The following is a 72089-nucleotide window of genomic DNA, read 5'->3' on the forward strand; positions in this document are numbered from 1 at the left end:
GTTTCGATTAACTCTTAAGGACCCAATGAAAATTGGGTACCTATCACTCTTGTTTGATCTTGTAGTTTAAATGTCTTGGCTCTATGGAGAGAATGTGGTTTCTCGATAGTGGATGTTCAAGGCATATGACGGGTGAGATTTCCCTATTCATTAACTTCATAACAAATAAGAAGGGCTATATGACCTACAGAGACAATAATAATGGTGTTATACTTGGTAAAGATAGTGTATGTAATCCATCTTCTACTACTATCTTTGATGTTATACTTGTTAAATGCTTTAAACATAATCTACTTAGCATTAGTTAAATATGCGACAAAGGCTATAAAAAAACTTTCACAAATAGTTGTTGCATGATTGAATGTAACAGAAAGAAATATTACCCGTTTAAGGGATTAAGGGTAAATATTACTACGTGTTTAGTAACCATGAGTGAAGACTCTTGGTTATGATATAGATGCTTAGTCCATGTCAATTTTGATTTACTAAACAAAGTAATTTCAAAGGATCTATTTATTGGTTTATCTAAAATTAATTTTTCAAAAGACCACCTATGCGACGCATGCCAAATGGGAAAGCAAACAAGCGTCTCTTTTAAATCTAAAAATGTTGTTTCAACTTATAGACCTCTTGAGCTTCTCCATATGGATCTTTTTGATCCTTCAAGGATAAAAAACTTAGGTGGTAATTACTATGGTTTTGTTATTATAGAAGATTATTCTAGATTTTGTTGGACAATCTTTTTGCAAAGTAAAGATGAGACTTTTAAGCTTTCACACGTTTTACAAAGTTGTCCCAAAATAAAATGAGTTTAAACATGGTTTTAATTCAAAGCAATCATAAATGTGAATTTGAAAACCACCTCTTTGAGGATTATAGTGATAAATATATCATTGAACATAATTTTCCCCCTCCAAGGGCTCTACAACAAAATGATGTTGTAGAGCACAAAAACCAAATTTATCACATCTTCATGTCTTCAGATGTAAGTGTTTTGTATTGAACAATGATAAAGACAATATTGAAAAATTTGATTCGAAAGCTAAGAAAGGTATCTTTCTTAGACACTCTTAGTCAAGCAAAACCTATAATAAAAGATTACTTACTATTGAAGAGTCATTACATATTATTTTTGATGAATCTTATCAGAAAAATATATATATATATATATTTTTATAATAAATATCATAAAAAATATTTTATATTTTTATATTAGAAAATTGACATGTAACTAGCATCCATAGAGACAAACTCAAATAAAATATGTCAAACTCATATTACAACAAATTTGTTTAGTTTGGATTTATAATGCTTAAAACCAATTAGAATTCATCTATTTAGTGTTGAATAATCCATTTTAATAGTTTTATGTGTAAACATAATACACTCCACAAATTATAGTCTAAATTATTTGAAAAATAAAGCAATAAAAATAAAACGTGAACAAATATAATATATATATATATATATATATATATATATATATATATATATATATATATATATATATATATATATATATATATATATATATATATATATATATATATATATATATATATATATATATATATATATATATATATATATATATATATATATATATATATATATATATATATATATATATATATATATATATATATATCATCTTAATTTTTTATCTATTTCACAGACATTAAAAAATAAAGTAAAAATAAAATAATTTAAGAATTTAATTGTTTAGTTAAATAAAATATACAATATAAAGCAACACGAAAGCCCATTTAGAATTCGGGTTAGTTGCACGGGTCAGTGGTAACCCAGACGAACAAAGTTTAACCAACCGGCCCTAATAATTATCAGACAGAAATCATTCATCTCTCACTCACACCTACGCCCTTAAAAACCGAACGCCGCCACTCACCGCCGTTGAATCTTCTCCGGCAGCAGCCATGGCGACTCGCGATGGCGGTATCAAGTCGTCATCTATTAACGGTGTTAAAATGTATACAATCGCTTCGCAGCAACCCTCACTTGCTTCATGGGTTCCAACCAAGAAGCAGCAATCTCACCGCCCTGTCAAAAGTACTTCTCTTCGCCTTTTTCAGTTTGGTTGCTCTTTTCCTTTTCCTTTTCTGTTATTCATTGTTTGTTTTGTTTTCGTTTTTCGTTAGGTTATACTCAAAATGTGCAACTTATTGAAGACTTGAGGTTCACTACTGCAACAACAAAGATTAAAGCAACTCCTGATGGCGAGTTTATCATAGCTTCAGGTGAACTAGTAGTGATTAATTCAGCTCTGTTACTTGATTTTGTGTAGGATATGGAAATTTGCTCCCCAATATGCTGCATTTGTTGAGTATTTGATTTGATGAAACCATATATATTGTGGTAATTTAGGAATGATATGTATTAAATCAAAAGTTATGACATTCATGTTGATTCAATATTGAAGGTATATATCCGCCGCAAGTAAAAGTGTATGAGGTCAGGGAGTTGGGACTAAAGTTTGAAAGACATTTGGATTCAGAGATCATTGATTTTCAGGTACTTTCATAAGCTTTAATTCAAAATAATTACTGAATTGGTTCCTGTGGCATTAGTTGCCAGTTCTACATTGATGTGATTTAAGTTGTGTTTATATCTGAGCTGCTTGTGATGTAAACTTCAGAGTATATACATTTTGTTTATAGATACTGGCATACTGCTGTTCTTGTTCACCATTACTTCTAAATTAAGGAAACTTGTTATGTGATTTGTCTAGAAAAGTTTCCAGTATCAAATTTATAAAGTTTGTTATCTCCATTCACTTTTATCTTCTTCTGATATGGTTTCATGTATATCAGGCTTGAGTCCTATAATCATTCTTCTACATAGTTTTTTTAATAACTATGGTGTTAAATGTTCTATTCAAAAGTTTGTATGATGCACTTTTAAATCCATCTCTTATTTTTAATTTATAGGCAGACTCGTATTCTTGCAGTTCTCATATGTCAAGTAAAGTTATATTCCAATTGTTTTTGTGCTTCATTTCATTTATATTGATATTAATATTAATGTTTCGTCTGTGTTGGCAAGAAATCCTTTACAAATGAATTAGGTAGTTGACTTGAGTTTTCCTATGTATATATTTAATCTTCTTATTTGATAACTTAATATTTTTCTGGTGTAGGTTTTATCTGATGACTATTCAAAACTTGCATTTTTATGTGCTGACCGCTCTGTTAATCTACATGCAAAATATGGAAAGCACTACAGTTTGCGAATACCAAGGTTTTTTTTTCCTTAGGCTTTATGTATCTATAATATATTTTGCTCTTGAAATATGAAGTCTGTTTTATGCCCAAAAAAAAAGTTAATTATCACACGGACGGGTTTTGTGGAGCATCTAGGTTTCATATACACTAAAGATGTTAATATTGAAGTCAATTACCATACAAATGTCTAATTAATTAGTTTTTGTACTGAACTTGGCCATTATAGACTGAAGGGGGTGAATTTGTTTATTACATATTCTCTTATTTGTGGATGAACAATGATAACTTGAGAAATTATAAATAAGTATATGAGGATTCTGAGTTATAAAGTACGTTTTCTATGAGCAATGGGTTACTTGATATTGATTTTATGAAGACCTGTAGTAGCCAGTGCTGATTGAATAGTACATTTTTACTTTGTGGTGAGCTTCCTCCATTTTTGGATCAAGAACCTTGTGGAAAGGACGTGAATCAAAGTTTTCCAGGAGCAACTTAAATGGAGGCTGAAAGGGGAAGTTGGCTCTTGCTTAATAGAATGAAATGGGCCGAAGTTTGAAACAGGTGGAACATTATAAGAGTTATACTCTTTCAAGGAAGATGTGAAATATGGAGTTTCTTCAAAGGATACGATGTATACGGATGTTGTAGCAATAATGAATGGAGCATAATAGTGGTATTTTTTCTTTCTAATTTGGAATATCGAACAAAACCACGTTTGATAGCTCAAACTTAAAGGTGGGAAAGATCGTGAACAAAACAAGTACATCCAAAAGTATGGTAGGCAATATCGAACTATGGTTCTTAAGGAAATAAAATGGAAGGAAGAACTTAATTGTCAGAAGAGGAAGAATGGATATGATTTATAAAAAACAGGCTATTAAGAATGCACGACAAAAACAAAAAAAAGCCTATTTGCATTAAATAACCGATCTAGCAATTTAGAGTAGGGCTGTCATTTTCATAGTAGATCTAACATGTTTCCCTAGTCAGGATGGCCCAGTTCAAAGTTTTTATTTTTGGGAAGACTTGGAAATACTCTTCCCAATTTGCTAAATATTCTTGAAGTTTTGGAGAATTTAATGTGAAAAAATCACATAAGGACGTGTTGGATGTAGATAAGGCCACATGGTTCATATTGGCTAAAATTCTCTTTGCTTATAATTAACCCCTTATTAATATTATTATTCTTACTTGATTATCTATCTGAAGGACTAGCTATTTTTTTTGGCTCAACCTTGCTATTTTTCTGATCACCGTCTATAGTCCTTTTGTAATAAAAAATTAGGATATTGCGGCTTATAGATACTGTACACATTCTAAGTTCTAAATTCACATGGTGTGATAAATTTGTACAGATACAAAGAGCTTTAAAGCCATAACACATTTATCAGGATTATTTGTTTATATATAATAAAGACTGTTATTTGGATGTTATATTTCAGTATTTGGTTGTGATTTTTCTTTTGATATGCTAGTTGCATATAATAATGCCTTTCCTCCGGATTATGATTTATTATCCTGAATTTTTCTTTTACTGTGGGTCCAATTACAGAATTATAGAAAAATAGTAAGTTGTGGATTGGATTTTCTTATCCCTCTATGAAAGATTTTGAAAGTACTTAGTTAGAAGCTTGGTCTACTGCAAAGTGTATGTTTGTTCTGCAGTAATTAGTACCTAGTAGTTACTTTGATAATTTAGTTATGACCATTTGTGTAGAAATCAATTCCTCATTATATAATGGTTTTGATTCTGCTGTGCTGCACTTCATGGTTATATCAGTTGGAAACTATGGACGTTCAAAATTCCTCATATTATGGAGTAGTATATGTATATTGCTGTTAACTTAAGTCACTTTACTTAAAATATCATCCAATAGAAATTATTAGCCCATACTTTCAAAATAATTTCCTTTGTAATACTTGGTCAATGCATTTCTTCATCTATTTCCAGTTTTCTTATGAGTAGCTGCAACTGATTATTTGGATAAACATGCATGGCACTTTACCCAACCTTGATTAAATCAGATTTCTTGGGGGTCAACTTTCACAAGTGCAGTAACACTGCTTGATGTTCTCTTATGACAGGATGGGAAGGGATATTACTTATGACGATTGGTCTTGTGACTTGCTTTGTGCCGCCTCTTCCCCGGATCTGTACAGAATTAACTTAGAGCAGGTGTTTAGCTTTTAACTTGCTATTATTATAGCATCATCAGTATCATACAAATGTTTTTTCAGTTTAGTTGAATTTTGGTTCAAAAGTAATAATTAAATATGGAACCCTGTTTTAATAATCATCCTTAAAATGTAATTCCGTGTTTAAATTATCTTTTAATTATTTTCATAGATGATCTGGAATTTTGGGGTAAAAGATAATATTAGAAATGGAAAGCTGTTGTATGATTATCCTTTAAATTTAACTCCATGTTTAAATTATTTTTAATCAATTTTATTGATAATTTGGAATAGACCCTACTAAGCTTTTCTGAGTGAGTTGTTGTAACTGCTCCTATTACAAGAATAGACTCTTTGGACATCACCAATCAAAGGGGTTAATCTACACCCCCGTAACTAACTGAGTGAGCCGTTGTAACTGCTCCTATCACAAGCTCCCACACTGGCAAAACATTCTAGAATTAACCTTGAAAGAATAACAGAAAAATTACAGCTAGTAGCAATGAATGCTAATAATACATGACAGCTTTTGTTCTCTGTCTTGTAATCTGCATATCTCTTTTAGAAAAGAAAACATATTTGATTTTTCATGTAAATGTTTGCCTATTTTTCTTACTTGTCAGGGGCGATTTCTCTCCTCCCTTAACACTCAATCCCCCGCATTGAATGTAGTTTGTCGAAGGTAAGTAGTGGAACTTAAATACTGATTTATCCTGCTTTATTTTCTTCATTTATAAAAGCTTTGCATATTTGTTTATGTACCCTGTATTGAATTAGTGGAACTTAAATCTTACCTGAATTTTAGCAAGCTTCATGGGTTAGTTGCCTGTGGTGGTGAAGATGGTGCCGTGGAATGCTTTGACACACGTGTGAGATCTTCTGTTGGCAGAATTGATGCTGTTGGACCTAGTGGTGATGTTGACCAGGTAGCATTTGTTCTCTATCACAGTAGACTATTTTGAGTCCTAAGTTGTTGATCCCGGAAAGCGGTGCAGAGAAGCTGGCTGATCCAAAACTAAGATAGTGTTTTAGTGTGTAGTAGGAAGACTGATATTATAATTATTTAATTACAATTACATAATTTGTACTATATATACTAAAGTTATAGTAAATTATTTCTTTTTAGCCATATATTCAATGTAAGAAGTTATGATAATATGATTATTTACACTGGAAGGGCTGAAACTATTATTAGGAAAATGTGATGAATCACAATCTTGTGTACGTGGCCGCTAACCATTTATGTGCTTTTAGAAGTTCCATTTGGTCTGGAAACATCTAACTTTCTCTTGTTTACATGTCATAAATGAATCTGAGGATTTACATTTCTTTGTAAATTTTGTTTTGTAATTGACATCTAACTTTCTATATTTTGTAGGAGGTCACAGCTTTAGAGTTTGATGGTGATGGGGGCTTCTTAATGGCTGTTGGAAGTAGTGCAGGAAAGGTAAGGTGCTATTTTTGTTGCAGTATATTATAGTTCAATAGCCAAAGAAATCTAGAGAAGGTGATATAAAGAAAGGACGGTTTTGTTTGAGAAGATTGAAGTGAGAGAAGTCAAGATAAAGTGATAGAATGAGAAGGAAAATTTTGTTAGTTCAGTTCGGAGTTCTAACAAAGCAAGTGATATGTAGAGCCCTTCTCCTTGAAACTCAAGGTGGGTAAATCAAGGAGAATCATAAATCACCGAGTTTGTCCTGCATGTCATCAAACCTGTATAAATAAGATTGTTTTGGATAGTGTGAGCTTACCAAACTCGAGCTAGGATGTGACCTTTTGAGTGGCATCTTTTCTCCAACAAGGAAAAGGTCTTAGTTCCATGTACTTAGTTCAGGAATGTGGCGCTGGTGTATGCGATAGGGATGCCGTGCTAAGGTTATCACAGTAGATGATTGGACGGGGATAGGCATTTACAGCTCTGTAAGCTTAGTTTTAATTAGAACAAGTGCTTGCTTTTTGGACCATAGTAAGTAGATTGGGTATTTTGGGTTGCCCGAGTAAATACTAGATTTTAATGTGAAATGTCTGTCATCCATATCTGATACCTATTGCAAAGGATGCTTCACAGTAGATCAGTCATATAGGCCGGTGTGGATTGACAGGTTGCAGCATGTGGCCATGATGTATGGTGTCCTTGAGGAATTTCAATATTTCTCTGACCCTTTCAATATCTTCTAGAGATTGACAGAAATAAGCCGACCTTTTCAGCTGATTTATTTCTAGTCAAGTGTATTGAAGTGCACGGAGACCAGTCATCTATGCATGTCCAAACTTGCTCAATGTGTGGCCTCAAACCATTAAAGTAGAAATCCCCTTGTTAGTGCATATTTTAGCTTTGGCTAGCAATCTCTATTATAATGGAAATACCTTGCTCAATGTTACCTTTACTTGTATGAAAACCACTTTTTAATAAAATAATGATTTTTTAGGATTTTTTCATGTTTGTTTCAAGTTTTTGAAATAATTAGAATCTAAATTAAATCTGAAGTCTGGTTTTAATGAGAACTATTTCGAGTAGCCTTTGAGAAATAATCTGATTTTAATTAGTGTGATAGATGAGAGGGAATATTTAAGTAGTTAATTGTAAAATACACAAATTTGTTTCTGCTTTAGTTAAAAATCTCTAAAACTTAATCAGATTATTTTATATGAAAATATCTTTTTTAATTATAAACGAATATGCCCCTCATACAAGAGCCTCTGGGCTTTAAGTATGAATAGTGCATAAGCAGTAAGCCTACTCTTCCTTATGCCGGAATTTAATTATTAGCAGTTAGGCACCAAACATTCAAAACTGTAGATCATTGGCATTAGAAACTTCAATACCAACTACTGTGTCATGTGCTAAGTCTACTGAAACTCTGAGTTGTTGGGTGGAGGCCACAAATGCTGTTATATCTCTAACAGGTGGTATGATATAGGCACTAATGTTGGTTGAATTTCAAAGAGAACCCACACAGTCAGAGAAGATAAGCTATTATGCCTTACACAACCCATAAGTTCATGTTTTTTCTTGTTTAGAAGTGATAAGGACTTACAGTCTTTGCAGACATATAGCTGATTTAAGCCATGATCACAAACTGGAGATAAGATAACTTGTCGTGGCAGGATAGAATATAGAAAAGTTTTCTGTATTTTTTGTAATGGTCGTGGTGTCACAGATTCACAACGTCACTTGCTAAACTAAATCTCCATGGTTATATTTCCCCGTTTCAACATGGTTATTATTTACATTTAATATTGCACATGCAGGTTCTCATCTACGACTTGCGCTCATCACTTCCTGTACGAATACAGGATCATATGTAAGTTGGCATCCTCATTTTAGCGATATGTTTGTGATCTATTTGTATGTGTGTATTGACGGTTTGTTGGTTAAAAATTGCCATACAGGTATGGCAGCCCCATATTGGACATTAAGTGGCATCGGACTCTTAACTTCGAACGACCAATGTTGATTACTAGTGATAATCATGTTGTTAGGATATGGGATCCTGACACGGTAGGTGAAATGGCTCCTGTCTCATATTTTCTGACTGACAGTTCAACACCTCCAAATTTATCTCTACCCCTTGGGCATGATTGTTTTCAATTTTCATTCATTAAGTTTGCTTGTTCTAGTGTCTGTTTTTATTAGTCATATACATTCTGTTAGGAGAAAGAAATATTAATAGTGCTGAAAGACACGGTAATTTTCAAGTGTTCTATATAATATAATAATTCATAGGAACATTGAATGACTGTTTTTAAAAAGATGATGGATGTTTGGAATATCTAGCTTAACATATCCTATCTTTTGGAGATAATTGTTGGAACATGTCAGACTGTAAAAACATGATCTTAGTATGTTATTGTGTGCAAGTTTTACTAACTAGTGTTGGAAATTAAGAACCACTGAGAAAATGCTGGAAACCATGAGAAAATGAAAGTAGGAAAAGGAGAAAGAGAATAGAGCAACTCTGTTTCTGAGAAGCAGTTAACCGCCTTAACTGAATTGTACTGGTTCTGTTATAATGTTATGTTTTATGATAGGAAACCTGTTCAAACTCTTGACAAAATTTGTAGCTTCTATAACCATGTAGCAGCGGATAAGTTAAATTTGACTACCAAACTAGTAAGCTATTATCTGTAAAGTAGTACGAAAATCCTTTTTGGAAGATTATAATAATTATGTTCAAGTCAAAAGTACCTTCATATTGTGGTTTACTCACTTGTTACTTGCAACATATTTTTTATAAATAATGTGTTTGCAATATCTGCACTAAATTGTAAATTCATGCTTGTTATGTTTAGATGGGCTTGGAAGGTGATAAGTATCTAAACACTTGTGGAGACACCTCCCTTAGAAATTAGCTATCAAGGGAGAAGAACCAAGCCACTTAAATACTCCACCGAGCATCCTATACGATTTGATATGGGAATTGGAGACCCCAAAATACCCAATTCCCTTTCAGAATTGCCTTCCCAAGCGCAATTGCAGCATTTATATTCTGTGTTCATTACCATTGGTTGTCATATGACCGGTTGTAATCTGTTTTCAGGGAGAAGGCTTAACCAGCATTGAACCGACAACAGGAGCAATAAATGACGTGTGTACATTTCCTGGTAGTGGTTTGATCCTGTTGGCCTTGGACTCTAGCCAAATACCATCTTACTTCATACCATCCCTGGGACCTGCTCCCAAGTGGTGTTCTTCTCTAGAAAATTTCACAGTATGATCATAATTGCTTCGGTATTCTATTACACTACACTCTCTTTTGTTTATTGACATCATGACTATTTTTACAGGAGGAGCTAGAAATGAGTGGACAAACAACTATTTATGATAATTACCAATTTTTAACCAAGGAGGAGCTTGACAGGTTAAATTTGACACATCTGATTGGCACCAATGTACTTAGAGCTTGCATGCACGGCTTCTTTATTAATTATGCATTATACAAAAAGGTAGGTTGTCTTTGACATATTTTCTTATTCATGTAGACATATTTCACGAGTGCCTGAAATGCTGTGAACTTTATTTGTTATTATTTTTTCCCTATTTTTAAGCATCTTCAGTCTTTCGCCAAATTTTCTATGAAATGAAGTTTCTAAAAAAGTATTTACAAGCTTAATGAAAGTATATTGTTAGGATAGTTAAAAATAGAGCAATAGCAAAAGGCTTTTGCTAGTCTATCAAAGAAGAAATATGATTTGACTACCTTTTGAGTTAGGTGGTTATATATTTCCTGATTTTAGTTCTCCACTAGTTTGTTAATCAATATCTAGGTTGATAAGGGAGTAGGGAACCTATAAGTAAAAGTTTCCTTAGAAAGGATATTTGGCTTTGATTGGAATATTTTCTAGTGTAGGGGAGTATCTTCGTCAATGTATCTTTTACTTTTATATCAAAGAAACTAAAGAGACGAATAAACTGAACTCCCTTTCTCTAGTGTTCTTGCTAAAAAGAACCGTAACAATTGGTCTGACCTGCTGGATCATTAACAACTATGGAGACTCGTAATATGTGAAGCTGGTCTAGATTCCTAGATTGCATTCTTGAGTGTTGATCACATAACAACAGCAGTTTTTAGCCTGAGTTTTCTACCGATTTTTGTAATGTAGGATCAATACGATTAATTTATTTGTTTTTTAAATTTTATTTCAGTCTGTCTTATTAACTTTCAAGTGTTTTACTGTATATCAAATGACTTTTGAACGGCATGTAGATTTTATTTGGATGTGGAGTGTTGGGCTTGGATTTGTCACAGTGAATAATGTGCTTTAGTAACAAAATGGAAGATTAGATAACTTTTTTTCTCCTTGTGTTTCATTATGTTTTTTATGTTTTAGAGGATATCAGATGGATCCACTGCTTTGTATACTCTCCTGTTATTTTGATAAATCTTTACCTTTATGAACAATCTACTATATCTTGCTTGATTAGAAAAACGCCATAATGGTTGTTCTTAGTTATTGCCAGACCTAGATTCTGCTTTTGTTCTCGTATATGACATATCAATCTTGTAGGCAAAAACTTTGGCGGATCCTTTTGAATTCGAAGCTTATTATGAACAGCACAAGCGAGACAAATTAGAAGCTGAACGGGCCTCAAGAATTACGGTTGACTGCTTTACTAAGCATTTTAGTTTTCTATTCATATTTTACATAGTTAAGGGTGATTTAGTGGTTTATAATGAAATATTAATCCATGAAATGCATCAATCACTTTTCTTGCAGATCAAGAGAAAATTACCCAAAGTTAATCGGACCCTTGCAGCTCGCCTCTTTGAAACTGAAGATACTGAAAATGAGAAGAGAGATGATGTCGAGGAGAATGAAACTAAAAAATCATCCAAGAAAAAGAAAGGGATCAGCATGCAAGATCTTGAAGATGACAGATTTAAAGATCTATTTACAAATGAGGTACTGTGATCTGAAATGTGTTGGGATTTTTAGCCTTTTTAATTGTTCGACTCTCGGCCCTTTTCTATCCTGAAAAGTGAAGGTTTCAAACCACCACTCCTAATGCAACATCCCCTTTTCCAACAGGCTGGATGGGATTTACTTTAAATCTCATGTAGTCCTAATTAGTGATCTATTGCAATTTTTGCTTATAAAATATCATGTGTAGCTTGCGTTGGTTATTACTCAGTTTCATTTAATGTTACCTTTAAATGAGGCACATTTCTCTCTTAACAATTATTACTTCACATTTGGCTTCAGGAATTTGAGATTAATGAGAACTCTGAAGAATATCTGGCTTTGCATCCCATGGGTGCTAAAAAGCAAACATCCTTGTTAACAGAGCATTTTGAACCTGTGTCTGATGACGATCGAAGTCTAGGTGAGGATGATGCATCATCTGAAGATGAACCTGCAAATAAAACAAATGAGAAAACTCGAGTTCCAAGGTGAGAATATGTTACCAATTTGTATGGTTCCTTTTCCTATTATAGTAGGTAAATGTGTTTATTTATCATATTATTAGGTGAATTTTAGAGTTTCTGTAATAAATGACATCGATTTTCTTAAACGGGAGATTTTGTATATTATTTTCTGCACGTTAATAATGTGGAGTATCTTAATTTTGCTCTTTAATAAAGTAAACGTGTCAGAAATGTGGATGTTGCGTTGCATGGTAAGACTAGACAATATGATTAGAACTGACAACAAAGATGGTGAAAACCTGGCTAGGTGGTTTGGTCACGTAGAAAGAAGACGTGTAGTAGATTCTCTATAGTAAAGAAAATTTGGAAAAATTATTAAAATTTAGAGATTAATAATTTGGATAGAATTATTAAAGCTTGATTGTTATTGTTGTATCTTTTTGAGTGTTAGATGTCTAACCATTGTCACATACTGTGTAGGATGTATGAAATTAAGAATGAGCAGCATGCAGAGGCATTCTGGAGCCAAAAATCACTTGCAGCTGAGGAATCACTTCCTATGGGAGATAGAGTGGCAGCTCTCAAAGATGACAGAAGAACCTCTAACATTCCACGCGGTGTTAAGCAGGGTCCTGGAGGATCACGGGAAATAACCTTCACTTCAAGAAACAAAGCATCCTACAACGAAGATGACGGAGTTAAAGTGGAACCCCGGAAAAAGAGGGGAGTTCAATCATTGGGGCTGAAGCCCCAGGGATCAGGGTTTAACGGCCGTGGTCGTGGTCGCGGTGGTGGTCGTGGACGTGGTAGAGGGGGCCGTGGGCATGGCAGAGGAGGACGTCGGTAGTAGCCTTAACACAAATGTAAATGGCATTTGATTTCCTAGAGATCTTGCTTGATCTTTAAGGTGGCGTCAATGGTTGAAGACCAGCTTTGTTGCATAGTTGCACAACCTTTAATGATCATTTATACCTATCATCCTACGTCCTAATAGTCTACTTATTTACATTTTTGTTCTTTGTTCTTTATTTAGAATTCTCTATCAAGATAAATTTTTGTAAAGCTCACCTGACTTCTTACCTTATTAAGGGGAAAGAAGAGGAGGCTTGAGTTGTCAATTTTGTAATCTCAATTGTGTTTTATGTGTTCGTGCCCACACCGGATGAATTGCTACCTACTTGTACTGAATATTAGTTTAGATTGAGAAAGAAATGCCAATAGAAGGTGGTTGATGATTTCCCAATGTTTTGTTTATATATTTACTCTACATGTAAAGTTTTGAATCTGTAATTAGGAGAAATGATGTAAATTATCTAACAAATCAGTACTTTTTCCCCCTTTTAGTAAGATGATAACTGCATGATATCAGAGTTATAAACATAAGATGACATTGCATGATCGGATTAATAATGTATCTGAATTATATATTAATCCGATACATAATTATTTGATGTTGGAAATCAAAGGATTAGTGGAAAATTTGAAGTAATTGTTTTAAATTGGTAGTAAGAAATAAGATCAAATATGTGTTGGTTAAATTGGTAAGAAATAAGTACAAATATGAGTTGGTGTGTAAATGTGAATTTGAAATTTTTCATTAAAATTTCGAATTGGTGGGATACAACATTTATTAATGCTATCGTCGATGGACTTGGATTTAGATGATCTATTATTTTTTGGTAACTCGAAATAGTGAAAATTACCTTAATTTTAAATTATTTTCTGCCATCGATCGACTTGGATTGGGGTGATCTATTATTTTTTTGGTAACTCAAAATAGTGAAAATTACCTTAATTTTAAACCAAGTTACCACTATTTTCTTTGCCTTCCACTTTTTCATGTTGCCTTGTTGACAAAGTTTTATAATTTTTCATGTTGCCTTGTTGACAAAGTTTTATAATGACTAGTTTTGGGCTGGATCTGTCCCACTTTCTCAGATGTGTTAGAATGCCATCTATAAATACAAACATTTCTATTTTATTATTTTCACTATAGATTTTCACATTCCAAAATCTTTCTCCTCTCTCTTGTTTTCATTTTATATTATAACTTCTCTTTTATGTTCTTAGTTTTTGACTTGCTGCCTTGCGGTCACAACTTGTTTTCACCATATACACGATTTATATTTATATCATAATTGACTGGTCTTTGTATCAGAAAGTGTATTTTTAGATCAATTGTGCAAGTAGTAATCGTAAAATATATATTTACTTTATTTTATTTTTGAGGCTTCATAATTGAGTGATTGCTTTGCATAATTTTGGATAGTGCCGCAAAACGTTTTAAAAAGAGCGACCTAGTCTGTGACTCGATTGATAATTTCTCCAATGACAATTTTTTCTTAACCATGATGAAACAATAATTTTAAGGCGTTTTTAAATTGCCATGGCTACCGAAGAATTTATTGATATTTCTGCCACTGCTGTCTCTAACAAATCGCTCAAGTTTATGGGAAGTCGTTTCAAATGCCGGCAACAAAAGTTGCAATTGTCTCAACCTTAAAAAAGTTGCCAACGTTCTCACCGATGACATTCTTGTTGCTCATTTTGGATCAACCAAACAAATTAATGACAAGAAATATGTGAATTTAGGTGGAACAATTAGTTCTCCTGAAACTGAATCTGGGATACAGATTAAAGCGAACAATTTACAACTCAGGAAGAAATTGTCTTATGGAAAGAAAATGAATATCTCTGCAAAGATCACACTTTGAATGGACAGACAGACGATCTGTATGATCATTACAATAATTTTGATACTGGAGAACATATTTGGAAGATTCTGTAAAAAGAAGTATGACACCAAAGATGTTGGAGCAAAGAAATATGTTGTTAGCCACTACCAGAAATAACAAATGGTACATGAAGGATTCGTGGAAGCTCAATGTCAGGAATTTCAAAAGATAGCTCACTATATCATAACCGAAGGCACGCCCTTAAATGAAAAATTTCAAGTTGTTGTTATAATTGACAAATTTTTCTTAGGCTGAAAAGATTTTAAAAACTTGCTTTTCCACAGAACAGAAGAATTTTCAATTGCAAATCTGATTACTCGCCTCTGAATTGAAAAAGAATCTCGGAGACAAGATAAAAAAAATGAAGTTTTGGTTGTTTCAAACAACAAAAAGAAATTCAGGGCAATTCGAAAGCCATATGACAAACCATTAAAGAATCAAAACCACAATATTGTGAGCCAAATTAAGAAAGGAAACCCGTAAAGGGTCCAAACTGCTCCAATTTATATGCAACATCCATTACTTCAAAGAAATGAGCTCATGTTTTCACTTATTTTCTTTGTGGAAAACTGAGTCATATGGATAAGAGATGTAAGAATTGTCCTAGACCTATTGTTGGATCTAGTGCACATGTTAACATGATTGATGAGAAATTTATTGTCATGACCACTTAAATCAACGTGGTTGGTGACTCTAATGGTTAGTGGATAGACACATCCGCCTATCGCTATGTCTATTATGATCATGATATTTTCAAAATATACACGAATGCTGAAGATAAGAAAGTGTTGTTGGAAGATGCTCACACCACTAATCTTGCTAGAATAAGAGACGTGGAGCTGAATTTCACCTTCGAAAAGACTTTAATCTAAAAGATGTCATACATGCTCCTGAGATTATAAAGAATCTTGTTTCTGGAAATCTTTTGAATAAGGAAGGGTCTAGTTAGTCTATAGGACATATTTGTACAACATTACTAAGAATAACATTTTTGTTGTGAAAGGATACGCCACTATTGACATGTTTAAGTTTAAGTTGAATTGAATAAAAGTTCTCCTTCTGTTTACTCCTTGTGTGATTTTAATGTTTGTCATGCTATACTATGTCACGTTAATAAGCGTATTGTTGATAATTTACGTAATTTAAGCCTAATCCCAAAACTAAATGTCAATAAATTATAAAAATGTGATTATTTCCATCGAGCTAAAGTAACAAAGACTTCACATAAATCAATGATTAGAGATTCCGATTCCTTAGATCTTATAGACTCTGACATATGTGAACTAGCTGGAACTTTAACTAGAAATAGTTAACATTATTTCATCACTTTTATTGACAATTTCTCTGATTATACTTATGAATACCTATTGCAGAATAAATTTGAAGTGCTTGACATGTTTAAGGTTCATGTGAAAGATATTGAAACTCAATTTAGTAAGAAGATTAAGAAACTTCGTAGTGATATAGGAACGGAATATGATTCCAATTTATTTAATGAATTTTATAAACAACATGGAATTGTTCATAAAACGACTGCACCATATTCTCATGGAATGAATGGTAAAATATAAAGAAAGAATATAAATCTTCCTGAACTAGTCGTTGCTATTATATTAAATTTTGGTGTTGCATCTCATTGGCGGGAAAAACTTTTATTGAGTGTTTGATATGTCCTGAACAGAGTTTCCAAGTATATAAATAAGATATCTCCTTATGAGACATTGAAGAAAATGCAAACAAACTTATCTTACTTTAGAATTCAGGTATGTCTGGCGTATGTAATGATTCCGATCTGAAGCGTGCTAAACCCGCTAGTAGAGCCTATTAATGTGTATTCATTGGATACATAACAAAGAATAAGGCGTATAAGTTTTATGGACTAAATTTTAAAATGATAATAGAATCAAATGATGTTTAATTCTATGAAGATAAATCTTCTTTCAAATCGAGAAATAGTGGAGACTCTGAATCGAATCAAATTTCTATGATAAGAAGCACCGAAAGCAACTACAAAGTAGAGATAAATCTTGGAAAAATATACAAGAGTAAGTTTCTAAATACTATATGCCAGATTATGCGACTTATATAATAGAAAAAGATCCTACAAATCTTCAGGAAGCCTTGTCATCTCTGGATGCTGATTTGTGGCAAGAAGCTATTAACGATGAGATAGATTTTCTAGAATCAAAGATGACATGTCACTTAGTATACTCTCCTCCTAGTTGAAAATCAATAGGTTGTAAATAAGTTTTGAAAAATAAACTAAAACTTGACGGAACAGTTGCTAAGTACAAGACTCACCTTATAGGCAAATGTTTTAGGTAAAGAGAAAATATAGTTTTCTTTCGATAATTTTTCTCCAATCACTACAATTACATCCATTAAGATATTGATTTTAACTGCTTCTAATTATAACTTAATCTTGCACCAAATGGATATTACAACCGTTTTTAAATGGTGACTTAGAAAAAGAAATCTATATGGACCAATTGAAGGGTTTGTGATTCGTGGGCAAGAAAACAATGTCTATAAGTTAGATAAATATTTGTATGGTTTAAAAGAAGCTCTAAAGAAATGACATGAAAAATTTGATAACTTAATGATATTAAATGGGTACAAAGTGAACGAAAGTGACAAATGCATTTATTACAAATATGTGAATGACATTTGCATTATCACATGTCTTATGTAGACAACTTACTCATATTTGGATAAAACATTCACTCCGTTAATGATGTGAAATCATTATTGTGCAACGACTTTGATATGAAAGACCCCAAATAAGCCACTATAATTCTCATAATCATGATCACTAGATCTGAGAAGGAAGTTGTTTTGGATCAATTGCACTATATGGATAAGATCTTAAATAAATATAAATATTTTGACTATAAACTTGCTTGCGCACCATACAATCTAAGTGTAAAACTATTTAAGAACACTGATGATAGTGTTAGAAAAAATGAGTATGCAAACATCATTGACAATCTTAGGTATGCCACTGGTTGTACTAGACTCAACATTTCATATGTCGTAGGATTATTGTGAAGGTTTACAAGTAGACTGAGTAATAAGCATTGCAAACCATTGAGAGATTCATGTGATACCTTAAGAGGACCATGAATATCAATTTACATTATCAAAAATTTCCTACTGTACTTGAATGATACAATGATTCAGATTATAACACCTTATAATATGATTCAAAAGAAACTAGTGGCTATATATTCACTATAGCTAGAGAAGATGTATCTTAGAAATCAAAGAAATAAACTATTTTGCCCAGTCCAGGATGAAGTATGAAATTATAGCATTAACGACTGCTAATGAAGAAGTAAATTGGTTAAGATGTTTGCCAGCTGAGATCCCTTTATGGAAAATATTTATGCCAGTTGTGTTGATCCACTACGATAGTACAACGACTATTACAAAAATTAAGAACCTTTATTATAATGGTAAGAGACGTCAAATAAGAAAGAAGAATAACACTGTTAGAGATGATGTCTTTAAAGGAGCTATAAGAGTGAATCATATGCACACTGATGAAATTTAGCAGATCCTTTGATGAAATGATTAGTTAGAGAGAAAGTCCATAATACATCCAAGAAGACGAGACTAATGCCTATAGAGAAGTGAGTTGCTCATGATGGTAACCCAACCTAAAAGTTTATGTGCAAGTTTGATGTCTGTTAGCATGAAAGTTTTAGCTGAAGAAGTTAATAAAGAATGAGAATCATCATTTTGGAAAATTCTAAGTATAAAAGACTTAACGAAAGGCTTCGACATACTAACTATTTCGACTAAGATGGTTCGACTAACCTATCAAATGATTCGAAATATAGGGTGTTTTAATATCCATAAATATTGGTTTGGAGGAGTCCCAGAACAAATCCATAAGATTAGGATTATCCTCTCTTTAAAACATGTTGAGAATCTTGAAATGGGTTACATAAATCACCACTTCGATAAGGGTCAAGTTTGACACGTCCATCAGATATTGGGGACTTATGATATTCTAAAGTCCAAAGATTAGGTGATGTGAAGATGTCTCAGCAACACTATAAGAGTCGACCAAAGACTCTCGACAAAGGCAATTAAGAGGTTCAAAGCAGTTATCAGCATGATGAATGGTTTTTAGTAGTTTTATCATTAAAGACGCGTGGAAGCAAGTTAGAGCGTTGGATACCAAGTAGTGGGATACATGTAAGATCTCGGGGTTCTATCAGTTGTCGACGGTTACTATTGTATTAGTATATAAGTCGAACTCATTATATGGGATCATGGTCGCAAATATCACATATTTTCTATAGAACTAAAGTACCCAAGTTACAGAGAGAAACAATTTGTGAGATAATGTATAATTTTGTGTCCACCCTTTAATTTTTGTTAAGTATTTTCAATCAAAGCATTTACTTTATGACATTTATTATGCTCTTCGTCTATTTTATTTCTCCAAAGTAATTCTGCATTGTTTCAGGTCAAATTTATCTTCAATTTGTTAACGTTCAAACATTTAAGTTACAGTGACAAACCATTTTCTTCGTACATTTTTTCACAAATTATCCTTGAGATTTTTTCGAGTTTAATCTCCTAAGTGAATAAGCTCGTGATTGTTTACTAAAAATACAAGTAAACAATGTCTGAGATAAATTTCAAGACAACTATGTCACTTTTCTTGAATCAGAATGCTACCTGCTACATAAAATTTCAAATCATAGACACATTTGTTTATGCACATTCTTAGAAATATTTGACGTTACTTCTGAAACACTTTTTTAGATTCAAGTATGGGATAGTTGGAAATAAAAGGATTAGTTGGTAATAGGAAGGAATTATTCGCTTTAAGTTGGTAAGAAATAACACAAGTATGAATTAGTGTGTCTAGAGGTTAATTTGAAAAAGTTCATTATAGTCTCAAATAGGAGGGTTACCACACTATAATAGTGCTTATATATGGAAGGTTTGTCTCTTGAGGTGTGCCCTAAGGGGTACACAATTTTGGGCCAAGTTTTGGCTTGGGTGATCCATATTTTTTGGTACCCAAAATGGTCAAAATTAATTAATATTAATTAAAATTTATTAATTAACTATTGATGTGTTGTCCCGTAATGGTAATCCTAATTTTTGACAAAGTTACCACAATTTTCCTTATCTTTCATGTTTCCACCTTGCTGACCAAGTTCCATAACAAATAATTTTAGGCAGAATCCGCTCCACTCCCCCATACATTCTCTCATTCGGGATCATAATTTCACCTATAAATAGGTGTCTTCTCATCTTATTCTCTTCACTCCAGATTTTTCACATTCCAAAATCTTTCTCGTCTCCGCTTTTTCTTATAATATTTCTTTTTTATTCTTAATTTTTTACTAGATGCCTTGTGCTTGATACAATTGGTTTTCACCAGATACGCAATTATTTTTCTCACAAAATAGACGATTGACATTCATACCATAATCCACTGATCTTTGTATCATTAAAGGGTGTATATCTAGGCTGATTATACACCGTGTAAGGTGTAATTGTATAGTATAAAATTTGACTATTTTATCCTGGAGACGTCGTTGTTGAGTGATTGTGTTGTATAACTTTGAAGTTTTAATAGTACCACGAAACGTCTTAAAGAGAGCCACTTAGTACACTACTCAACCCATTAATTTTTTAGTGATAATTTTTTCAAAATTGTAAAACAATGTTCAATAAATCTACAACTAAAATAATTAAGATATAATGTTTCTTCCATGTAAAATGTTTAAAATGCAAAATCAATTATTGTTTATGATTAAGGAAAATCAAATAATATTAATTAAAGGGTATTGATAGAAACATAACATTGTATTAGAAATTGGAAAAAAAATCGATTCTAAGAGAATTTTATTTTACAAATTGGTCACTTATGATTAGGAATGGCTATTTTATTTTACAAATTGGTCACTTATGATTAGGGATGAAAATATGGCAAACGGACCTACCGATGCTTATTTAAGGTCTACGGTATTTATATATATTATATGTATATTCATTAAAAAATAGATAAATAAGTAGGTAAAATAAACTATTTGGAAATCTTAATATAAAACAGACTTTTAAATAAATTTTTAGATTAAATTTGACAAAAAAAGAACTTATAATAAATCATAAATCAAACTCAAACCTTTACCCAAAATCAAACCTTTACCCAAAATCAAACTCAAGCCTTAAACATTTATAGTATGTCTCAGCTACCTAACTTTAAAAATCCTTGTAGATGATTCAACCCTTGGATTCATATCTATTTTTGCAACATTTAAGTTATTAATTGACCATGTTTAAGTATAAATTGTATTCTAAAATTTAATTTCTCAACAACAAATAACATTTATATGCCTTCCTTGTTACTTGGTTTAAACAAATCATGTTGACATAACTTTTCTCATTGGTTGGTTTGAACAAAACATATTAACAAAAGATCTCCCATCTTTAAAATGAACCTTAGTCCTTAAGAACCAAGAAACAAACAAGTGCACTAATCCAACAACCATCAACATCATAATTTATACAATAATGCCAAGTCTCATCCTTCACACAAATGCAATCATAGATAACATCAAATGTTTAAGCACCAGGCACAAACTTTGTAGCATAAACCCAAGCATTGTTAGCAACAGGGTTATCAAGGTGATCCAACAGATTCTCCAAAGGTCCTTTACCAGTCACAATAGCTTGAACAAAGAAACCAAACATAGAGAACATAGCCAATCTCCCATTCTTGATCTCCTTCACTTTAAGCTCGGCGAAAGTAACCGGATCGTCGGCAAGACCAAGAGGATCAAAGTATTGCCCACCAGGGTAAAGATCATTGCCTTCTCCGACATCGGGAAGTCCGTTGATGCGAAAACCTTCGACGAGTCCCATTAGAACAATTTGGAAACCTAGTACTGCTAAGATACTTTGTGCATGAACAAGGTTAGGGTTTCCTAAATAGTCTAGTCCACCTTCTGAGAAAATCTGTGATCCTGCTTTGAACCAAACTGGTTCTTTGAAGTCAACTCTAACCCATTTTTGAAGTACTTCTGGTGTTATGCATCCTAGTGCTCCTAGCATAGCCCATCTTCCATGGATCACCTTCATTATTCAACATGATTTAGAAACTCACACACAACACTCATCATCAGAGTTCGAGTTCGAACCCTAGTGATGACGTCAAACCTAGCAATATCGGCTTCTGCCAATTAAGCTAGGATTTGCTAACAACTTAGTATATTGATTGGTTCAAACAAACTACTATAAACATGAAAAGTAACCAATGAACCAACCTCAAGAGCCCGGTTCTTGGCAAATGCTTCTGGATCAGCAGATAAACCAGCAGTGTCCCATCCATAATCACCAGGGAATTCTCCAGTCAAGTATGAAGGAGTCTGAGCTGAAAATGGTCCTAAATATTTCACTCTGTCTGGTCCATACCACAAATCATTTCCCTTCACAATCACAAAATAAATTGCATGTATCGATCATATCAGAGCCACACGTTTAAAGACTAATGAAAATTCAACAATGTAAATATGTTAACATAGTGAAAATACCATGGTGAATTTGGAAGTTCCCATGGCAACAACATCTCTAAGAGGATTGGCACTCTTCCTTTGACCAAGGAAAGGAGTTTGCTTAACAACAGTTGCTGAGCTTGCTGTAGCTGCCATCAATGCCATGATTTTCTTCTTGTTGTCGAGTTGAAACCTTACTAGTTAACTCAGAAGCTGTTAGTAGAGATTTGTGAAATGAATGGGTGAGAGAAACATGATATGTAGGGAATGAAAATGAGATGAATGTGTGGTGAGAAAGACATGTGGGAGTTTGTGGTTGAAATGATGTTGTTTGATGCAACCAATGAGAACGGTTTTAAGGATTTTATGTATATCTTACTATATCTTTCTATCCACATTTTATCCTTATTATCTAACCACTTATTTTCTTTTTTATTATTTTTTGGTATACACTCTCTTTCTAAAAGTAGCAAATACCCATCCTTTTTATTCCTTATTATTATTGTTATACATAATTGACCACAACCTCTTTGTTAAAGATTTACGTCTATTTTCTCGTTTCCAAAAAAAAATGTTATAAATATAATTTTAGTAATTTATGTTTAATTGATATATTTAAAATTAAATAACATAATAAAAATATGTTGGAGCCGCAACTTCTTAAAAATTGAATAAAAGAAATAATGTAGTCAAAGAAAAAAAGGATTAATCTATTATAAGATAAATTTCACTATGTTGCACTTTGTATTTCTATTTTGTATTTTTATGGTTATTGTTTTTACTTAGTCTTAGATTTATATAATAAATTATATACTATAAATTGAGAGAATCGGTAGGTGCCAAAAAAATAATTAAATAAATAGATATTTATTAATTTACTTTATAAGTAATCAATTAAAAATCTTGAATCAATCAATGAAAAGTGATAATGATTGTTTGGACAATTTAACTATAAATTAACTAAAAAGAGATAAAAAAAAAATTAAGAAATCACCAAAGCAACATAAAGACCTTGCTAAGGAACTTTCCCAACAAAGAAGACTCACTAATCCAAGCAAGAATATAGACATGCTTAACGATCAAATTCGGTCAAAGAAGACTTCATGGTCAAGTAACTTCAAGGTTAAGAACCTAACCTCGCTAAGCCAAGAACACATGCACACTTAGCGAACAAATGAGGTTTGTGACTTCAAGGTTGAGTTAATCCTCCATAAGAAATTAATCTTGATATTATAAGAGTATTATGTGCAAATGCTAAACCCTTAGATGGTGATGCCATGATATCAAGGGTATCCTGATTAAAAGGAAGACAAGTTTCATATGATAGTGAATCCATACATGAATACTTAGAAGACACTTTCGAGGAAAATCCACTTGAGGTAGACTCCTTCTCGAGGGGAGTTGTGAGAAATAACTGGGATTATGATAGGATCACAACTGACGTATGCATTGGATTTGAAACATATGAAGTAGGAAGAGATGATTGTCATATCCAACTCAAAAGATCCAATCTCACCACAGAAACCCAAATGTAGTTAACCTTTATGTTATCTAATGTCACGCATAAACTCGACACCTCTTCAGCAACCCTCAAATTGATCCAACTTATCTATTATATTTTGACCATAAAGGGATAAACATATAAAATCATCTCATATAGGATTTAATCGATTGTGCACTCAATTTTAAAACCTCATTTAGCCTTATAAAGTTTGATCATTGGACTCTTCAAAATTTTTGAAGTAGACCTCATGTTCTATTTCCATTGATGCCTTGATACAAAAATGAATGAAGATTTTGTTCACCGTTATTGTATGGCAATAAACCATAGAGAACAAAGACGTCCAACCATTCCACCTGTAGCACCCCCAACAACACTAATAAGAACCTATAATCTTGGATTTTATGAATCATAATTTTCACACCTACTTTATTCATACATGGGATATTAATGATGTATACTAAAAGGGTTTGCTTTCCATTCGTGATTCTATGAGTAGATTAGAACTGTGGATGCATGAACCTCATTGTCCCTGTGATCATCTACCTGCAAAGGAGAATTTTATCAGTGATCTATAGTGGCTATGAGTAGGCCATTTTATCCAGAAAATTAGGGAGGTAAGGCAAGCTGAAATGGAAGAGGCGATGGTAAAAGTAAGACTGAAGAAGAGGAATATGAGGATGAAAAGGAAAGTGAAAAGGAAGAAGAAGAATGGGTCGAGTGTGAAGAAGAAGAAGAAGATGATGATGTTGATGATGATGATGATGATGATGGTGATGATTGATATTTTGCCGCATTCTTCCACCATAACTGTGAACTTTATCTGTTTTTTTATTTCTGTTTTTTTTGTTAATTAGGTTTTAAAGAATTTGTCTTTTTATAAACTTTTATGTGTAGTTCTAACAAATGCCATGCCCAAGCGTCCAAAACACTTGAGTACCGTTTAAAACATAATATTGAGACATTTTCCCTTAAGATATGTGATGTGTTTGGAGATGAATTTAAAACAAGTAATGCAGGTAATATGAAATATTGTAGGAGACCCGCTAAGCGATCCATGTTGTACGCTTAGAGCACTTTGCGACATTTTGGTGGCTTAGCAAAAATTCTCGTGGCTAAGTGAGGATATCTACAAAACCAGTCATACTTTGATGGCCTTAGGAAAGATCAAACTTTTCCGCAGGTGGTGGAATGCAAGGAAGATCAAATTTGGACCTACACAAATCGATGAAATTTAAATTGTTTTCATGATTAAGTACTCGTTGAAAAAGTTTGAAAATTTTCAAAAATTTCTACTTAAAATTTTTTGTTTGTAGATGATTCAATTGACTTGAAAAACCAAATGCATATGAATCACAAAAACCAAGTTGATGACAAAAGTCAGGAACAATGGCATGATAAAAAGGTTTTTTCTTTCAAATACTTCATTCATGATTAATGCTTGATTATCTATAAATTATAGCATGACCGTAGACTAATTGCTTACAAAAAAAGGTTTGATTTTAATACTCTCTAGTAAAAATATGTTAATGAAAGTGAAGAATCATATAAGCTTAATCAAGTGAGATGTGTGCAATCTCGGGTTTTACATAAATAATGAGAGCGGATATGCATAATAACTACATAATAACTACGTGGATTTTGAATCATCCTTTCTCTTACTTGGTATATTTGAAGTCATGGATATGATTAAGTCATTGTTTTTTAGAATGAAAAACTACTTGACCAAAAAGTCTCCCTTGTGAGGGTGTAATCCTTTGATAACTCCTTTGAGGCTGAAAATTGAAAATTTTGTTCTTTTAACGTTACAACTCTTAGCCAATTTAAAAAAAATAATGTTCACCATCTTGTCTTAAGGATAGGAGAGCACTTAAAAATGCAAGGGTGTGTAAAATAATAAAGTTGGAGAGAAAGGAAATTTTTTGAAAAATAAAATCAAGTAGTAGTGGTTAAAAGAAAGAAAGGTATATGCTTTGACAAAAACAAAAACAAAAAGCAAAAGAAAAGAAAAGAACTCAAAATGTCAAAGCATACAAATACAAGAAAGTCACCAAAAAATTGTTATAAAGTGGAAAGAAAAGAAAATAGACTTTTGGAAAAACAAAATTATACACCAATTTTCTTTTTGCTGTCTTATCTTTAGCCTTTTTGAATCCAGAGAAAACCAATATTTTTTGTATTCCAACCACGTTACAGCCAAAAAGAAAGATCTTAGTGTTCCACGACTAATTATGTATCTTGTGGTACTGCTTAGATAAAATGCAAAATGTTTCTATAGTTTATGCACTATCCAACAATGAGGGAACAATAAACTTTTTAAGGGATAATCAGTGACAATATGATTCTAATAAATAATTGACTATTGATATCGATATTATTTAAAATCTTACTTTGGTAAAGCAAACTTTTTATATTCAAGCTATGGTTTGATGATAATTATATTGTTGATTATTAACTTGCATTGTAAATAAAATAATGTCATAAAGGATGTTTTTTCAAAAGTCTTTTTATCAAGTCATTAAACTTCTTATGAAATATGCATTTGGAAATTTTGTCCTAACCATTTGAATGAATTTTGTTTTAGGACAAACAAAAGGATAAGTTGGGGAGAGTTGATAAGTTGGAAAAATACGTTAAATATGTAGGAATTTATTAATGTATTTTACAAGTAATCAATGAAAAAATCCTCGATTAATCAATGAAAATGATAAAATGTGAGTTTGGACATTTTAACTACACATTGATTAAAAAAGGTAAAAATGACTAAGAAATCACTGAATCAACACAAAGACCTTGCAAAAACACTTTCCCAACAAGAAAGGCTCATTAAGCTAATAACTTAGTCGCGCTTAGCGAGCAATAGCGGAAAAAAAGATTGCATGGCCAAGAAACTTCAAGGTTAACAAACTAACCTCGCTAAGCTAAGAACTCAAGCACGCTTAACGAGCAAAGACAATTCATGACTTCAGAGATAAGTTACTTCAAGTTTAAGGAAGGGTTAATGTGTTATGCGAGGATAGACGGTATGCTTTGCGATCTAAGGCGGCGAAGCAATTTGCAGGTGAGTTGGCATTGCTTAGTAGGGAAGAAAGTAGGCTCGCTAAGAGAGTGTGGGCAGTGCGCTTATAGAGCCTACAATTTAAACCCTATAAGCATGTATGTCATTCACTACAAAAGGGAGATATTAGTGGATTGAAGGTAGTTCTTAGAGAAAGTAGGTTCTCACCATAAATCACAACAGGAGAGATGGGAGAGGAAGATTGAGGGCGAAAGTGATGCTCGAGAAATCTTTGCTGATGTTATTTAAATTCTATCTTCTAGGGCTTTATTGTAAAGCTATGATGAGTAAGTGCAGATAATTTTATCTTTTGTTAGGGGTTAGATATAGTTTTCCTAGTTATCAGCCATGAAATTTTGATCCCAACCATGACATTTTATGTGGATCTATGTACTTGTAGGTATTGTCAAGGTGATCCAAGGTGATGAAGTTTGTTGACATAAGAAATGCATGACAACTGAGTAGTTGTTTGGTTTTTATAATGACAACGCTTAATATCAAGTGAAGTCTTTCTTTGTTGAAGATAGATCAAGCGATCAAATATGATCAACGTGGTTGATTAAGTTATCCTCTTGAATCAAAATATTGAATATTCTCTTGAAGATAAATGCATATCTTTAAAGTCAACATTATGGTCAAACGACATTCAAGTAAACACTTTTCAATGTTCACCAGTAGTTTAACCTCTTAACTCTCAAAAGATGGTAATCAACATGAAGATATCACAAGCCTCATTAAGAAGATTCAAAGCTTTTGTATGATTCTAAAATTAAAGATAATGATACCAAGACTTGAAGCTTTAGAGTTGTAAAATAGAGAAAGCATGAAAGCTTGTCTGGTCGTGTCCGTCTTAGTGACCAATGTCTTGTAAAGACACAATGGTATTTATGGAAATACTATGGAAAAATCATACACCCTAAAAACCTTTGGGAGACCTCTCATATTTCATTTAAACCACCTGAAAATGTTATTATGGCCTAATCAACTCATCAGGAGAGTGTCTGATTGAATGGAAGAGTTTTTCCAACTGAATAATCGATTAACCTAATAACATAATAGATTATTTTCACTAGGTTGAGTCTAATATCAATTGAGACATTTTATTAATGATTGGTAATGGCAAAATATGAAAAAATTCCATTTCTGTCTTGAACAATAGATTATTGGAGATCATTAATTGATTGGCCTAATCCGTTATGGAATTAATTTAGCCAATTCATTGTTTTCAAATTTACAAGGTTTTTTTTTCAAATATGGCCCATATGGAATAGGAAAATAACTATTAACCCTATTAGAAACCAAGTTAGTAAATGTGAGACTTGTATCTCAATGAAAAAAGGAAGTGAAATATCTACATGAAAATCTAAGTAAATTTACTAAGAGGAAAGAAAGCATGGGTTTGATTTTATCAAATCAAAGACCTTCCTTGAATAAAAATGGATTAGATTTTAAATCGAGTAGATCATAGAGTAAAAGCTTAAATAGGAAGAAATTGAATAACCTTACTTATAAATGTTTGTTTTGTTAAGATTGGCCACTAAGAGCCATTTTTTGTTATGATAAACCAAGAAGGTATAAAGGTAAAAACACCAAACCTCTTGGATTTACTAATGCACCAGAACCCAAAAATATTTGTGTACCAAAGGTGAAAATCTAATGTGTTTTTGCAGGGATAGTTTTCCGCTTTTAATGAATAATTAATGCATATTTTTGCAAAGCAAGATGTATACGTCTGAGTATACAAGTGAAATTCATGCCTGATAACATTTGATGATTATGATTCTTGTGCTCTATGTATGTTCGATGATGATGTATTTCAACATAAATGATAAAAGTACTATTATTGAGGATGCTTCACAATATTCACAATGATATGTGATGATCATTTAACCTCTTATTAGGTTAAGGTGATAAGTTTGTGATGGACCTACCAACCTCGCAGTTTATCCCAACTCTATGATCAAACGATTCACAAAGAATTTACGACATTGTTTTGTTGTTCCTTCAAAAAGGGATTTTTTTTCTCAAGTCTAATTGGGATTTAAGGCGATACACTTTTTAGAGGTTGAAAATCAGAAAACTTTTATTAACCTTTTAAATAAGTGGTTTATAAATTGCTCAATCATTTAAAATCACTTTAACTAATGATTTATTTAAGTTCTAAGCATTTTTGGAGAAAGAGGTGCAATCTGAATGAAAAAGGGGGTGTCAAAAGCAGTATGGCAAAGCTAAATCTCAAGTCGATGCCCAAAAAACTAAAGAGGCTGAAATCAAGGCAGATAATCGATTAGATGCTCCATGCATTTCAATTTTCAAGCGAGATCAAAATGTATCTTCACCTCTAAGCAAATCAAACCAGATCATTAATGAAGAACACACAAAATCTTCAAAATTAACACCAATATAATTGATTATTACCCTTGAATAATCAATTATCACATGTGTTTTGGAAAGTTTTGCTTCCAATCTTTTCTAGTCCGAATCTTTAACAAGTTTGTGGAGTTTCTACACGCTTAAACATTCAGAAACAAAACTATAAATAGGTATTCGTATAACATTCTTTTGCATCATTTACTCTCTCTCTCTCTCTCTCTCTCTATATATATATATATATATATATATATATATATATATATATATATATATATTGTGAGTCTTCACTTGTTGATATTACTATCATCTCGTTGTTGCTCCATCAAAGAGTATGTCTACTCGAAATCCATCTTTAATCAAGTTTCCCTTGAAATGACCCTCTTCAAAGAACTCAAATGATTTATCCAACTAGAAGGTAATTTGACAAACCTGTATGGAACCAATATTCATGAGGTAATGTCGACCCTATGAGAAACTTAGCAGAGGATTTCTCGGAGAATTCTTTACCAAGATCCCTAATCACATGTTTGTAAGGCTTGTAAGAGATCTCTACTCAAATATCAAAATTGAATGTATGACTCTCACAAGTCAGGTAAAAGGGATTAAAGTGAGCCTCGACACAATAAAGTTTAAAATACTATTTGAGCTACCCTTTTATGGTGTATCCTACATTTATGACTGACTTTCAAAGTTCAAGAGGTCCATTCCAAATATTGTTATAGTAGGGTTTGTCGAAGATCTAATGGGGAGAAGAAACTTCCTCTTAAAAAAATTATTGGAGGCTTGCACACTTTATGATGTCTAAAATTCTTCTTCCCAGACAAGGAAATCTTGAATTTTTGGTAAAAAGAGATATAGTTCCCATGTGGTTATTAACATAACATCAACTAACAAATTAGGTAGAAGGAATGTTCAACCAAATGTATTTTTGCAAGCAGAATCACTCAGCTGGGCTACATTATGGGATTTTATTCACCAAGATTTTGGCTAGAGCATGAGTGGATCTTGTAGAAGAAAATGTTGACTCGATTCACTATTAGATCAACTCAACATACCTCAGCAAGATGAATTTTGTAGTTTTTCGAGAAGAATTAAAGAATAATTTCATGGAGGAATAAGAAGTTACAAACATTCATCCTCCAGTGAAAAAGGATATATGAACGCCATCCTCGTGATCTCTAAAGAAACTGATTTTGTTGTTGATAAGATATCCAAGAAATTTGCTTCCCTCACAAATAATTCAAGGGGAAAAGCCATAGTTGGGAATGATGATAGTTAAAATGAGTAGTCTCACTTATGTGTTTAGTGTTAGCAATTACGTGTGTTTAAATATCCATATTTTCCTGCTTTCTGTACTTTAAATTATCATTTAATAAAGAAGTAATTTCCATTTGTTAGTAAATCATGCTTTATCTATGTGAATTATGTGCTTGCATTTTTATAATTGCGTTATAGTATCTTTTTACGACATTTTTTATTATGCCATAGGGAGAAGTATACTCCCACGGGGAGTATAATATATTATCTACTCATGTGAGGGAAAGTGTAACCACTCCAAAATTTATCCATCTGTTTTATCTTTTACCGTCTCCCCAAGAGATTCAATGTCATAATAAAAAAGGGGGAAATATGGATCTATGTGCATGCATGTATTGTCAAGGTGATCTAATATGGTAAAAATTATTTGACAACAAAGTTGCAATTCGACTGGGTAGCTATTTAGGTTTGATGATGACAACACTTAATATCAAGTGAAGTCCTTATATGTTGAAACAAAAAAGGAAGAAAATGGGAAATAACCTGAAGAAAAAGAGTTAGATAAAGAATTAATTGAAAAGGCAGAAACAAAATACCAAAGAAAAAATGAGGAAATATTGAAAAATTCACCTGATCAAAATCTGTCTTATCCATTGATTCCAACCAAGAACAAAATGCAACACTCAAGGTTTGTAGATATTCCTAAAATACTGTAGAAAAAGACACCATGTTATAAATCCTTGGAGAAACTTGCTACTTATCTCAAATTTATGAGAGGGGATAATAAGAAGAAAAGAAGATATATTAAAGAACCCTAACACAGGCATCGAGCTAATGATGTTAAACAAGCACTTGTTAAGAGGCAACCCAACTTTTTAGTTGTAGATTTTCCTTTATGCAAATTATATTTCTCTAAAATAGGTAAATAGAACAAATTTTGAGATTCTACAAGACTTTCACTAAGCAAGATCATTCACTCGCTAAGCAAAAACTTCATTGACATTTCAATCTTTGAGTTTACACATGTTTGTATGGTAAAATATTATTGTCACTAAGCAAAAATTTCAGGTCTAAGATGTAGATTTTTTTATTCAAATCCCCAGTTTCACATGATGATATCCTTAGGAAAAGCCAAATTTTTTCGGAGGGAATGGATGATGTGACTAAAGCTCGCTAAAACCTGTGACATTTACTTCTTTATTTATTTAAAATTAACATGATCAAGATTAAAATACATGAATACATTTTGTCTGAAGTGTTTGTCCGCAAGTGATTCAAATGATTTGTAAAAATCTAAATGCAGATAAGTCAAAGCTTAGGATAAAGACAAAATTAAGAATGAAGGCATGATAAAAAAATTTATTCATTCCAAAAGCTTCAATTATTATTAATAGTGTGAGTATCTTTAAATTAATAGCAAGATCATGAATTAGTTGCTTAATTCAAAAGTATGACTTTACTATTTGTTTAGTGAATGCATGTCAATGTAAGTCATGAATCATAAACCTAAACCAAGTAAGATGAGTGCATACTTCATGTTTTACACACATGAATGATAGTAGACATGCATTCTAACTAAGAAAATTTTGCATCATTCTTGCTATTAGTTGATATATATGATCAAGGAATTGTTTGATTTTGAGAAAAAAACTACTTGACCTAAAAAAGGTATACCTTATGAGAGTGTGAAACGTTTTACAAATACCTTTGAGCCTTAAAATGAAAAAAAAACAATTTTTTCTTTTCAAATGTTACAAACTTTAGCTGATTTAAAAGAAAAACATTGTCCACCGTTTTACCTTAAGGATAAGAGAGCACAAAAAAACAAGGGTACTTCAAAATCAAAAGTTGGGGAGAAAAATAAAAAAAGGGCATGGTCTTCAAAAGAAAAACTCAAGTAGTAGTATTGGTGCAATGAAAGGAAAGAAACATTCTTTGTCAAAATCAATGTCAAAAATCAAAATTCAAACATACAAAAATAAAAGGGTTAAATACACTTTACCCCCCTGTAATGTTAGCGAGTTTAGGATTACCCCCCTTGTAAAGTTATTTTTTCAATACCCCCCTTATGTTATGTAGATTCCTTCATAGAACCCCCTAATATCCAGGTGGCATGGAATCTTGGTTTTTTATTTCAGACGTGGCTTTTTAATTTTTTTATTTTCACATGTGAATCTCCAGCATGGCATAAACTAGATTTTAGGGTTCCAAATCCATCCCTCTCTCTCTTCGTGAAATCCATCCCTATCCCAAATCCATCCCTCTCTCTCTTCGTGAAATCCATCCCTACCCCAAATCCATCCCTCTCTTCATCTTCGTCCGTGTCCCCTTCATCTGGGTTATGGGTGGCAGCAAGGCATCTTCCACGAGTGAAGTTGGAAACGGCTTACCAAGATGTGGATGCAATGAAACCATGAAGTTGTTCGTCTCCAAGTCAATTGAAAACCCCGGTCGCAAATTTTGGAAATGCAGGAATTATATGGTGAGCAATTTTGAAGCATTTTATTATTTTGAGTTTGATTTCGAAATTAATTGTTGGTGGTGTTTGTCTCAAATTGCAGAATGGGTGCGGTTTATTTTTGTGGGATGATTTGGTCAGTGAGTTTGCAGTGAAAGAAACCAATCCGTCCGGATGCCGCCAATGTGAAGTCAACAAGGCTTATTTGATTGAATTTGCTAAAGAGATTGTTGAGGAGATAGATTGCAGAGTCGGAAAGCTTAACAAGTTAGAAAAACTGAAGAAAAAGATTGCAATGGAAAAGAGGAAAAATTTATGGTTAATGTTTGTAATTGGTCTGTCATGGATGTTGATAGCAGCTATGGTTAAGTTAGTCTAATGAGTCTGTCATGTAATTGTTATGTCATTAGTGTTTTTCAGCAATGTAATGAGTCTGTCATTGTTGTAAGATTAGTGCACAGATATCTGAGTGAGTATTGTTGTAGATAAGTAGCTCCAGTGAAGTATAATGTTCTGTCAAGGGAAAACAAGTTGTTTTGTTCTGCTTCTAAGTACATGTTTGGATTAACTGTGATCTAATCTAGGTGCAAAATCACAGTGCAATTGAAATTTCTGCAAATGCTGTAGGAGGACTATTTTAGTTAGATTTTGTAACATGGAAATAATGTATATAGTTGCAAATGCTTCAAGAATTTTCTAACCTAATAGAGTAATCCTTTGAGACGAGTTCTTTCTTTATAAATAACAAAATTGTATATAGTTGCTTGATAGTACCAACATTTAGCTTAAACCATCAGGATAAGAAGCAGGAAAATTGTTTTATGGGGCATTGATCTATATAATAAAACCAGCAGTGTCAACCTAATGATACTTGGGTGCCTTGCTCTGCAAATACTTGGACAAAACATCCATAACAGATCCAAAATCAGCCTTGACCTGCATTGGAGGATTGGCAAATTGGCAAGCCAGGTCTTTGATATTCTTTGAATGGTAATCAATTTTGGACTGAGTAAACTTCAACCCATGTGCAGTGCTCACAACAACAGTCCTATCAGTAGGCTTAATAACACCACTATTCCTGAGCTTAAACAAAGCAGTCAAAGCAACACCAGTGTGAGGGCAAGTAAACATTCCAGTCGAATCAGCCTGAGCCATAGCATCCATCAATTCTTCCTCAGTAGCCTCCTCAACGATACCATTACAGTTCTTCAAAGCATGAACAGCTCTATCAATAGAAACAGGATCCCCAATCTGAATAGCAGATGCAAAAGTTGTCTGTGCCCTAACTGGCTTAAACTCTTTCCAACCCGACTTAAAATACAAATACAAAGGATTTGCATTTGCAGCTTGAGCACAAACAAGCCTTGGAATTCTATCCACAAGACCTAACTCTTTACACATCTGAAACCCTTTATAAAAAGCATAAATATTCCCAAGATTCCCACCAGGTACAATAACCCAATCAGGTACCTGCCAATCAAACTGCTGCAAAATCTCAATAGCAGCAGTTTTCTGTCCTTCAAGCCTCAAACTGTTCAGAGAATTAGCCAAATAAATAGGCAATTCAGCAGTTACTTCACGAATCAACTGCATACACCCATCAAAATCAGTATCAATGCTAAGAACAAACGCTCCATTCGCAATCGGCTGAACCAGTTGAGCAATAGAGATTCTATTAGCAGGCAGGAAAACAATGGAAGGAATTCCAGCAGATGCACAATAAGCAGACAAAGCAGCGGTTCATTTTATGCTTTTTATAAAGAAGGAAAATAAGAGAGAGCATTCAAAAATATTAACCATATTTCTAATCAAACAAATTTCTAATGTATGAATCCAGCCACCAAGCAGTAAAGGCTGCTAGAGTCTTGCATGCTACCCATCTATATTTGCAGGGTTCAAATCTGGTTTAGTGCCATTGTGTTTTATAGACAATACACACCAATAATGTTAAACTGATACATTAGAATTGATCATCACAGTAAGTGCATATGTTTGTTACAAAAGGATTACAAAATACATGTCTTCAAAGATCAGTTGGCATTACAAAAGAGTTTTCCAAAAGGATTACAAAATACATAGCAGAAACATAATAATCAGTCCCTCATTTTGAAGTGGGTATGTCTTCATTTTCTGGTAGGGTAATTGGTTTGTCACTAGATATTCCTTCACCTGTTATGGGTCTTTTAAACCAACTCAACTTGATCCTCTCACTTTGCCTTCTTTTGATGATAGGTTTTTTTTCAACCCTTTTTCTGGATTGTTTTGTGATTGAGGCAGCCACACTAGATCCTGTTTGACTCATAATAGTTGGAACAGGCATATCAGTTGGAGGCTGTGGATCAGTTGGAACAGGCACATTTGTTGGAACAGTCATATCAGTTGCAGTTGGGGCAGGCATATCAGATGCAGTTGGGGCAGGCATATCAGATGCAGTTGGCATATCATTTGCAGTTGGCATATCAGATGCAGTTGGCACATGTCCTTTTTTAGGTTTTCTCTACAATGTAAGACACAATGTATGCTTGTCATCACAATGCATATCACAATGAAGAATGTAAGACAGAATGTAGAATGTAAGACAAAATGTATATCACAATGAATTACCTTTCTTTTAAGTGCATTGGGATCCTGAGTGGTAGCCTTACAAGTCATAGCATTGTGACCAAAATTATCACATTTGGTGCACTTATATGCAACACCAGATCTTCTCTTCCTTGCACCATCCTCTCCACTTTCTCTTATCCTAATCTTCTTAGGTCTACCAGGACCATTTTTATATGCAGGTGGTAGAGGTGGTTCCATCTCAACTTCTGGCCACATATCTTGACCATTGATTGGACTTACTGAAAATCCATAACATAGTGCAAACTTTTCTCTTGTGTAACAAGCATCAACAAATTCATCAGGGTTTTGCTTTCTATAACTCAGAGCAGCTACAGCATGCCTACATGGAATTCCTACTAATTCCCAAAAATTACAACTACATGACCTTTTAGCAATGTCAACAATAAATTCATGTGTGTTGTAACTATGTGTAACCTGAAAAGTCTCAGCAATTGACCATGTTGGCAACCAATGACCACTATTCAACACCTCATTATCTAACCTTCTCCTAGGTATTGGCATCACCTTATGTGGCCAATTTTCTAGTTTACTTGCAGAGGTGGATAACCTATTCATCAGATATTTTCTTATCCACTCACACATTGTGAGTATAGGTTTGTCCCTAGCAGCTAGAATGGTAGCATTAAAAGACTCTGAGATATTATTCATCAATGTATCACATTTAGGGTAAAAAGAAAAGGCATGCTTACACCAGCTTTTGGTAGGAACAACCATCAACCAAGTCCAAGCATTGGGATCTGCATTCTTCAATTCATTCATCTTTTGGACCCATGCCTGATAGTATGTGGCTTTAGCAGCTCCCATCATTAAATCTCTAATAAGGGCTCCTCCACCAAACCTTTTCTTGAAATTAGCATACAAGTGCCTAAGACATAATCTATGCTCAATAGTATCAGACAATTCTTCAAATACAGCCACAAGTCCCTGATACAAAATAGAAATTTTTTCAACATTTAGAGAATAGAATAATTTGCAACAGAAAGATAGAGTTAATGATTGAGGTCCATATTGCCTTCAACTTTAACTCTACAACTGATATGATTCAGATATACGTTGGATTGACTATGAGGGAATACAAACGTCCTCTGAATCTTTAGAGCAGATTTGTGGCATGTGTGTTTTAGGAGCTGGTATGTTTAGATTCTGTTACAGAATCTCTTAGTTAGATGCTCAGGTTCTATTACAGACCAGAATCAGTTACTAATGTCTGTATACAATTATAACAGAATCGAAACTTGTTATAACTCAATGTTACATGTCTACAATTCTGTCTACTTTTTACTATACTTTTTACTATACTTTTTACAAATGTCTGTATACAATTATAGCTCTATCAAACTTGTTTTCAAGAATGGGTCATCAAAAAGGTCTCCTGAGTTCATTGTTACAGTTTTCTTTTCTTTTTTCTTTTTTATATAGTATGCACGGACTTTCATCCTTCACTACTGTACATTTCTTCTCTATAGATTAACATCATTTAGAGAATAGAATAATTTGCAACAGAAAGATAGAGTTAAATACATACCTTCTGTTGATCAGAGATAAATACATATCTTCTATCCTGACCAATGTCCTCCCTTAGTAGTTGTATAAACCATCTCCAACTCTCCTTGGTTTCATTTTCAACCACACCAAATGCCAAAGGGAAGTATTGATCATTAGCATCCCTGCCTACAGCAATAAGTAACTGTCCACCATACTTGGTCTTTAAGTGACATCCATCAACCCCCACAAATGGTCTGCATCCATGAATAAAGCCTTTCTTACAGCCATCAAAACAGAAATAAAATGACCGAAACCTTGGTTGTATGGATGGACTAGGTCTTTCTACATTTATCTTCACAGTGTTGCCATGGTTTACCCTTCTTAGTTCTTCTGCATACCTCCATATGGAAGCATACTGATTATCAGCATCACCTTCAATTATCTTCTTGGCAATTAGCTTAGCCCTCCATGCTTTTGCAACAGTAATACCCACAAAATATGTTTGCCTCATATCTTGGATGATGTCTCTTATCCTGACTGTATCAGAAGTTTGCATCCTCTTTACCACATGCTTGGCCACCCACTTTGAGCTAGCAGACTTGTTGTTCAAAACCCTAGCACATGTGTGCTTATGTACAAGTGTTTTTATAGCAAAAGTCTCCTTGTGGCCCACCTTAGAGCATAAGACTAAAAACCCACATTTATGCTTACACACCACCCTTACCCTATCTCCCTCATTTTTCACAAAAGAAATTTCCCTCCCATTAAGCACTGACCACTCACGGATAGCTGCCCTAAAGTCATCAAGTGTGTTGAATTCCATACCCCACTTGAATATAAAGTCTTTGTTTAGATGCTCTTTCCTAAACCTAGCATACTTGGGCCTTTCTTCATCACAAGAATCATCTGGGTCAGAACTATTCAACTCATCACTATAGTATACATCATCTGAATCCATACTCTTATTGGGCTCCTTCTTACTGTTATTGGGCTCCTCCCTAATAGGCTTAGTAACATCTATTCCTTCAAAACCATCAAACTCCTCCCTAATAGGCTTAGTAACATCTATTCCTTCAAAACCATCAAACTCCTCCCTAATAGGCTTAGTAACATCTATTCCTTCAAAACCATCAAACTCCTCCCTAATAGGCTTAGTAACATCTATTCCTTCAAAACCATCAAAGTAAGCAGTAGCTCTTTCATCTTCACTGTCATCTAACCCCTCTACCTTCTCCTCATCTAACCGAACAATTCCATTATCAGGGGGGTGGTCATCATCATTCACACATTTAGGTTCCCTATCAGCAGGGTCCATGTTCCCAGTACTATGTTCAACATACAAATCTCCTTTCACATTCATTGCACTAAAGTATAGACCAAAATCATCAACAGCATCATCATCTTTCCTAATCAGAAAAAAACCATCTTGAATTTCTAAAACTTTTGCCCATACCCTAACACAATCAGCCTTATACCCTAACCTACTCAACAACTTCTCAATGTTATCCATGTTCCAATTTGAAACATGTATCCCATTAACTGTCGTATCCGTACCCCCTCTGTATATAATTTCTTCTTCAAAAACCCTGTAAAATTCACCCCCATGGTGGAGTGTAACACTAAAGTGTTGTGAATCCTGTCAATATATTATACCCACATGTCAAAGATTGTTGATTTCAAAATTTTACCCTACGACATTGATGAACTTCAAATTTTTACTAACCTCGGACTTTGGACACTTCACTGAGCTCGTCTTCACTGAGCTGGATCGCTTCTTCGTATTCGCTGAGGTTGTCTTCATCTTCATCTTCGTCTTCACTGCGGTCATCTTCATCTTCGTCTTCATCTTCGTCTTCGCTGAGGTTGTCTTCGTCTTCGTCTTCCCTGCTATGTTCAGAACCCTAATTTTCTAAGGGGGAATTTGAAATTAAAAAGTGTAAAATGACACATAATCACTTTAACAAAATTAAAAATATGCCAGGTGTAGGACCTCTTATTAGATTCCATGCCACCTGGATATTAGGGGGTTCTACGAAGGAATCTACATAACATAAGGGGGGGTTTACAAAAACTATTTTTACAGGGGGGTAATCCTAAACTCGCTAACATTACAGGGGGAAAAGTGTATTTAACCCAAAATAAAAAGGCACCAAAATAAAATAGTTGTAAGAAAGTGGAAACAAAAAAAGATAAATTCATGAAAAGAAATACCTTATGCTCTCTTATCTTTAGGCTTTTGAATCCAAAGAAAAACCTATATTTTTTGTAATCAAAGTCATGTTACAACCGAAAGAAAGACCTTAGTGATCCAAGACTGATGATATATCTTGTGATAATGCTTAGACGAAATACAAAGTAATACTATAATACATGCATTGTCTAATTTTTTGAGGGAAACACAAACCATTGAGAGATACTCACTGAGATCATGATTCTGGTGAATGATTAACTATTTATCTAGACATCTTTTAAAAATATTACTTTGGTCAAACAAAATATTTATCTATATGCTATTGTTTATGGATAGCCATGATATTAATTATGAAGTTGCATTTAAAAGAATATCATGCCAAAAAACAATTTCAAACTCTTGACCTAAGTCAGTCAACCTTGTCAAAAGAAACATGCATTCAATTTTTTTTGAACCATCTGATTAATTTTGTTTAAGGGCAAACAAAAAGATAAATTGGAGAGAGTTGATAAGTGCCAGATTTTCTTTAAATATGTCGACACTTGTTAACTTATTTCACAAACAATCAATACAAAAATCCCTGAATTATCTATAAAAAGTACGAAAACATGTGATTGGACTTTTCCGGTACACGTAAAAAGAATTGGAAAACCATGATTCAGCATGCAGAAACCAAGCCATAGAAAAACCCTGAACAACAAGCCTCACTATACAAACAGAGGCGTGTCAGGCAAAGGATGGTCTGGGTAGATGGCACAACCAACTGCAAATAGTTCATGGTGAAGAAAGGGTTAACTTACTAGTTGAAGGGGTAATGTTCTTAATGAGGAAGGACGGATAGGGCCATGTGAAAAACATGCAAGTATTTCTTTCTAAGGAAGAAAAATAGGTTGGGTAAAACATGTCATAGCAGGGTAGGCATGATAAGCAAGAAGGTGGTGTACTGATGACAATCCATCATTACATATATTAAGTTGAAGGATCATAGCAAAACAAGTGAAAGTCGAGAAAATATGAGAAGGAATGACTAAAGAATGACTAAAGAATAAGGGGAAAATAGCTAAGTGTGCAAATTGTGGACTTACTGAAAATTTGATTGAAAAAGAAGCAAAAAAAAGTGAAGCTTTAAAAATAATCACATCCACCATCGCGCACGCGATAGGCCATTAAAAGTTACACCGTAAGAGCGATGTAGGGTATCACGCGTGCGATGGACACTTTTCTGGGCCTTTTTTCTGACGTGTTCTGGACTATTCTAACACCTTTAAGAGGGAAATTTATGCACTTTCACAAGGGTTACGAAATTTGGCACTAGGAGCACGATTTTACAGCACCAAAGGGTGATTTTGAGAGAATTGGAAGCCATTGAAGTTCAATCCTTTGTACAACGCATTTTATTTTTCTTAGTTTTTATTGCTTTTTATTTATTTTCTTATTTATCTTAGTGCTATTGATGTATTTTCTGTTTATGTATGCGCAGTTCAGGATCATCATTACTACCATTTGATTCAGAGATTGAAAAAACTACACGTGCTTTAAGAAAAGCCGATAGAGAAGCGAGTCTGGATGAAGTGGATCAACCAGAAGTAGACCCACCAATACTTTCTTCGGATCCTGAAGAGGAAGATAGCATGGCAGCACCAACACCCCTCACTATGGGGGATTATTGTAAACGGGATGATAAAGGACGGGTTTCTAGAGGGTTTGTATCGGTAGACCCTATTAACTTTCATATTACGAATTATGTGCTTTCAAGTCTAAGAGACCGTCCGTTCGACAAGAACTCTATCAGAGATCCATGGGCTCATCTTGCACGCTTCTACGAAACCACTTCGATGTGCAAACCTGATGATGCCACTGACGACCAAGTAAAGTTACAATTGTTTGGTTTATCCCTCATTGGAAGGGAAAACTATTGGTTACTATATCTTCCAAATGGAACCATTCGAACATGGAAAGAGCTAGAGGATAAGTTCTTGGAAATATTTTTCACCACCAGCTAGTTTACTGAGAGGAGAGTTGGATTGTCAATTTCGAGCAACAAGTCACGAAGTCACTGTATGATTCTTGGGAGAGATTCAATTTACTACTACACAGATTCCCCGATCATAATTTGAACAATATGGAACAAATGAAAAAATTTCATTAAAGGCCTAAAGAGTCATACACATATGTTGCTAGATGCTTCCGCGGGAGGCACGATTAGACAAATGACCAAACCATAGGTAAATGACCTTATTGAGAAGATGTGTATGAATGAGTACCTTACTAAAAGTGAAAGATCGGTTAAGCTTGAAACTAGTGGCACACCTAAAGGTATGTTACCTCTTGACACTCATATTGCATTATTAGCTCAAATTGAAATCTTAAATAAACAGCTAGCTGGAGGCTGCTTAAAGAAAGCTAACGTGAGCCAGGTCAATCACTTAAGTGTGACTTTTTTGGAGAAGGACACGAAAACGGAAGGTGTTCTTTGGAAGGGGTAAGTGAAGAGGCCCGACTTTCAAATTTTCAGAAGAATAATTGATATTCCAATACCTACAATCTAGGATGGAAGGATCATCCGAATTTTTGTTGGAGCAACAACCAAAACCAAAGTGGTAATCAAGCTATGCAACAAAACCAACAAGCTTCCAACTTCCAAAGGAAGTATTCACAGTTGGAAGAGACTTTACAAAATTTCTTCAAGGACACTCAAAGTGGTTTGTAGCAGGTTAATTAGAATCATGAAATTTTGGCTAGAAACCATGAAGCCTTAATTAAGAAATTAGAGACTCAGATTGGTCAATTATCTAGACAAATAGCAACTTTGCCTAGCTCAAGTGGAGGATTCACCGGTAATACCGTTGATAATCCCAAGAATGAAACATGTAAGGTTGTGGAGACGGATTTTGGGTTGGATACTAGAAAGGAGGAAGTGGAAAAAATTGAAAATGATAAAATTGAGGAAAAGAAAGTTGAAATTGAAAAGGAGGAGAGTGGAAACCAAGGTGACAAAAAGGAAAGAGGATTCACCCTTGATTACTTCATTGATAAAAAATCTCCTTGGAAAATAACAAAAGATCAAATTTTGAATGAACCAAATCCACCATTACCAGATTATATAAAACTCCCATATCCCATTATTAAGAAGAAACTGGTACAAGAGGATGAGGCAATAATTTGTTTGAGAGATTTAAAGAAATGTTGAAACAACTTCAGGCAAGTCTTTCTTTTCATGAAATTTTAGAATTAATTCCCAAGTTTGCTAAGTTTATGCAGGTATTACTTAAAGGTGGAAAGCAGAAGTTGACTCAAGAACAGGTCAACATGGCTGAAAAAGAGGAGGTGGGAGAATCGTCGGAAGTTCCATCAAAGATGAATGATCCAGGAGAGTTCAAAATTACTTGCACCATTGGGGGTAAAAATCCCAAATGATTTATGTGACTTAGGATCAAGCATCAATGTAATTCCACTGAGCAAATTTAAGGAATTGGAGATAGGCGACATTGTATCGAGCAACATCACACTAACTTTGGTCGACTTATATGTGACTCGTCCGCTTGGTGTTGTACAAGATGTTCTAGTTAATGTATATGATTTAACCTTCCATGTAGACTTTGTGGTAATCGACATGGAAAATTATTCGGAAGAGTCGGTGATTCTCGGGCGCCCATTCTTGGCAATCAGAAGACAAAAATAGATGTGGAGACCGGTGAGTTAATTTTGAAATTTAATAAGGAGAAGGTGATGTGTCATGCATATCAATGGACACCACATGTGGAGGATCTTAATACATGATATCAATCGAAAGAGAAAGGTAATGAAGTGCCCAAGAAGATGAAAAAAATGAGTTTTTACTAGCGTGAGGGTATCCCTTGCGCCTGATGTGTTTTGAGCACTGAGCATTGAGCTATTAACGTAAAAGAAGCGTTGGATGGGAGGTAACCCATCATTTTTTTATCAGTTTTTGTTTTGCATAATTAATTATATTTCTATTCAAGACCATCCTATAGAGAAACTAGCTACTCAAGAATAACCTTGTCATGAAGACCTATATTGTTCTTAATAAATTTGTTTATAGTTGTTTATGTTTTTTTCCAGATTGCAAGTTCTAACTTTAGCATGGATCAAATGATCCAAAAGAGACTTGATCATCAAAATAACAACTAGCAAATTGAAGGTGAAGGATGAGAAAAAAATTAACGAACTTGTACTAAATCTACAGATACCTCATCTGGTAAGGTTTGAGCCAAATATTTCCATTATTCACTTTTATTTCTTTGTGAGTGTATCCATGTGATTAAGTTATCAAGTTTGATCAACACACACTAAGGCAATTTTTTTGTTTATAACTTTGGGTCTTTGTAAACCATCTTTTAGTAGTAGGACTATCCTTTGCTAAACACTTTGAGCCTAAGGCTTTGTTTCGGTGACGTAGCCTTAAATTCTTAGTCATATTACTTGAAAGATATTTTCTCTCCACCCTCTATTTGGAGTTAGGTAGAAATATTATTCTTAGAGTTTATGAAAAATGTTAAGTTTAGGGCTGCTCTTGGAAGTGAGCAACGTTTTAAGTTTGGGGTTGGAGTACTAGAGAATATGATCCAAAATTTTAAAAAATTGTTGTGAAAAAGAAGTTGAAAAAGTCACTTCTTCAAAAAAATGAATGAAGGAGAAAAGAAAAAGAATGACATTGTAAGAAGGATCACAAATCTCTAGTACTAACAAATTGTTATGATGAATGAAGGAGAACTAGGAATCTAACTCCAAAGGTTTAACCTAACTTTCCTAAATATAACACACCCTACCATAAGCCAAGTTACAACCTCGAAAGCCCTCTAATGTGTGTGTTGTGATCTCTTTGATAAAAAAAATTAGAGCTAATCAAGCTAAGTTTAATTGATTTTTCATGTTGATTGAGTGAGCACCCTATCCACTGAGAGAGTTATAGTGAGCTGAGAGATAGGTTGAGTACTCGTCAATGTTGAGGACGTTTTTCGAATTCGCCGGATAGAAGTTGGAAGCTAGAACATGGTCAGGTAAAAGAAAAATTTAATTTTGTGATGTTTGATTGTTATTGTGTGACTTTTTGTCTGTTGAAATGTGCAGTTACAAAAGAGTTACTTGAGGACAAGCAATGATTCAAGTTTGGGATTGTGATGACAGTCCATCATTGCATATATTTAGTCTAAGAATCAGAGCAAAACAAGTGAAAGTTAAGCAAATATGAGAAGGAATGACCAAAGAATGAGGGAAAGATGGCTAAGTGTGCAAAAATAATCACATCCATCATCGCACATGCAATATCGCATTAAAAGCTGCATCGCACGCACAAGCAGGGTATCACGCGCGTGATTGACACTTTTCTAGGCTGTTTTTCTGACGCGTTTTGGTCCATTCTGATACCTTTAAGAGGGAAAATTATGCACTTTCACAAGGCTTACGACATTTGGCACTGGGAGCACGATTTTACAGCATCAAATGGTGATTTTAAGAGCATTAAAAGCCATTGGATGCCAATCCTTAAATGGAACTCATATGTTATTCTTATTTATTCAATTGGTATTATAATTTTGAGTATGAGTAGCTAAGCTTCTCTAGCTTAGGTTGTATGATGATGAACCTTATTCAATCTTGTTGGCATTATATGTTGGTTTGACTTTTATGGATCCTTTGGATTATAACCTTATTCAATTGTTTCTTAATCTTAATGTTATTTATTTGAGATACTTTCTTAATCTGATATTAGACACATAGGGATTACTAACCCTTGGCCTATGTGTTGGACCTAGGACAAATGTTCTACTTACGTTGCTTGAATAGGGATATGAGACCCCGAGTAGTGGCCTGGGGAATTAACATTTTGTACATCGCCTAACCATGCTTACACTGGCAGACTAGGGGTTGAAAGCTCAAAGTAGTGGTTAATGACTTATTTCGTGAGGGATCGGCTATAACAATTTTGTTAGTTCTCCGTGAGATTATAAGGATTAGACCATTCATACAAGGCATCATACATCAACAAGAGAGGATAAGGGGATTCTAATACACAACTTAATTGTCTTAATACTTCTCTTTTAAACTCGTAATTCGTTTTCTGTTCTAACACCTGAACCCCCCCCCCCCCCATTTACTATTTTTCCTTTATATTTATTGAAAAATATATTATTTCCGGTTTTATTATTGCCTTTAATACTACCTTTGTTTTTCTTTATTCTCCACTAAGGAGAAAATCAATTGTAATAATTGTATCCTCACTATATAAACCAGCCTAAGGCTGACGAATAAAATATAACAGCTTTTATCTATTTTTTCCAATATGGTATCAGAAGACTGGGTTAGGGGTTACCGTAAAGCTTTCTTCAACCTATTGTTATTGAGTTAAGAGCATTGGGTTAGGGATTACCATAAAGCTTTACTTGGCCTATTTTTGTTGGGTTAGGGGTTACCATAAAGCTTTCCTCAACATATTTTTGTTGGACCCGCTTTCTTACCCGACCCGATTCACATACCCGTTTAGCCTCCTATGGTGAATAACAACAATGGGTGGCCTTCCCCACCACAGGCCTACACTGGATCCAACCATGGCGAACAACCGCAACCTGAGTTGGGCGTCGGCCGCAGAAACGGCGTACGAACTAGGAACCTTGATGAGGGAAGACGATTAGACAAAGTTCCTTGGTGTAATCACTGCAAACGTGAACGGTATACACATGAAACTTGTTTGAAGCTCAAAGGCAAACCTCATAACTTGAAGAAGCAAATTGGTCGTGCATTTCAGGCTAGTAATTCTGATCAAGGGCAGCAACCTCCTCCGTCTCAGTTTCCACTCACTACGGAACAACTAGACAGACTGTACAAACTCCTCGAGTCTCCAATCCCTTCTTGCTCTATAGCAACAAAAGGTAATTCTTTATTTCTTAGTGTCAGTCCCAATCATACTTGGATAGTAGATTCAGGTGCCTCCGATCATATGACAAGTGAATCTACTTTGTTCTCTTCATATAGTCCATGTGCAGATAATCAAAAAATAAAAATCGCAGATGGCTCTTTTTCAGCCATTGCAGGTAAAGGATCGGTTGTGTTGTCTCCAATAACTCTTAAAAATGTCCTTCATGGTCCAAATTTATCTTGTAATTTAATGTCCGTTAGTAAACTAGCCCAAGATATAAATTGTCAAACTAATTTTTTCTGATCTCACAATGTCTTTCAGGATTTGAACTTGGGGAAGATGATTGACAGTGCTAAGGAGAGTGGAGGACTCTACTACCTTGACATTGGATCTGCATCACAACTACCTTAAAAAACAATAAGTTCCTGCTTTGAGTCTTTTTATGTTTTGAATAATGAAGATGACAACATTATGGTATGGCATTTAAGATTAGGTCATCCTAGTTTTCGTTACTTAAAACACTTATTTCCTAAGATATTTCAAAATAAAAACTTTTCTTCGTTTAAATGTGAAGCATGTGAGTTTGCAAAGCATCACCGTTTCCAGTTTTCAATACAACCTTATAAACCATCAAAACCTTTTCATATTATTCACAATGATGTTTGGGGCCCTAACCGTACAAGTACACTCTCTCTCAAAAAATGGTTTATCACATTTATAGATGACCACACAAGAGTATGTTGGGTGTACTTGTTAAAGGAGAAATCAGATTTTTGTCAGGCTGTAAAGATTTTTTTTTCAATGGTGCAGAACCGACTTCAAACAAATATCCAAGTCTTTAGAAGTGATAATGGAAAATAATATTTTAACACTATCCTGGGTGATTTTTTTCTAAAAAATGGGATTGTACATCAAAGTTCATGTCCTAATACTCCTCAACAAAATGGAGTGGCCGAAAGGAAAAATAGACATTTACTAGAGGTTGCTAGAGCTCTACTTTTTTCAAATAAAGTACCGAATTATTTATGGGGCGAAGCTGTTTTAAAAACTGCGTATTTAATTAACAGAATGCCCTAAAAAATTCTCAATTTTCAAACTCCTATTAATGTCTTCAAAGAATGTTTTCCTAGTACTCGTGTTTTAACTGATTTGAAAATAAAAATGTTGGAAAAGTTGAGCCACGTGCTATAAAATATGTCTTTGTTGGATACTCCCCAACCCAAAAAGGATATAAATGTTTTGATCCAAAAAATAATAAAATTTTTGTCACTATAAATATTACATTCTTTGAAAATAAACCTTTCTTTTATGATACTCATCTTCAAGGGGGGGGGGGGGGGATAAACGAAGACTCGTTTCAAATTGAGGATATGAGTTTTTTTAAATAACTTATCTTTGCCAGTATCACAAAATTCTGAGATTTTTACACCTGCACCAATAGAAAATGGCCATGATTCTTTATCTGATCCTATTCCTGTTATGAGTAAGGAACCTCGTGAATCCAAGCCTACATTTTCTCTTGTAGAAAACAATGAGAATCCTAAAAACGATGATAATGATGATCTAATTGAAATGCCACAAAATAACGAGTCACTTCAACAAAACAAATTTGAATTAGGAAACATAAATTGGAAAGGAAAGGTTATTATGAAAAAGCACCACAAAGGAAAGGACCAGTCCACATCTCAACACTGCTAGGAATCTGAACCGGAGAATGATCAATTTCCTAACATAAGAAAAGGTAAGTCTATCTCTGTTTCTGAGAGTCGTATTTTGTATCATGATATAGATGATCCTGTTGCCATTAGAAAATCTGTCAGAACTTGCACTAAACATCCCATGTCCAATTTTATATCATATTCAAATTTGTCTTCATCTATGTCTGCCTTCACTTCAAAATTGTCTAGTGTAGAAATTCCAAAAAGTGTACAGGTTGCTCTAGAAATTCCAAAGTGGAGAGAAGTTGTACTTGAGGAGATGAAAGCTCTTGAAAAGAAAAAAAAAACTTGGAGTGTTACGTCACTACCAGATGGCAAGAAGACAGTTGGATGCAAATGGGTGTTTACTGTGAAGTATAATTTAGATGGGTCAATTGAAAGGTACAAGGCTCGCTTGATGGCTAAAGGCTTTACTCAGACCTATGGTATAGATTACTCAGAGACATTTGCTCCTGTTGCAAAATTGAACACTGTCAGAATTCTTTTGTCTCTTGCTGCTAACATGGATTGGCCTTTTGCATCAGTTAGATGTTAAGAATGCCTTTCTTAATGGCGATCTAGAAGAAGAAGTATATATGGAAATTCCTCCTGGATTTGAAAACAAATTTGGATCAAATGCGTGGAAACTAAATAAGTCTTTGTATGGATTAAAGCAGTCCCCTAGAGCTTGGTTTGAAAAATTCACTCAGTCCATGAAGAAACAAGGGTACATCCAAGGACATGCTGATCACACCTTGTTCACAAAATTCTCCCATGATGGGAAAGTTGTTGTTTTGATTATTTATGTTGATGATATTGTCCTTACTGGAGATGATACAGTGGAAATGGCAAGAGTAAAAGAGAAATTGGTAATAGACTTTGAAATCAAGGACCTGGGATTCATGAGATATTTTCTGGGTATGGAGGTTGCTCGGTCAAAAAATGGTATTGTGGTTTCACAACAGAAATACATTATAGACTTGTTGAAAGAAACAGGAATGAGTGGATCTCATCCTACAGATACCCATATGGATCCTAATGCTAAAATTTTGGGAGAAGGTAATATTTCTGTTGATATTGGGAGATATCAGAGATTGGTTGGGAAACTGATTTATTTGTCACACACCCAACCTGATATTACTTTCTCAGTTAGTCTAGTGAGTCAGTTTATGCATTCTTCTTTCGAGGAACATCTTGAGGCAGTCTATAGGATACTGAGATATTTGAAGGGAAATCCTAGAAAAAGATTATTTTTTAAGAAGACTAGTGAAAGAAATATGTTTATCTTCACCGATGCCGATTGGGTAGGTTCAGTCAAAGATAGAAGACCAACCTCTGGATATTATACCTATGTTTGGGGTAATCTTGTGACATGGAGGAGCAAGAAACAAGGAGTTGTAGCAAGGAGTAGTGCATATGCCGAGTTTAGAGCTATGTCTCAAGGTTTTTGTGAAGGATTATGGATCCTTAGAGTCCTAGAAGAACTTAAGATGAAAATTGAGCTTCCATCAAAATTGTACTCTGACAGTAAAGCTGTTATTGGCATAGCTCATAATCCAGTTCAACATGAAAGGACCAAGCATATTGAGATTGATCGACACTTCATAAAGGAGAAGTTATATGCGGGAATCATATGTCTACCCTTCGTGACTTCAAGTCAATAAACTGCGGATATCCTAACCAAAAGTTTGACAAGACCTACTTTTGAGTATTTGATAGACAAGTTGGGCATGATAGATATCATGCACCAATTTGACGGGGTGTTATAAAATATATTATTTCCGATTTTATTATTTCCTTTAATACTACCTTTATTTTTCTTTATTCTCAATTAAGGAGAAAATAAATTGTAATAATTGTATCCTTACTATATAAACCAACCTAAGACTGACGAATAAAATATAACAGCTTTTACCTATTTTTCCCAATAATATTGCACAATTTTTAATTTGTTTGAACACAGTCTCTATGGATTCGATCTTTTATTACTGCAACATTATCGGTACACTTTCCAATAAGTCATCATGCGCCTAACAAGAGGTACAAAATTTTGCCTATCAGTAAGTGTTTTCAGTTCGGTGCAAAAAGAGTTTTGGTAGATTGAGATAGTAAAAAATTGGAGTAGGTTCACCTTGATCTATAATAGGAGAATAATATAGGATCCTGAAGGCGGAAGCGCTGCTCAAGTTACAGGGCAAATAAACTTCCAAGATCAGCTTCACGAAATTACGGGCAGTTACATTACGATCAATGATCAGTGCATTTTGATGCACATTCTTCTATAATTGTACTTGGGCATTTATCTAGTTTATTTTGCTTATTTTAATATTTTATTATGTTTTTAGATTTAAATTCATGTTTGCCTTTAATCTATTTTCGTTTGTTATTTTCAGTTTTAGCGGTTATTTGATACCTATCTACTGTTCCGATCATAACTTGAGTTACAGGATGCCTTTTTACAAGTTCTGACATGCGTTGGAAAGCTAAGAGAAAGAGATACAACTTTTATGTTGAAGCCAAAAGCTGATTTGGAGTGCAGATATCTCAAATAATTCGTTGAAGTTTCGTACTTTAGGAAATATTTTCTTTTGGGCCATTTGTTGGGCCGAATTTAGATTTTCCGGCCCAGTTTGAATTATTAGCGAAACCCTTATTCTGTTTAAAAGGGCAACCGCGGTACTGTAGCAATTACACATTATTCACCATAACTTTTTGCTTTTGTGCGATCATGAAGAGGAACTAATCTCCTAGAGTCAATCTGCTGTAACCGAATTTCCAAGGCTTTGAGGTTTTTATTCTATCAATTTAATTTTGTTCTCTTTCAATTCTATTTTATGAAATTGCATTTGCTTAATCTGTATTTTATTGAATGGTTTTGATTAAATTCGTATGATTGCATTCCTAACTATTAATCGCCGTTTTCGCCGCTTTGTCGTTAAATTGCGTTTGTAAATCGTGTTTGCTTAATTCACCATTGTATTTATCCGTTAGCTTAATTCGGAATATAGGAATATAAATCTATCATATATCTATTGCGCTTTTCAATCGAATTTGAATCGAATAGAGATCGAAGCCGCTTAGGGAATTGGTAGGTAAAAACCAGTGATTAGCCGGAAACCGAAAACAGTAGATTGACTTATTTTATAATCGCTTATTTTAATCACTATTTTTTTACTTTGTTTTCTAAATTGACCACTAAAACATAAACCCCCCTTAAATTGATTTCATTAGGTTAAGAATAATACAAGAATCCTTGCAATACGATACTCGAGTTGTCGCTTCCGCTAAACTATAGTTTTCTAATTACTCGTTTTGACCCGTGCGCGACAGCGGATCAATGAATAAGCGTAGCTAAAATATATTTTTTTTGGGGTTAAATATAGTTATTATATTCACGTACTACGTAGGTCATGGCATTTTATGTAAAGTTTATCATGCTTTAATATTGATGACTCTTTAATCTTAATGCATGTTTGTTTTACCTTTGCTACCTAAAACTTGTTTTCATGGTGTGACCTAACATCAAAAGGTGCTTGTTATTACTAGATCCAAGATAATCATCTAATGGATACTATCGCCTAGAGATAGGGTTAGGTTCAATATCCGCACGTACTATAGTATGGATCGGTGTGGAGTCTTGCTGCTTTATAACCGTTAAAACTTAATGCTTTGTGTTGGTTAATAGACCGATATATCAGCTATTGTGTAATGCATTGATCTCAAGAATTTAAGACTGGAAGGAGATACGAATGAGAGAAATATATAATAATAATAGATGAGTAATATAGCATATTACTGACCTTTGGATGTGCATGATAAATATGTAATGATGAATCTACCATTTTCAAGTTTTCTATTGTTAACATTGAAATCTCTATTTTACTTTCTGTTATTTATTTTTATGTTATTTACTTTCATGCATCACAATAAATATACAACTCTTCTCTACTTAAGGTCTTAAAACTATTGAACAGTCTTTGAAACCACCAGTCTATGTGGATACGATAATTGTAAAAGTTACTTTTATTGCAAACGCAAGAGATATCTAAACTAATAGTACAAGTATTATTAAGGTCTTATAGATAAGTATTATCATTTTGTGTTAAAGATATTTTACAAAATAGTAAGTTTAGATAAATAATTAGTAAAAAATAGTTGCCCTGTATAAAACAAATGTACACACGTCAACAATTTTTTTAAAGTTGTTGATTTATTAATATAAATAAATGGTGTCGTCAAACATTAAACTTTAGACCAACAGTTTATACTCATTTAACTCAACTAACAATGTAATAAACTAAAGGCTTAAAGGGTCAATTGGTCTCTGTAAGTTAGCGTGTTTTTTAATTTAGGCCCTAAATATTTTTTTTGTCAAAGTCCCTATATCTCACTTTCTTGATTGAGTTAGTCCCTGACGTTAGAAGTTTGTTAAAAAATGATAAGATGTCTAACATTGCTAATGTGGAAATGAATGTGTATGTTCTTTTGTTTAATAAAGTACACACGTGGAATACTTAGTTGAGGGGGTTAAAAAGGAGGACTAAATCCAAAAATATATATTATTTGCATCATCTTCTTCCTCTCTTTAAATCATATTTTGAAAAAATTTCCTCTCTAGACAGCATTAGTGTTAAGGTCTTTGCACATTCATCCATGGCAACATCATTAATAGGTAATTACTCTCAGTCTCAAATCCTAGTTTGTAGTTGCAATAAAGCAATGAGGATGTTCATCTCAAATTCAATTGAAAACCCTAAACGACAATTCTGGAAATGTTCAAATTCGGGTGTAATGTCAAGTTGCAAGCTATTCGTATGGGATGATAAACTAGAACGCAACACATCAAATGAATCTAAAAATTTAATTGGTTACAATTGCACATAGGTATTGCAGGAATTAGGTTGCATCATTAAAGACCTTGAAGCAAAGTAAAAAGAGAAGATTAAATTGAAGTTGGAAAACAAAAGGAAGAAGGCCAATTTGATTAAGTTTTTATTGATTGTATCATGGTGTTTGTTCTTTACATACCATAAATGGTAGTGAGAATGATGTTCATGGTGTCTATATTTTTTTTAGTCCCTGGATGAAGGATAATTGTCTAATGTTGTCCCTGTAATGTTTAGTATTGAATGGATAAGAACCTTTGAAATTAATGAAGTTTGTCCCTTTATGTTTGTGGCATTTTGGTTTTCATGCCTATTTCATAATGATTTATTTACATTTCATCCTTGTTTCATAATGATTTGTTTGTATGTAACATAATGATGGTTTGTGTATTAAAATAACTTAAAGCCAATAGGCATAAAAATTTGTCTCAAAATACAACAAATACACATCATAAAAAAGTATCAAACTATAACAAAATACACCATGACATAACCATAAAAAAAATACACCATGATAGAACCATAAAAAACTGCTTAATTTCTACACATCCATAGGTTGTGATGGACCATTTCCTTCTCCTTTGTTTTTTTTATGCATTTAAGGACCCTTGTCCTATCACTTCTCCTTAACTCCAATTTCCTTGAAACTTTTTGTTTGATTGGCTTCTTCTTCTGCAAAAAAAAATAGAATATTAGAGATGCAACATGTACAACACATCCATAGGTTCAAGTCATTTTCAAATGGTTTATTAAACCCAACTGGTTTTAGAACTCTATGAGTAGTATAAACAGGTACAACAAGTAATTCATCAATTGTTGGAATAGGTGCAAACAATATATAGTCTGGTGCAGAAATGGTATACTAGAGTCATTATATGAAGATGTAATAGGTGCACTATGATCTGATGTAACAACTGCACTCTGAGTTGATGTAACAGGTATACTCTGAGCTGATGTAACAGTTTCAACAAGGTTTGGTTGAGTCTGAGTTGCCTCAAATGCTGCTGCAAGATTTACAACAAGCATTTTGAAGTCAAGGTCAATTTCACTTTGAGGTTCATTTATCACAGGTTGTTCCTGGGTTGCACCTTCAGCCTTAGTAGGTTGAGTTTGTGCTTGACTTTATTCTTGGGTTGTATTACCAGATGGTTGGGTTGTATTACCTCTTGCAGTTTTCTTTGGCTTGCTCTAGACATTAGTAAAATATCAATGTCATTAATAACATATTCAAAGTATAAACATGTTTAATACCTTCCTTTTTTGAGCTTCAGGGTCAACCACTTGACTTGTACAACTTCTTGCATTATGGCCATGTATACCACATCTTATGCAACAATAACTTGTTTGTGTCCTTCCCTTATTAGGGTCTTCATCAGGTTTTCTCCTCCTCAATTTCTTTGGCCCTCCATGTCCTCTTTTATATAATGGAGGTAACATCTATTCCATGTCAACCTCTTGACACATATCTTGTCCATTAATAGTACTTACATTATAACCATAACATGTCACATAAGTCTCCTTGGAATATTAATCATCCAAATAATCTTCACCAGACCAGTTTGGGATCCAATTCCATACATGTTATACTTCCTTATCTAACCTAAGTCTAGGTCTAGGAATTATCCTATGTTTCCAAGCTTTGATAGGTATGTTTGATATCCATTCCCAAGCTTTCACATTAATCTCCTTATATTCTTTCATCTTAACATCCCAAGCTTGGATATGTGTGGCCATTGCAGCTGCCACCATCAAGTCTATGATCTGAGTCCCTCCACCAAACTTCTTTTTAAAATTGGCATATAAATGCCTAAGACAAAGTTTATGCTCTACCCTCTCAAACATTTCTTCAAACACAAGGATCAAACCCTACAAACTAGTTTGAAATGAACAAAATAAACATATATCAATGATAAAGAACATAATAGAAATCAAGGATGAAATTCAAAAAATTCAAAACACATTTAGGGATGAAATTCAAAAAATTCAAAACACATTTAGGGATGAAATCCAAAATTGCAAACCATAGTTAGAGATGAGATCTAAAAGGTTTACCGAAGTGAAATGTATGTGAAAGTACCTTTTGTTGATCATAAATGAAAACCCATCTTGTTTCTTGACCAGTGTCCACCAAAAGTAGGTATGAAACCACCTACATGACTCCTTTGTCCCAGTTTCACATACACCAAAAGTTAATGGATAAATTGGTCATTTGGATCTCTACCAACTGCAATAAGAAGAGTCCATTCATACTTAGTCTTAAGATGACATCCATCAACTCCAATGAATGACCTACAAGATGTTGTGAAACCCTTCTTAAGCCCATCAAAGCAAAAGTGAAAACAACTAAACCTTGGTTGTATTATTGCTCCAACCCTTGCCACATTAATTTTACAAGTGTTCCCATAATTGATTCTCCTTGACTATGAAGAGTATATCCATGAATGGTTATATTATTTCACAACATCACCTTCAATCAAATATTTTGCAGTTTGTTTGGCCTTCCATGCCCTGCTCATAGTTATGCCAACATAAAAGTTACTCCTAATATCATAAACAATATCCTGAATCTTAACACCATTAGAAGATGCCATTCTAGCCGCCACGGTTTTAACTACCCACTTGGAATTGGCTGAACTATTATTCAATACCCTGCCACATGTGTGAGTTCCAACCCATATCTTCATCTTATATGTGTGCTTATTCCCAACTTTACTTACTAGTGCCAAAAAACCCACATTTGCCCTTGCAAATTACCCTTACTCTAACTTTTTCATTTTTCACGTATTGTATCTCTCTCCTATTGAGCACATGTCATTTAGTAATGGCTTCTTTGAATTCATCAAGTGATACAAACTCCAATCCCACTTTGAACTTGTAATTTTTGTTCGAATCCTCAATCTTAAACCATGGATATTTTGGATCCTTCTCTTCATCAGAAGCATCAGGGTCACTGCAGCTAAGCTCTTCACTAGCATAATTGATGTTCACCTAATTATCCACTCCACTAGATGAACCTGCACTATCAATAATAGTTGAAACTTTCGTTGGAGTGAGCTTGTGCTTTTTTGCTATAACTTTTACCCTACTACTCCAGCCATGGTCTTCAAAGCAATCATCCAACCCAGGAGCTCTCTCATCCTCACTATCATCAAATGATAAACCGTCACCTACCATTATCCTCATTTTCATCTTCTTGAAGATTACCTATATCATATATATCAACATCACCTACATCATCTATGAGTGCACTACCCTCTTAGAAACATTTTGCATGATGTCAAAACTAGGACACTTAGTATTTGTGTAGAATAAACCTTTCTCTCTATGTCTAGATATGCATTTTCATCTTAGGGCATTTAAAAACAGGGTAGAAACATCTTTAAAAATTGAGTTTTATGTGAAAAACATGGTTTTGGGTCGACACATACGTGTTATGGGTCGACACATGCTGAAGGCAATTTTAAAAATAAAAGTTATGCCTTGTATGTGTCAGCACACTAGTGTCTTAGGTCTACATAAAGCTCGGGTGATTCGACACATGACTCCTTGAGGTCGACTCAAACTGATACATTTCGGAGCCAAAAATTTCTGCATTGTTTGGGTCGACTCCTACACCCTTGAGGTCCACACATTCTGTTCTAATTTTTTCCAAACTTGTAATTTTCCAAAAATATGCTTTTCTGTTATTTTCCTTGTTACACACACACACACACACACATATATATGCATTCATGCATCATTTTCTAAATATTAAAACCAAGAACATACAAAGCATTTTTCATCATATTCAATCTTCTTCTACGCATACACACAACAATTACACATAATCATTCTTGATGGGTGCCATCTAGATTAGATTGATAAGGTCCAATTTAGGATTGTTGTAATCAAATTGGGTAGGAATTCTTTGGGGGTTTCATTGATAAAACCAATTAGAGTTTTTCCTCCAAGATCAAGGTTGATATGGGGGGTTTTATGTATAAGATTTCTCAATGAGGATTCAGCCGAGTGAAAGCTTTGAAGAATAGAGTTTCAATCAAAGGAGTAGTGGTAACCGGAGGATAGAAATGGAAATCTTGGGTCACTTGATCTTGCTTATGTTCAAGGGGAAAGAAGAAGTTAGTATCAACATCAAACATAGAGTTTGGGGGTTTGGATTGCTACATTTTCTCTTATATACAAATCTTGCAATGGTTAATTATATATCTCAATTCTATTTGGAATTTGGGGATAGACATGCCCATAGTGAGGAAGATTGGGGAATTTCCTAAATACCCATAGTGAGGATGATTGGAAAATTGCAATGGGTTTTTCATATCTTCAACACAAAGGAAAATCAGTTTGGTGTTTACTGCACACCAAGTGTTTGATAAACTGTCTTAGTTAATTTTTGTTTCCTAATTCATTGGAAATTGATTATAAATTGTTAAATTGTTTAAACGTTATTTTAGAAAACATATTGATTCATTTCTCATCATTGTCTTTGTTTTGTTACGATTTATACGTATATCTGATTCTTCCGATGACGGTTCGGGATAAACAAGTGTTGATCCATAATTTCTTTCACTTGCCATAGTAAATAATTTTTAAAACAGATTTTTTAATCGAAGAAATTTTTATTTGCGATCTATTCACTCCCCCCCCCCCCCCCCCCCCCCCCCCCCCCCGCGTCTAGATTGCTTCCCTCGTCTAACAAGTGGCGTATAATATAACGCCTATTTTCAATGGAGAAAACTATGGTTATTGGAAGGATTGTATACACGTCTATAGTTATTGTATTGATATAAATATATGGAACACCGTCCAAAATGATCCATTTGAAATTACTATGACCAATGCGGATTGTGTTGTTGTACCTAAACTGGAAGCACAATGGAACGGGGATGATGAGAAAAAATGGTCATGTGATTGGAAAGCAAGGAATATTCTAATCTTCATTTTACGAATTGATGGATATTAATGTGTTTCTCATTGCTCAACCACTAAATCTATGTTGGACGCATTGCAAGTTTCCCATGAGGGCACAAATGAAGTCAAACAAGCTAGAATCAATACTTTGAACCAAGAGTTTGAAATATTTCATATGAAGCATGGGGAAACCATTTCCGATATGAAAAATATGTTCACTCATCTTGCAAACTATTTGAATTTACTTGGTAAGCCGATTTCCAATGAACTTACTACTAACAAAATTTTAAGATGTCTTAATAAGGAATAACAACCTAAGGTTACCGCAATCAAGGAAGCTAACAATCTCTTGACATTGGACACCACTACTTTGTTTGGTAAGCTTGATGAAGAACATGAGCAGGAGCTCATTTGCTTGGAGAAGCACGAGAAGGAGATTAAGAAAGAAAAGAACAAAGAAAAGGAGGTGGACAAGAAGTCAATTGCTCTAGTGGCTTCTAGTTCTAAGTCTTCTACTAAAGAACAAGATGATGGTGGAACTAGTGATAATGAGTGTTTGGATGATGAATAAATGGGATTGTTTATTAAAATTTACCACAAGTACATTAAGAGAAATAGAGTGAATCACTCCAACAAGAATATCATCAACTATAGAAGACAATCAAAATCCCTAAACAAGACGAGAAAAAGAAAGAAAAATCTAGAGGTTCATGTTATAATTGTGGAAAAGCCTGTCATTATAAGCCAGATTGTCCACTGCTTAATAAGGATAAAGGAAATGGTCAACACAAGAATTCTAGCAAGCCTATAAGAGTATACATTGCTTAGGAGAGTAATAGTGAATCCTCAAGTGAAGGTAACTCAAGTGAAAGTGATGAAGCGACAAATTTTTGCCTCATGGACCATCATCATAAAAAGAAGAATGTAAGTCGTTCTAAATATGAACCTATTGATAAAATGTCTTATTTTGAGTTACTAATTTCTTTTGAAAGTCTACATGGTGAAGTCGTGGAAGCTTTTAAAAGGTTGGCTTCAAATAAAAGTATATTTTTGTACCTTTAAGCTAAAGTTCTAGGAACTGAAAAACAAATGGAAGCTCTTAAGAAAACCATATTAGAGGCTTCTTGGTTTGGTTGTGAAACTTTTCACATTTGGAAAAAAAAGGTTATTACTCTAAAAGCCAAATTGAACAAGGCTTTAGAACCAAAAGTTACCTTCACTATTACCAATAAAATTTAAAAGATCTATAAATGTACCATACAAAAGTACTCCCTCCGTTCCTTTATAAGTGTCATTTTCTTGAAAAAAAAATTGTTTTTTTTAATTGTCACTTGCAAAGTTCAAGGTAGTAATAATTGCACTTTTGTTAAAATTACCCCTAGGTAATTATTACAAAGAGAGAGAAAATAAAATGAATGTAATAAATAATTAAGGGTATTATAGGTAAAAGAAGAATTATTGTTTGAAAAGTAACAATGATGATTAGTTTTCTTGGTATGTGTAAAAAGTCAAAAAATGACACTTAAAAAGGAACGAAGGGAGTATAATTTTGTTGTAAAGGAATCAAATAGAGAAAGTCACTTTCATCATCACTTAACTTGTCACTATTGTTACAAGAAAGGTCATACCATTGCTAAATGAAAATTTAGGAGATACTTGGTTCCTAAAGGTGTATTTAAATGGTTGACCAAGTGCACCAATGTTTCACTCACTCTCAAGGACCCAATGAAAATTGGTACCTATCACTCTTGTTTGATATTACAGTTTGAATGTCTTGACTCCATGGAAAGAATGTGGTTTATTGATAGTGGATGCTCAAGGCATATGACGAGTGACATCTCTTTATTCATTGACTTCACGGAAAATAAGAAGGGCTATGTGACCTACATAGACAATAATAAGGGTGCAATACTCGGTAAAGGTAATGTAGATAATCCCACTTCTATTACTATCTCTGATGTTATACTTGTCGAAGGTCTTAAACATAATCTACTTAGCATTAGTCAATTATGCAACAAAGGCTATAAATTAACTTTTACAAATATTTGTTGCATGATTGAACATAATGAAAAGAAAGATTACTCATTTAAGGGCTTGAGGGTAAATAACATATATATGCTTAACTTGAATGATGTATCATTAACAAGTGCTAAGTGTTTAGTAACCATGAGTGAAGACTCTTGGTTATGGTATAGACTTTAAGCACATGTTAACTTTGATTTACTAAGCAAATTGGTGTCAAAGGATCTAGTTATCAATCTACCTAAAATTAAATGTTTAAAAAGACCACATATGCAACGTATGCCAAATGAGAAAGCAAACAAGAGTCTCTTTTAAATCTAAAAATATTGTTTCAACTTCTAGACCCCTTGAGCTTCTCCATGTAGATATTTTTGGTCCCTCAAGGACAAAAAGATTAGTTGGTGATTATTATGGTTTTGTTATTGTATACGATTATTATAGATTTTGTTGGAGCATCTTTTTGCATAGTAGAGATGATACTTTTTCAGCTTTTACAAATATTGCAAAGTTGTCCCAAAATAAAATGAGTTTAAACACAGTTGCAGTTCGAAGCAATCATGGAGGTGAATTTCAAAACCACCTCTTTGAGGATTATTGTGATAAATATGGAATTGAACATAATTTCCCACTCCAAGAACTCCACAACAAAATGGTGTTATGGAGCGCAAAAATAGAATTTTAGAGGAGTTGGCAAGAACTATGATCAATGAGAGTAGTCTACCAAAACATATTTGGGCCGATGCTATTAGTACGGCGTGTTATGTCTTAAATATGATACTTATTCGTCCTATTTAAAAACAAAACACCTTATGAACTTCTAAAAGTTAGAAAACCAAATTTATCACATCTTTATGTCTTCGGATGCAAATGCTTTGTATTGAATAATGGTGAGGACAATCTTGGAAAGTTTGATGCAAAAACTGACGAAGGTATCTTTCTTAGATACTCTTAGTAAAGCAAAGCCTATAGAATGTATGTTAAGAGATTACTTACTGTTGAGGATTCCATGCATGTCACTTTTGATGAATCTTATTCGTGAAATGTTGAGAAAGGTATTTCTTTTCATGATGCAGGTGTATCTTCAGAAGACATACTCAAAGACACCGAAAAAGAAATTGATCACCTGAAGCGGTAAAACCTAAGGAGGAGGAAAATGACGATCCTGAAAAGGAGAAGGATGTGAGTCCAACTAAAGTGGACGATCTTCCTTTGGCTTGGAGGTCTTCCAAGGACCATCCGATTGACAAAATTCTTGGAGACATCACCAAAGGCGTGACAACATGTTCTAAGATAAGTAATTTATGTTATCACTTTACATTCATGTCACAAGTTGAACCTAAAAATGCAAAAAGATGCCTTAATCGATGAGCATTGGCTTATGGCTATTCAAGATAAGCTTAATCAATTTAAAAGAAATGATGTGTGGGACGTTGTCCCACCTCCACGTGATCATCAAGTTATTGGAACTAGATGGGTTTTTAGAAATAAACGTGACAAAAACGAAGTGATAACAATGAATAAGGCCCGACTAGTGGATCAAGCATATAACCAAGATGAGGGCATATATTATGAGGAAACTTATGCTCCGGTTGTCCGCCTCGAGGCTATACTCCTTTTACTAGCATATGCATGCTCCAAAGATTCCAAATTATTTCAAATGGATGTGAAAAGTGATTTCCTTAATGGTTATGTAAGTGAAGAAGTGTAGGTTTCACAACCTCCCGTTTTGAAAATCATGAGTATCCTAATCATGTCTTTAAACTAAAACGAGCTTTGTATGGTATCAAACAAGCCCATGGGGCTTGGTATGAGCAACTTATCAAGTTCTTACTTGAACAGGGATACTCTAGAGGGAAGGTTGATACAACACTTTTCATTAAATGTCAAGGAAACATATTATCCTCATTTAAATTTATGTTGGTGACATCATATTTGGTTCTACTAACAATCAATTTTTTAAAGAGTTTTCAAAGCTAATTCATGGAGAATTTCATATGAGTCTAATGGGTGAGTTGAATTACTTTCTCAGACTTCAAATCAATAAGCTCAATGAAGGGACAATTGTGTGTCAAACGAAATACTGCAAAGAATTTCTTAAACACTTTAGAATGATAGATGAAAAGTCAATCAACACTCCAATGCCCACTAACGGGAACTTGGACAGAGATGAAAATGGTAAGGATATTAACGTCAAAAGGTATAGAGGTGTGATCAGATCTCTTTTATATCTTATTGCATCTAGGCATGACAATATTTTTAGTGTGTGCATGTGCGTTCAGTATCAATCTGATCCTAAGGAATCATATTTAAAATATGTAAAGTGCATCCTTAGATACCTTCAAGGTACATCTAAGTATGGGCTTTAGTTTTCCAAAGGTAGCAATTGTAGTTTGGTTGGTTACTCTGATTCCGATTTTTCCGATTGCAAATCGGATAGGAAAAGTACTAGTGAAACTTGTCATCTATTTTTAAATTCCTTAGTTAGTTGTCATAACAAGAAGCAAGTCTTCGTTGCTTTGTCAACTGCCGAGGCAGAATACGTCACAGTCGGTATTTGTTGTGCTCAAATTTTATGGCTAAAACAATAACTACTTGACTTCGATATTAAACTTCAAAGTATTTCGATAATGTGCGATAATACTAGTGTGATTAACCTAACTAAAAATCCAGTGCTACACTCTCATACTAAACATATTAAGATATGTCACCATTTTCTACGCGGCCATGTTGAAAAAGGTGATGTTGTTTTTGAACATGTTGATAGCAAAAATCAACTTACCGAGATTTTCACAAAACCTCTTGCGAGTGATCCGTTTTTCAATATTGGTCGGGAATTGGGCTTCTCAATATCTCAAATCTTGCCTAAAATATTTTGTTGCATGCACTCTTTACATTTTGTTTTAATCTTTCTTCGAAAGTTATACTTCACGTGAGTGTATCCTTCGTCTTTCATCTTATGAGGTAGTATCGTTTCACTTATCTCATTGTTCATAAGTTTTTATATAACGTAGTGTTGATCTATGTCTCTTTTATTTGATTGCATGTTTATGTTCCAACATTGCATGATATATTTGATGTATGATACATTTCATGTTTGTTCACTTCCAAAAATTTCATTGATTATCCACAAGTGTTTCAATCTATATGTTTATAGTGATTTTAGGTTATTACTTCATCATCATATGTATTTCAGGCTATTATATCTTCACATTTTAAGTATTTTCTATGCTATTAGTGTTTGAGCATGTTACTTATTTACTCTTGCATAAAAAATGACGTTTTTGCATGAATCTTTCAAAGTCCATAGTGAATGTATCGACACAATCACCTCATAGGTTGACCCAAATGTCTTAATGTTTCAAATTTTTAATTATGGATATTGTGTGTCGACACACAAATGCTTGGAGTCGACACATAACATCAATTTCCATATTATTATTATTTTTAATTTCGTTCAGTATGGGTCGACTCATGGGTCATATGAGTCGACTCATAGCAATAATTTAAGTTTTTTTAAAAAAATATTCAGGATGGGTCGACACCCAACTCACATAGCTCGACTCATTCGAAAGTTTTAAAAAAAAAATCTCAAACTTTTGGGTCGGCTCGCTAGGAACATGGGTCGACCTGTTCGACCATCTCTCCTTTTTCCATGCATCTGTCACCTTTGACCACTCATTTATTCCACTTTTTTTAAACTTCTCCTCATTTCCTCGTAAACCTAGACTATATTTTCCCCTTCCTAGAAAAACTCCATAAAATCTCATCATTTTTTAAAAATATCACTTTTCTTCATCTAATTTCTTCTTCTTTGTGTGATTAGAATCAAATTCTCATAGGTTGGGTTAATTGGGTTATCCTATATCACTCAAACTATTAGATTTTCATTCACACATTTTATCAAATACCTTATATGCATACCCTTAAATATAAAACTCATGGATCCTAAAGTAAACAAAGACAAGAATGTTGTGGGTACACCCTCATCCAAACCTGTCAGTGCTCTTTCACTTCTACATCACTCTTGTGTTGAATAATTTGAGACAAATTTCAGAAATAGGATTGTAGTGAAACAACATGTCAATGATCCTGCGGTTGTTGTTCAGTTACACATTCTGGAGATTGTTAATCTTATGGAGCATCAAGAGATTAACAACCTTTTGAAAGTCTCCACATACTACAATAAAGACTTGATTAGGGTGTTTTATGTTGGGTTAGAATCAAGGAAAGCATGCACATTTTATTTTAAGATTGGAAAGTCTTCTTACCACTTTTTAGAAGCCACATGGAGGGAAGTGTTTGGTATTTCTATGTTCTCTCATAATGCAAATTTTTCTGATCATGCCCTTCATCCGAATTTTGATCGGAAAAGTCACTTGAACTCATGTCTTAAAGCACCAAGCTCAGATGATAGCTTCGACAAATTGTCAACGGGATCTTTGAAGAGAGATCCTCGTATTCTTCAATGGATTATCACTCATGTGTCGCGTCCAAGGAAAGGAGGTCACTCTCTGATTGACCAAGCAGAGGTACATCTCATGTATATTCTTCAGAATAAATTTAAGATTAATTGGCCAAACTATTTTGTGTTAAGGATGTTTGTTGTTAGAGATTGTAACAGAGGGTCTTCCTTGTGTTACACTTCGACGATTACAAAGATTCTTAAGCATTTTCATATTGGTGTGTCGAATCTTCAATGCATCTCTTTCGTCCGGGCTAAAAATGTTAACAAGAGAACTATATCAAACATGGGGTACCATTGGGATGAAACTCTCAAGGCTTATTTTTATCGCAGGAAGGGGTCTGATAAAGTGATTTACAACTATGATGATCATGCTTAATTTGGTCATGTTATTTAGGGGTGGCAAAACGGGTCGCCTGCCTCGCCTCGCCTAAGGTCGGCCAAAAAAGAAACGGGGCGGGCATGCCTGCCAAGTTGAAATGGGCATGAAAATCTAGCCCGCCCCGCCAAGGTGGCGGGTTGGCGGGTGGCGGGCTTTCCCACCTTTTTTATTTTATTTTATTTTATTTTATTTTTTTAAAATTAAAAGGTTTTTTTTTTACATTTCAATAAGAAAACATCAAACCAACAATTAGAAAGTATAAATGGCAAAAGACTAAAACCATCAAAGTATTACCCTTCAATCAAAAATAGAACCTTCAATAAGTATTTGCCTAAAATAGAAGTAGAATCATCAACAAGTATTAACTTCCAAGTTTCAACCAACCAAAATAAATATTTAAGTTAAACCATCAAGCAACCATTAGCTTTTAACCATCAAGCAACCAAAGCTTAAGTTCAACCAACCAAAACCATAATAAGTATTAAGTACAACATTAAAGTTTAAGTTTAATCAACCAAAACCACAATAACATTGCCTAACAAAATAAGAGTGAAGCATTCTAAAACTAAATTCTAATCATCAAGGTCAAGAATATTAGATGCACTCTTAGAACAAGTTGAACCTTCTTTTTAATGGATATTATTATTGGGTCATATGCCTTTTTTTTCAAAATGGGTCATGGACATTTTTTAGGTATTTTTTTTTCCAATTTTTTTTAGCGGGCCAACCCCGCCCCATTATGTATTTCACCCGCGGGTATTTTTGTTTTGGCGGGGCGGGCGAAACGGGTAGGAGGACTCAAAATCTCAACCTAGCCCACCATTGTTTGGAGGGTGCGCGGACCGGCCCAGTGGGCCCCGACCCGTTTTGCCACCCCTACTGTTATTGATGAAGAACAATATGTTGAAGACCCACATCACCATGTGGGTGCAGACATGGCTGATACTCATCATGAGGATGGTGAAGCATGGATGCATGACGAAGAACAACACGAAGATCCACAGGGGTGGGGTCAGTGGCAACATAATTCTTAGACCCAACATGGCACATCTTATGGACACAACTCTGGTGTTGACTTAAGTGGTGAAAAAACTTCGATTATCACTTTGATGGAAAACATGTGTGTTGAACAACAGGAGCACCATGAAGAGGAGTCATGTAGACGTGACGCTTTTGATGCTGCTCAAGAGGAGCGCTTCCTTCAGATTGGTTCACGAACATATGAATGCCCAAGACACCAATTTTAACAACTTTTCCACGTATGCCACGAAGTAACTCAATCAAATCTGCCAGGACATGGGATTCAGCCATAGTGTCACTCAAACAGGCATTAACAACATGATTCATTATCAAAATGAGAATCACCATCACTATGAACAATTTTAAAGGGAGATATGATTTTTTGGATTCCGAATATGGAAATGATGGTGTGGCTTGGTACCGGGGTAGGAGACCAGAAACTAGGGATGCTTGTGGTTGTAGGAATTAGTTGAGTTTCACTGTGGACCAAGTCTCTTTTGCATGCATTTTTTTAATGTTCTTATGTTTCTTTATTGTTTTGTTATTCTATTCTGACTTTATTTTGATAAATTTGTAATGAAATTCATCTCTTTTTTGTCTGAATTGAACGATTACTTATGTTTATGACTTCTTTACTTTGACGTAATTCTATATGAGTGCACTTCATCGTTGATTATTTTATCTTTGCAGGGCCTCTGAGTGTTATATATGTTGTTGTACATTTTTCATTATGTTTCTCACGTTTTATGGTTTTGTCTCTTTTTGATGTTGTCAAAGGGGGATAAGCTCATGCAAGAACAAAGTGTAATGCACATATTCATGGAGAGCTATGATCAAGACAACAAATAATTCATAAGTTTTGACATCATCAAAAAGGGGGAGTGTGGGAGTGCACTATCCTCTTAGTAATATTTTGAATGATGTCAAAACTAGGACACTTAGTATTTGTGTATATTGGAGTTTTCTCTCTATGTCTAGATGTGCATTTTCATATTAGGACATTTAAAAACAGGTTAGGAACATCTTTACAAGTTAAAAATTAAGTTTTATGTGAAAAACATGGTTTTGGGTCGACACATACTTAAGGAAATTTTAAAAAGAAATGTCATGCCTTGCATGTGTCGACACACCGATGTCTTGGGTCAACACAGAGCTCGGGTGAGTTGACACGTGACTCTTTGAGATAGAATCTAACTGATACATTTGCAAGCCAAAAAAATTTGCCTTGTTTGGGTCGACTCCTAGGATGTATGGGTCGACACATAGAAGTTGGAATACTTTTATGGGTCGAATCGAACATCCTTGAGGTCAACACATTTTGTTCTGATTTTTTCCACACTTGTAATTTTTCAAAAATATGTTTTTATGTTATTTTCCTTCTTGCACACACACGCACATATATATATATATATGCGTTCATGCATCATTTTCTAAACATTAAAACCAATAACATACAAAGCATTACTCATCATCTTCAATCTTCTTCTATGCATACACATAATCATTCTTATTGGGTGTCATCTAGATTGGATTGATAAGGTCCAATTTAGGATTGTTGTAACCAAATTGGGTTTGGAATTCTTTTGGGGTTTCATTGATAAAACCAGTTAGAGTTTTTCTTCCAATATCAAGGTTGGTTTGGGGTTTTTTGTACAAGATTTCGCAACGAGGATTTAGCCGAGTGAAAGCTTTGAAGAACAAATTTATGTCAAATGAGTAGCGGTAACCGGAAGATCGAATTGGAAATCTTGGATCACTTGATCTTGCTTAAGATCAAGGGGAGAGAAAAAGTTGGGCTCAACATCAAACATAGGATTTGGATTGCTACTTTTTCTCTAGTAAACAACTCTTACAAAGGTTAATTACATATCTCAATTCTATTTGAAATTGGGGGCAGACGTACCCATAGTGAGGATAATTGGGGAATTGCCTAAACAAATCTCTCTCTCTCTCTCTCTCTCTCTCTCTCTCTCTCTCTCTCTCTCTCTCTCTCTCTCTCTCTCTCTCTCTCTCTCTCTCTCTCTCTCTCTCTCTCTCTCTCTCTCTCTCTCTCTCTCTCTCTCTCTCTCTCTCTCTCTCTCTCTCTATATATATATATATATATATATATATATATATATATATATATATATATATATATATATATATATATATATTAGTGTCCAATTTGATAAACTGATAATTTTGTTTATGTTGAAGTAATTCAAATTGTTTTGTAAGATATTTGCAATTAGTTTTTTATATCTTCAACACAAAGGAAAATCAATTTGGTGTTTATTGCACACCAAGTGTTTGATAAATTGTCTTAGTTAATTTTTGTTCCCTAATTCACTGGAAATTGATTACAAAGTGTTAATTTGTTCAAACCTTATTTCAGAAAACATATTGATTCGTTTCTCATCATTGTCTTCGTTTTTTTAGGGTTTATACTTACATTTGATTCTTCCGATAACGATTTGAGATAGACGAGTGTTGATCCAGAATTTCTTTCGCTTGCCATAGTAATTAATTTTTAAAATATATTTTTTAATCGAAGAAAATTTTATTTGCGATCTATTCACCCCCCTCCCCCCTAAATTGTTGCCCTCGTCTAACATCATATGTATGAACATTACCTACATCATCTTCTTGAACATCACCTACTTTATCTTCTTGAAAATCACCGACTTCAACTTCTTGAACATTACATGTATGCTCAACAAATATGTGTGTTGTACTTTTCATTTCTATGGCATATTGATATACCTTTTCAGCGTCACTATCACTAACCGTTCTACTGTACTTGTCAGCATCATTGTTATACCACCATAACCAATATTATGAATGTTCAAGCTTAGGCCCCCCGTGTAATATACTATACCGTCTTTAAAAAACCTACCTCTGTAACGAAAAATCAAATTGAATTTCGTCACTTACTGAATTGTGCTTGAATCTGATGAAGTTGCGTTAGTTGGTCATCCAACAGAGCTTCTCGCCGTCTTCGCTCATCGCCTCCCTCCCACAATATCACAATTTGTTTTTTCTCCAAATAGACAAAACCTTAAATTACAGTTTGTCTCATCCCTCCCACAATGTCATATTTTTTAACATAGTGGAATTTTTGGTGGGAACATTTTAATGGTCTCATAATTTATTAAACAAAAGAACATATAAATTCATTTCCATGTAGGCAACGTTAAACATCTCATCATTTTTTTAACAAACTTCTAATATCAGAGACTAACTCAATCAAGAAAGTGAGATATAGGGACTCTGACTTCGAAAAAAAGATTTTAGGACAAAATTCAAAAACACGCTAACTTACATAAACTAAAAAACTATTTAAACCTAAGCTAAAATGATTATTTTCATTTTTATTTCAATGATATTACAACAACAAAATTCAGGGACAAATATTTATTTTATGTATATTTTTGTTTATTCAAAAAAATATATATAATTTAGTATGAAAATAATTACGTGTAAAAATTTAAGTTAAGTATTCTTTGAAAAAATATAATTTGTATGTTATAATTATTTTCATTTTTGTTTAGAGGATGTTATTTTTTGTTAAAGGAATGCATCAAGATTGAAGAATAGATACATTACTGAAAAAGACAAGAAAGGAAAATCAAACAGAAAATTTAATGCGGTGAGCGTGGATCGAACACGCGACCTTCAGATCTTCAGTCTGACGCTCTCCCAACTGAGCTATCCCCGCAATGTTGTTATGTTGGAATATTTATTTGATTTAATACATATTCACTTTACAATTTGTCTTGAATTAAATTTCTTCTATGTTTTGTTAAAATTTACCATCACCTGATTCATTATATCATCTAATCGTTCTCTTAATTTCAGAAATTTATTTTCCAATACCAAATGATTTTGTAATGTTGAAGTTATTGTTATTTTTAATCATCCATGTGGCCAAAAATGGATTTTAGCCTATTAACTGAAATGGTAGACTAAAATTTCTTTTTTACACTAAAATATAGTATGATTATTGATAGAAAAAGTGGTGTCCTAATTCAACTTGTGGAGGTGGAATATGATGAATTCAAATCTAGTTTGTTATTAAGATTAGGGTTATGCAACTATTTGTTTTTTTAATGCACTTCATGATTACTTAATATCACGCGAAAATACTAAAATGTTTTTAGATTTTGAAGGTGCATCTTCGGACCCACCAAATTCTGATTGAACGTTAAAATATTTTGAAAATATATATCCGTTTATTTTATGGAGTTACATCTCTGTGACGTATCAGAATATGTTATGTTTTATTTACGTGTATTCAAATGAAGATTTATAAACATTATGTAGTATGTTATGTGACGAGATTTAAATCGTACAATCGATATAAAAAAATGACGTTTATAAATCCATATGATCCAAAAATATTATATATAAATAAAAGATCAATAAATGTCAAAGAAATCAAAAACAACGATAAAGTATCATTATATCAAAATAAAATACAATCTATAGTATTACTACTAGATAAATATGTGTTCTAAAATATTTCAAAAATACATCTTCAAAATCTGGATCATTTAAATATTTTTTTCGTGGTAGCTAAGCTAAAAAACAAATGCATTAAGAAATGTCTCTTAAAATATTGGACCTAGTGAAATTTAAGAGGGCAAAATTATTTTGACCAAAATAAAAAAGAGGGCAAAATTATAAGCGCTTATATAAGACTTTTTCAATGTTAAGTTGACAACACACTCAACTTGTGGTTGGAAAGGACCTGATCTCCATAAAATTATTGATTAATAGTTTAATATATTTATTATTCATTATGCGTGTGCACATAATGTTAAATGTAGATGCATTACATCCAACAAAATAATGTAGATGCATAATGCATTACAAGATACAGATGAATTGGACTAAGTTTATTATCTATTTAGAATTAAATGTTGAAATGCTTAAAAAATTTGTTAAAAATTTTGTGAATAAAAGCATGTTCAATAATTTTCAACTTAAAACTAAACCATTTTCTTAAATGATTGGTGAACTATATCATATCAAGTCTCAAATATGGTTTTTGTTTTAAGATTTCTAACGGCATCCAAATAGAAGTGTTTTACATGCTAAGCAATTGTCCAAATAGCTTTCTCTCATCTTGTATGCACATATGTGCTTCAACTTTGTTAAAGAAAATATAAATATATCTTTAGTAAGATAACAAGTCTGTTGTTGAATTTCCTTTTTCTACTGCTCTTGTCATAAGTGCTTCTATTGACTTTCAAGTTGAATACAGCAGAAAAAAAAATTACTTTCTATTGCCTCTGAAAAACCATTATCTATGATGAGTTAAGTTTCTAGATTTTGTTGCCATAACATTCGCAATTGGGTAATCATGTTTTGCAGCAAGACACGCTTGTAAATACAGTAAACGAAAGAAAGAAATACATGCATCCATTTCACTCACTTTTACACAGCAGTCACTGCCTAGTTGAATGGCTTCATCACTCCCATCCCCATTAAAATGTAAAATAAAATAGAACACATTCAACATAGCACATAAACATGGTGGCTGGGGAGCCGAAGGACCCATTCTTAAACAAGGTTCTGTTTTGTCTTCAGTCTGCTATTGTTTCTTAAACTCTGGTAAACTAAACTACCTAGTATCTATGAATCCCAGGCAAAATGTTACCAACTAGTTAACAGACTATTCTGATGTTTGTTTTACAAGGTAATGGAGCTAAATTCATCATATGGCGGTGTTTATCTAGTTAGTGAGGCCTATTGAAAACATCAAACAAAACCTAGTTTTCACCTTCTTAGAGCTCCATAGTTTCTGGTCACCTAAAAACAAGAAAAGTAGTTTAGTTACATAAAACATCACAATTCCAAGGAAAATTTAGTTACATAAAACATCACAATTCCAAGGAAAATAGTTTAGTTACATAAAACATCACAATTCCAAGGATGCTATTAATCAAAAAAGCACATTCTAGAAAAAGAGATTTCACTAACAACCGTAGAGTGTGACCAATGGTGGGTGACAAATTATGACGGTGAGGCAAAAATCTATCATCTAAACACAAACACAGGGTTACGGCAAATATAATAGGTGTTGGGGCTGGCACAGAAATCCTCCATGTCATAGCACCATGCCACAGCTTGACAAAACTGACTGCAGCTGCATTCTATTATTTGCTAGAGCTATATCAGGGATGAACATTTCCCAGCAATATGGTGAGATAAAAGATATAAGTCAAAGTATAGGAAACCAAAAGTCAGCAATCAGTTCCCTTCAATTCATCTTAACAACATTGATTTAGTTAGACTGAATGAGTAAACTTATTTGTCACTAGCAAAATTTTATTTGCAAGTGCCAGATGCAGAAATTTCACAG

General features: G+C 33.7%; 5 protein-coding genes and 1 non-coding gene across 6 annotated transcripts in view; 2 read left to right on the forward strand and 4 right to left on the reverse strand.

Moving 5' to 3' along the window:
* Nucleotides 1–1795: 1795 nt before the first annotated feature.
* On the forward strand, nt 1796–13526 carry LOC127086413 (uncharacterized). The gene is made up of 16 exons (XM_051027173.1): nt 1796–2067; nt 2157–2255; nt 2438–2529; nt 3155–3255; nt 5325–5415; nt 6038–6096; nt 6220–6340; nt 6793–6861; nt 8667–8719; nt 8808–8916; nt 9956–10126; nt 10203–10361; nt 11424–11516; nt 11634–11819; nt 12120–12307; nt 12764–13526. The coding sequence occupies exons 1-16, from the start codon at nt 1935–1937 to the stop codon at nt 13128–13130; spliced, it is 2091 nt and encodes a 696-aa protein (XP_050883130.1). The 5' UTR covers nt 1796–1934; the 3' UTR covers nt 13131–13526.
* A 7930-nt stretch (nt 13527–21456) lies between these two features.
* LOC127086414 (chlorophyll a-b binding protein 13, chloroplastic) lies at nt 21457–22827 on the reverse strand. The gene is made up of 3 exons (XM_051027174.1): nt 22581–22827; nt 22314–22475; nt 21457–22122 (listed from the first exon to the last, which is right to left on the reverse strand). Exons 1-3 carry the CDS (start codon nt 22704–22706, stop codon nt 21613–21615), a joined length of 798 nt encoding a protein of 265 aa, XP_050883131.1. The 5' UTR covers nt 22707–22827; the 3' UTR covers nt 21457–21612.
* Nucleotides 22828–33063: 10236 nt separating this feature from the next.
* On the forward strand, nt 33064–33567 carry LOC127086415 (uncharacterized). Its single transcript, XM_051027175.1, has 2 exons — nt 33064–33212; nt 33292–33567. Exons 1-2 carry the CDS (start codon nt 33072–33074, stop codon nt 33565–33567), a joined length of 417 nt encoding a protein of 138 aa, XP_050883132.1. The 5' UTR covers nt 33064–33071.
* A 469-nt stretch (nt 33568–34036) lies between these two features.
* Nucleotides 34037–34928, reverse strand: LOC127082067 (threonine synthase, chloroplastic; the record flags this gene model as incomplete). Its single annotated transcript, XM_051022290.1, has 1 exon — nt 34037–34928. A coding segment is annotated over one exon (879 nt), but the record flags the coding sequence as incomplete, so codon positions are not given.
* Nucleotides 34929–69367: 34439 nt separating this feature from the next.
* Nucleotides 69368–69440, reverse strand: TRNAF-GAA (transfer RNA phenylalanine (anticodon GAA)). The gene has a single exon. It is a non-coding gene; the product is annotated as a tRNA-Phe (tRNA).
* A 1675-nt stretch (nt 69441–71115) lies between these two features.
* The window catches only part of LOC127086416 (double-strand break repair protein MRE11), a 13534-nt gene continuing 12560 nt past the window's right edge, over nt 71116–72089 (reverse strand). Inside the window, exon 20 of the mRNA XM_051027176.1 lies at nt 71116–71536. Coding sequence (XP_050883133.1) covers nt 71504–71536 — 33 coding nt within the window. The 3' untranslated portion in view covers nt 71116–71503. The remainder of the gene's footprint in view (nt 71537–72089) is intronic.

The sequence above is a fragment of the Lathyrus oleraceus genome, chromosome 5, assembly GCF_024323335.1.
Source record: "Lathyrus oleraceus cultivar Zhongwan6 chromosome 5, CAAS_Psat_ZW6_1.0, whole genome shotgun sequence".
In the NCBI taxonomy this organism is placed as follows: domain Eukaryota; kingdom Viridiplantae; phylum Streptophyta; class Magnoliopsida; order Fabales; family Fabaceae; genus Lathyrus; species Lathyrus oleraceus.

Excerpts from the sequence above, each read along its gene's own strand:
- LOC127086414 (XM_051027174.1), bottom strand. The coding sequence starts at position 22,706 with ATGGCATTGATGGCAGCTACAGCAAGCTCAGCAACTGTTGTTAAGCAA. Across the intron at positions 22,476-22,580 it reads GAACTTCCAAATTCACCATG|GGAAATGATTTGTGGTATGG; the intron begins GTATTTTCACTA and ends GTGATTGTGAAG. Across the intron at positions 22,123-22,313 it reads CCAAGAACCGGGCTCTTGAG|GTGATCCATGGAAGATGGGC; the intron begins GTTGGTTCATTG and ends TGAATAATGAAG.
- LOC127086413 (XM_051027173.1), top strand. The coding sequence starts at position 1,935 with ATGGCGACTCGCGATGGCGGTATCAAGTCGTCATCTATTAACGGTGTT. Across the intron at positions 8,917-9,955 it reads GGATATGGGATCCTGACACG|GGAGAAGGCTTAACCAGCAT; the intron begins GTAGGTGAAATG and ends ATCTGTTTTCAG. Across the intron at positions 10,127-10,202 it reads CTTCTCTAGAAAATTTCACA|GAGGAGCTAGAAATGAGTGG; the intron begins GTATGATCATAA and ends CTATTTTTACAG.
- LOC127086415 (XM_051027175.1), top strand. The coding sequence starts at position 33,072 with ATGGGTGGCAGCAAGGCATCTTCCACGAGTGAAGTTGGAAACGGCTTA. Across the intron at positions 33,213-33,291 it reads GGAAATGCAGGAATTATATG|AATGGGTGCGGTTTATTTTT; the intron begins GTGAGCAATTTT and ends CTCAAATTGCAG.